This window comes from Nicotiana sylvestris, chromosome 2, assembly GCF_000393655.2.
Source record: "Nicotiana sylvestris chromosome 2, ASM39365v2, whole genome shotgun sequence".
Lineage (NCBI taxonomy): Eukaryota > Viridiplantae > Streptophyta > Magnoliopsida > Solanales > Solanaceae > Nicotiana > Nicotiana sylvestris.
In genome coordinates, this window is record NC_091058.1 from 36172052 (window position 1) to 36244140 (window position 72089).

Genomic DNA, 72089 nt, shown 5'->3' on the forward strand with positions numbered 1-72089 from the left:
TTGAGATTTCGACGTTTTCTGGTAGATAGGCGAGATTTTGATATAGGGGTCAGAATGGAATTTCCGAGAGTTGCAATAGCTTCGTTGTGTCATTTGGGATGTGTGTGCAAAATTTCAGGTCATTCGCACGAGATTTGATAGGCTTTTTGATCGAAAGCATAATTTAAGAGTTCTTAGAGTTCTTAGGCTTGAATCCTATGTTAAATTGGTGATTTGATGTTGTTGTTAGCGGTACGAAATTTTGAACAAGTTTGAACAATGTCATGGGATGTGTTGGTACAATTGGTTTGAAATTCCGGGTAGGTTTCGGGATGTTTTAGGCCGAAAATCATAGCTGTAGCAGGTCCAGAAGGGTTGCATGCCTCGGAACCCACCCGCGTGGTTCACACAAAATGAAGTGCAGCCGTGGTAGGTGTTGTGCGGACCGCACAAAATAAAGTGCGGCCGTGGTAGGTGCTGTGGACCGCACAAAATGCAGTGCGACCGCGGTGGGGAACATTTCACTAGTCCTACTTCGGAAGCTCATATCGTTTGATCTACAAGGAATTTGGAGATGATTCAAAAATAAAAGTTGTATTCCTTCATGTCTAGTTTCCAGAAAGCTAATGATATTTCAATTTGGACATCTGTAACAAAAGTTATGGCAAAAATACTAAAGCATGTCACTGCAAAGGAAAGCTTGTGCGCCCGCGGTCGTTTTTGCGCGGACCGCACTGGTGGAAATCTGTGGGATACTCTATAAATACGAGGTTTTGGGTTTTATTTGATATTTTAACCTAGAGAGCTCGGATTTTGGCAATTTTTCAAAGGTTTTTCAAAAAATTCATCGGGGTAAGTGATTCTAACTCAGATTTGGCTATAGTACATGAATCTATCATTTAATTTGTGATTTAGATGGAATTTGGGAAGAAATTTTAAAATCTTTCAAAAATGTAAAATGATGATTTGAAGGACCAAATGGTATCGAAATCGGATAATTTTTGTATGGTTAGACTCGTGAGAGTATAATGATTTTAGTTTTGTGAATTTTGTCAAATTCCGAGATATGGGCCCGAGGGTCAGGTTTGACCAATTTCGGGAATTTTGTGGTAATTTGATTATTTTTGAGTGAGCTTTGTTACCTTAGCACATTTTGATGGTTTTCTACTGATTTCAGCTAGATTTGGAGCATCCAGAGGCCGATTCGAGAGGCAAAGGCATTGCGGGTTAGAGTTCGGACCGGATAGAGGTGAGTAATGATTGTAAATGATATTCTGAGGGTTTGAAATCCCGGATTGCACATCGTAGTGCTATATTGAGGTGAGGCACATGCTTGACGATGAGTATGGGGTCGTGTACTATTGAGGATTGTGACTTGGTCCGTCTAGATTGATGATTTTACCGCGTATTTGACTGAAAACTAATTGTTATCATCATTATTTGGGTTGAATGCCATATTTGAGCCTAGTGCCAGCTGTTTGAACCCTTCAGGGATTGTTGTTGATATTTTCTCACTGTTTTTATTTTATAGTTGAACTCAGTCATGTTATTTTCCACTGTTTTCAAAACTCAGCCAAGTTTATTTTGCTTTAACACTTGAAATGATATTTCAAACAACATTTTTGGGCTGAGCATCATATTTTACTGTTGCCCGAGTGGCTTATGTGATTTTTGACTGAGTAAGGCTAAGGGCCTGTATTGTGAGGATACTTTTGGATTGGGCTGCACGCCACAGCAGTGAGATACTGATTTGATTATAAGGTTGAGGGCCTGAGATATGTACGCCACGAGATGGCTTATTGATTGATATGAGGCCGAGGGCCTAGATTTGATGCCACGAGATGGATTGATACTGTGCTTGGGCCGTAAGGGGCCCCTCCTAGAGTCTGCACACACCCAGTGAGCGCGGGTACCCATTGTCATGTGAGATATAGCCCGAGGGGTTGGTACTGTTCTGAGATTGTGCTCGAGGGGCGAACCTTTATGTGTTTATCTTCTTAATTGCCTATCATTACCTGTTGATTGTGTATTTGTGCCCGAGGGACAGATTTCTGTGCTTATCTATATTAATTGTTTGCATTCGCTTGTGTAACTATTGAAAAAGTCATTTTAAAAGAAGTTTAAACTGAGCTAAGATATTTTAAGAGATTTTTATACCTTCACTGCTTTCTTACTGCTTTTGGACTACTTCTATACAACATCTTGATATGTTTTACGTGATTTCTTGCCTTTAGTCTTTATTTATTATTACTCAATGAGTCGGAGTACTCACATTACTCTCAGCACCCTGTGTGCAGATTCAGGTATGTTTTGGCTGATCGGAGGCAGAGTCATCAGAGTTTAGCAAGGTAGTTGCCGGCGTTCGCAACACTATTTTTCTCTCTCTTCTTTTCATTAGACTGTATTTGTACACTCCAGGCTTTCATTGTATTTATACCCTAGTAGATGCTCGTGACTTGTAACACCCCGGTTAGGGCTGTGTTGGTTGTACTTCTGTACCTTATTGACATTATCTGCTACTTAGTATTGTTATATCATGTTTTAGACTACTTTTATAATATTTAACTATTTAAAAAATGAATTGGGTATAATTGGCTGACCTTGTCTTCATGAGAGGCACCACCATGACCGGGTTTGAGTTTAGGGTCATGAAAAGTTAGTATCAGAGCCTAGGTTACATAGGTCTTACGAGTCATGAGCAGGTTTAGTAGATTCTCGCGGATCGGTACAAAGACTTCTGTATTTATCCTCGAGAGGCTGCAGAACCTTTAGGAAAACTTCACATTCTTGAATTCTTATCGTGCGTCCTTTGATTCAGCTTGAAATGTAACTCTTTGAATTTCTTCCACGCGTTCGTGTGCGTGCATGAGCATTCAATATCAGATGTGCATCGATTGCTTGTGATTCCCTGATTGAGAAGCGAGATACGTTCTCTGTGTGTTGATGTTGGGCCAGTCTGAAGGACTTGAGGCCGGATTTTTGCCTATAGCTTGAGCACCGTGGTGTTGATTGTGTGAGAGAGTGCTTTTGAATTTATATGTTCGGTATCTTTCCCTATTAGTGGAAGTGACGGTTGGATGGCTATGTAATGAGAATGTTAGTGTTGCGAGATGTATTCGTATGATTTGGAAGTGACGAGAAAGGTATGCTGGAGGATAGAAGAACTATTAGGTGCTTGATTTTCGTCTTGATTCAAGTTATAACCCGAGTTATGGGCGTGTGAAGAATCTTTTCATGTCTCCTTCTTGGGAGTGGAGTAGATTTCATGTTGCGGTATGAGTTCAGACTAAGGAAGACTAAGTGACTGCATAATGGTTATGACGGTGGAAGGTATACACAAATGTTAGTTTAAGGCAAAGCAGGTGGGTTATCTCCTGCGAAGTGTTCTGGAGTTGTGTGATCTTTATGTTGTCTGTTAGAAGATCCTATTTACAAGTGAAATATATGTGTGAACTTAATTTGGGTCGCTTAAGAGAGTTAGTTTAATTGTTATGAGAGTAAATGCGAGATTTGTAGAAGATATGAAGTACCAGATGGTCTGTGTTCCACGAGCTTATAAAGGATTGAGTTAATCTCACTATGGTGTTATGGCAGCAATAAAGTGTATGTGTTATGAGTTATGGTGCGTGTTTTGATCTATGGCTTCGAGCCAAGTAGGGGAGTCCGCTATGGAATAGTTGATTGCACGGTTATGTGCTCTAATGGTTCCAGCTCGATGCTTATTTGTGAATCAGTTATGGCTCGAGTAAAGGAAATTTCAATAAAGGCTATGTTATGTTTTATGGGTGTACGAGAATCGGGGAATGATTTGAGTTGTGGTTGGTAAGGAATGCTCGGTGCATAGGGCATGAAGTTACTTGATTATATTGGAATGAGGTCACATTCTGCAGTGTCGGAGTGCTAGTGAAGCAAAGGTTGTTCAGTTCGTTTAATCAATCTAACTGCGGGTTGAGTAGAGTGGATGGCTCTAGAGAATGGCCCTTTTGTGTTCAAATCTCTACATGCAATAATTGGAGGCTTTCGATTTGTACTTATGGCTTGAAACTGAGTTTTCAGTGGAAGATGACAAGACTTGTAGTATTTTCTATATTTATTATGGGATTCTATATATCAGTATCGGGAAGGTGAAGGTAATGGCTTAAGGGAACACTTAAAAGAGTATTCAGCGGCTTATGAGCCTTAGACGGTGTGGCTTTATGCGGGTTCCGTGTGGTAAGTATGGGTTGAGGAATTGTGATGATATAGCAAGGAGGGATATCAAGCTGAAGGTAAATCAGAAGGGAACTCGGATAGATGGGATAACTTGATAGTAGGCCGGATCGGCATGGTAAGGATATGATTAGTTCCTTGGGGTGTTCAAGGTAATGAGTTTTTACGGGTATTCCGCGGCAATCCCTTGGGTTTTAGTGGCTTGCATAGGTTGGCTGAGTTAGGAATATACAATCCTGACGGACTTGTTGTGCAAAGGGGAGTCGGAGAATTCTTGTCGATTTCTACCGTGATTAGAGATGTATAGTTCTGTCGGCGTGAGGAGCATGGGAAGTATTGTGATTTTCTTCCAGGTTGGGCTCAATGGAAAGTTCTTGGTTGGTTGAGTGCATAATTGCTTGTGGTTCGGAAGGATATGAAGGATATGAAGTTCTCATGGTTATCTTAGGATGGTATGGTATATGCGGTATGCATGGAGGATCGAGATTTGCGTGTGTAAGGTTATGATTTAGTTTTGAATGGAAAGTCATAAAATTCTTAGGCAGCACGGGCAGTTTCAGATGATTAGAGAAATGAGCTTCAGATGATTAGGGGGATGATCTTCAGATGATTAAGAAAATGGTATTGCTAGTTGGAGTGACTTGACGAGGGTATATGTTTTAGGAAAGGCAATGTGATTAAGTTGATGGTATTTTGGTAGTATTGCGGCACCTTCTTGTTAGATCGATGGCTGGTGTTCTAGTTTGCTTGGTGGCACCAAGGAATTTTAGAGTATTTTTGGTGGAATGATTGGGTATTTGAGGTGCAGTATGCATTCAAACGGCGGAATTGGGATCAGGTATATTGATTCATGTGCCATATGGATTTGGAAACAAGGAAGTCTTCACATTCAGGCTATGTTGTGGTTGTGAGTCGTGTGTGTCAGCACTATTTAGTGACTGTCACGGTTTGGAGTCCCGAGTGGATCTTTTGTTCTTGGCATGTTAGATTTTGGATGGGATATTGGGTTCAGACTGGATGTCTCCGTGTTGTGTCGTTTTGGGCTATTGCGCTAAGGTGGCACTATTCGCTATGCCGGAAATGCCACAGATTGAGTGGCGAGGTCCGTAGGATTATGCCCTGGTGGAGTGGTTTTATATTTCGAAGACCCAGCGGATGACTGGGAAGGATTGTCTTTCTTATTTGGGCTTTTGTGATGGATATCAGTGTAGAGGCTTCTACCATTGATTCAGTTCCGGTGGTGAGGGACTTTTCGGATGTGTTTCTTATGGCCGAGCAAGGTTATTGATTTTGGTATTAATTTGATGCCGGGAGCCGTATCATATGGCACCGGCAGAGTTAGAGGAATTGAAGGAACAACCTCAGGATTTCCTTGATGATGAGTTTCATTGGCAGGCCAATGTGGATGCGTGTTCTAACTTGAGTCGGCTTGGGTGGCTCCGAATTGTATTGCTGAGAGAGGTGTTGTGATTTGTCGGTTATAGGCACCTAGGGTGCGGTTCTATTGGGGTTTCATAGTGGAAGTCGAGCGGGAAGAGTGATTGGGTGTTGCTTAGTGAATGGTGTATCGGTTATGTCCTTTCGGGTTAGTGTGGTGTATGTTATTTGCTTCACTGTGGGTATGACGATTTGGTTTGGTTCCAGACATCGAATTGTCTATGGTTGTCAATTTCGAGCATAGTGACTTAAGGTGGTTCATGTGGAGCAGTATTGGATAAGGTCGCACATCGCAGCGAAGTTATGTGGAGGTATAACCTTGCAGGTTAGATTCATATGTTTTTTTCCTATTATGTGAGATGGGGGTTGGTACTCAACCTTGTGTTGTGGTGGTACTGGTGAGCTTGAGGTACATCTCTTTCATTTGGGTCATTTTCATGATTTTAGTATGTCCGGACTATTGCTTATTGGTGCACGTATTGTGCAAGTTGTGGCTTAGGCCTACATTGATGTGTCGTGTCACCAGAGTAGTGTGTTTGATTAGAGGAGACCGTTGGGATCATTAATGAATACGAACGGGTTCTATTTCAGCATATCAGAGGGATAATATCGAGCTTCGGCTTAGAAATTTGCTGCGGTATTTGGCAAAGGAGAAGTGGCTTCTTCAATGGTTGATCTGGGAAATGGTTATGGCTTACCGCGTGTTTTAGTGATCTTTGGCAGTATATGAAAGTGTTGAGGTGAGACTTTAGTTAATAAGAGTTTTCTATCAATATTCGGGTGTTCTGTGCAGCTGTTGTAATTAGAAGTTATCACTACGAGTGTTTGAGTTATGTGGTATATCAAGTGATTGCACCTGAGATTACAAGTATGGGTGATTACAGCTTGTTTGGGCTTATTCGGAAAATAGATGTGAGATTCTGATCTTGTGAATGTTTTCAGAAGAGGAGATGTGGTTCTAAGGCTTATGGGCTAGGTTGGAATGTGGAAATGCAGTTTCATTGTGTTATCGGACCTATATGAGTTAGGGTGACGTGGGATCACCCCCGGGTATATGCATGGTAAGGTTCTTCAAGCGATTGGTTGGCTTTTGGAACAACTCTAAGCACGTTCGAGGACGAACGTATGTTTATGTAGGGAGGATGTAACGACCCGACCGGTCGTTTTGAGCTTTTGCACTTCGCTCGCCATTTCTCGGGCATGACTTGCCCCGTGTGTTGTATTATGACTTATGTAAATTGTTGGTGTTGGGTTTCAGGTTAATCAGAATGAATTTGGAAGAACAGTCTCACTTGAAAGTTTAAAATTTGAAAGGTTTGACCAAGATTTGACTTGTGTGTATTTGATCTCAAATTGGATTTTTTATGGTTTGGTTAGCTCTGTTAAGTGATTTGGGACTTAGAAGCGTGATCGGAATGTATTTTGGAAGTCCGTGGAAGGTTTAGGCTTGAATTGGCGAAATTGAGATTTCGGCGTTTTCCGGTTGATAGGCGAGATTTTGATATAGGGGTCGGAATGGAATTTCCGAGAGTTGCAGTAGCTTTGTTGTGTCATTTGGGATGTGTGCACAAAATTTCAGGTCATTCGCACGAGATTTGATAGGCTTTTTGATCGAAAACATAATTTAAGAGTTTTTGGAGTTCTTAGGCTTGAATTCTATGTTAAATTGGTGATTTGATATTGTTGTGAGCGTTCTGAAGTTTTGAACAAGTTTGAACAATGTCATGGGATGTGTTGGTATAATTGGTTTGAAGTTTCGAGAGTTCCGGGTAGGTTCCGGGATGTTTTAGGCCGAAAATCATAGCTGCAGCAGGTCCAGAAGGGTTGCAGGCCTCAGAACCCACCTGCGCGGTCCGCACAAAATGAAGTGCGGCCGCGGTAGTTGTTGCATGGACCGCACAAAATGCAGTGCGGCCGCGGTGGGGAACATTTCACTGGTCCTACTTTGGAAGCTCATATCTTTTGATCTACAAGGAATTTTGAGATGATTCAAAAACAAAAGTTGTAGTCCTTCGTGTCTGATTTCCAGAAAGATAAAGATATTGCAATTTGGACATATGTAGCCAAAGTTATGGCCAAAATACTAAAGTGTGTCACTGCAAAGGAAAACATGTGCGCTCGCGGTCGTTTTTGCACGGACCGCACTGGTGGAAATCTGTGGGATACTCTATAAATACGAGGTTTTGGGTTTTATTTGATATTTTGACCTAGAGACTCGGATTTTGGCGATTTTTCGAAGGTTTTTCAAAAAATTCATCGGGGTAAGTGATTCTAACTTAGATTTGGCTAGAGTACATGAATCTATCATTGAATTCATCATTTAATTCGTGATTTGGGATGGAATTTGGGAAGAAATTGTAAAATCTTTTAAAAATGTAAAATGATGATTTGAAGGACCAAATAGTATTGGAATTGGATAATTTTCGTATGGTTAGACTCGTGAGAATATAAGGATTTTAGTTTTGTGAATTTTGTCAAATTCTGAGATGTGAGCCCGGGGGTCGGGTTTGACCAATTTCGGGAATTTTGTGGTAATTTGATTATTTTTGAGTGCGCTTTGTTCCCTTATCATATTTTGATGGTTTTGTACTGATTTCAGCTAGATTTGGAGCATCAAGAAGCTGATTCGAGAGGCAAAGGTATCGCGGGCTAGAGTTCGGACTAGATAGAGGTGAGTAATGATTGTAAATGATGTTCTGAGGGTTTGAAACCCCGGATTGCACATCGTAGTGCTATATTGAGGTGAGGCACACGCTTGACGACGAGCGTGGGGTCATGTACTATTGGGGATTGTGACTTGGTTCGTCCCAATTGATAATTTTACCGCGTATTTGACTGAAAACTATTTGCTATCATCATTATTTGGGCCTAATGCCAGCTATTTGAACCCTTCGAAGATTGTTGTTGATATTTCCTCATTGTTTTGATTTTATAGTTGAACTCCGTCATGTTATTTTCCACTGTTTTCAAAACTCAGCCGAGTTTATTTTGCTTTAACACTAGAAATGATATTTCAAACAACATTTTTGGGCAGAGCATCATGTTTTACTGTTGCCCGAGTGTCTTATGTGATTTTTGACTGAGTAAGGTCGAGGGCCTGTATTGTGAGGATACTTTTGGATCGGGCTGCACGCCGCAACAGTGAGATACTGATTTGATTATAAGGCTGAGGGCCTGAGATATGTACACCACGAGGTAGCTTGTTGATTGATATGAGTCCGAGGGCTTAAATTTGATGCCACGAGATGGCTTGATATTGCGCTTGGGCCGTAAGGGGCCCCTCCCGGAGTCTGCACACTCCTAGTGAGCGCAGGTACCCATTGTGATGTGAGATATAGCCCGAGGGGCTCGTACTGTTTTGAGATTGTGCCCGAGGGGCGAACCTTTATGTGTTTATCTTCTTAATTGCCTGTCATTACCTGTTGATTGTGTATTTTTGCCCGTGGGGCGAATTTCTGTGCTTATCTGTACTAATTGTTTGCATTCGTTTGTGTAACAGTTGAAAAAGTCATTTTTAAAGAAGATTAAATTGAGCTAAGATATTTTAAGAGATTTTTATAGCTTCATTGTTTTCTTACTGGTTTTGGACTGCTTATATACAACATATTGATATGTTTTACGTGATTTCTTACCTTCGGTCTTTATTTATTATTACTACTCACTAAGTTGGAGTACTCACATTACTCCTTGCACCTTGTGTGCAGATTCAGGTATGTTTTGGCTGATCGGAGGCAGAGTCATCAGAGTTTAGCAAGGTAGCTGCCGGCATTCGCAGCACTATTTTTCTCTCTCTTCTTTTCATTAGACTTTATTTGTACACTCCAGGTTTTCAATTGTATTTATACCCTAGTAGATGCTCATGACTTGTGACACCCCGATTAAGGTTGTGTTGGGTTGTACTTCTGCACCTTATTGACATTATCTGCTACTTAGTATTGTTATATCATGTTTTAGACTGCTTTTATGATATTTAACTATTTAAAAAGTGAATTGGGTATAATTGGTTGGCCTTGTCTTCATGTGAGGCGCCATCACGACCGGGTTCGGGTTTAGGGTCGTGACAAGAGCTGATGAAGGCCATTGGCCGATGCAGTGAACTAGAGGCGGCTCTTAAGGCCAAGGAGGATAAGCTCGAAGTGAGCAAGGGGGTGATGGCCGAGAATGCCGACCTTCAGGCGCATGTGGCCACCTTGACTGCTGAGCTTGGGCGAATATAGGTGGAGGCTGTCGATCTGAGGGGTGAATTGAGCATTAAGGCTAATGAATTGGCTCGTACTGAAAAGGGCAGGGTGATTGCCGTATCTAAGGTAGTGGCTCTAGAAGATGCATTTCGTGTTTGTAGGTCTGAGCGGGATAATGAGATGGAGAAGTTGGCGCTCAAGGTAGCGAGGTTAGAGGAACGGATCCAAGATTTGGAGGCGGAATTGTTTGTGTTAAATGAACGGGTTGTTGCTTTGAAGGCAGAGGAGGTGTTCCTTCCACGTCTCATACCTCACTTGATCTCATCGTGCCGCGGGAGTTGTATGAGATGTGGGTCCATGCCGAGGCTCAGTTTGACGTGTACAAGTCCCTACAGGCTAACGAGAAGGTTTTCGAGGCAGAACTCGAGGGTATTCGTGTTAAAGCACGTGCATCCCGTGAAGCCAGCGGTTATGATCCCAATACGCCTAGCGGGGATGACGTGTATGATGATGGTGCGGATAGGCTCACCTTTGATTCTTGGTATAACGAGGAGTATGCCGCAGGGGATGATGCGGCGTAAGGTTGTTGTACTTATTTTGTTTTGATTTGTTTTGTTTGTGAGGGCGTCTTCGAGCCTTTATAAAACGTTTTTGTAATACAACAGTTGTAATGAAATTCTTACCTTTTTGTTGTGTACTTCCGAATTGTTATTTATTTGCTGTGAGGGGGTCGCTAGCTTTTCCGTCGCTTGTGTATAACGTTTTGGCGTAGTCGATCGTATATTTTGGTAACTCGAGCGAGGTTGAATGTTAAGTAATTCGAGCAAGGTCGAATGTTAAGTGATTCGAGCGAGGTCGAATTTTTTCTTTTGGCGATGGCCTTTGGTCGTAGGGTGTTATTTCGAGTTAAGGTTGAAATGTTAAATGTTAAGTGATTCGAGCGAGGTCGAATTTTTTTCTTTTGGCGATGGCCTTTGCCCGTAGGGTGTTATTTCGAGTTAAGGTCTAAATGTTAACTTGTTGTAATTTGAGCGAGGTCGAAATTTTTTTTTTGGCGATGGCCTTTGGCCGTAGGGGTGTTATTTCGAGTTAAGGTCGAAATGTTAACCCATTGTAATTCGAGCGAGGTCGAACTTTTTTTTCTTTTGGCGATGGCCTTTGGTTGTAGGGGTGTTATTTCGAGTTAAGGTCGAAATGTTAACCCGTTGTAATTTGAGCGAGGTCGAATATTAGATGAAAAAAAATGATGGAGAGTAAAATGTTGCTTTATTTCACTTCGTTGGAGAATATCTTGGTGGAGTACGAAATGCTGCTTTATTCCATTCACTGGCGTACTATACATGTCTGTTTCATACATATATTGGAGAAGTTTCCATGTATCTAGTCCCTTCATCGTTCGACCTGGAGAGATTATCGGCAGGCGGGGCGATGAATTATACTTTGAACTTCGAGATGTCCCCCTCGTTGCCTCGTTAAAAACCTCCCCGAGAAAACCCAATTGGGACAAAACCCGGGTGAGGGAAAAAGAGTACGACTTAAGGGGCATCCTTTTTCAGAAGTTGAAGTATTTGATGTGGGCGACATTCCAGTTGTTTTGTAGTAGTTTTCCTTCCATTGTTTCTACTTGGAATGCTCCTTTGCTTACTGTCGCTGTGATTTTGTACGGCCCGTCCCAATTGGTTCCTAGTTTGCCTTCTTTCGGGTCTTTGGTCGCTTGTGTTTTGGACTTGAGAATATAGTCTCCAACATTGAGTGGTCGTATTTTGGCCTTCTTGTTGTAGTATCTTTTTGCTTGTTGTTTTTGGGCTACCATCCTTACATAAGCCATGTCTCTTAGTTTTTCTGCCTTGTCAAGGTCTTATTTTTTGTTCTCATCGTTGTTTGGTCCGCTTTCATTGGAGTATCTCAGGCTAGGCTCTCCGACCTCGATAGGTATCATGGCATCAGTCCCATAGACTAATGAATATGGCGTTTCGCCTGTGCTCATTTTTGGCGTGGTGCGGTAGGCCCATAATACCTCTGGTAGCAACTCCGACCATAGCCCTTTGGCGTTCTCAAGCTTTTTCTTTAATATATTCAATATTATTTTGTTGGAGGATTTGGCTTGACCGTTGCCAGCGGGATGATATGGCGTGGAGAGTATTCGCTTGATGCGCCATTTCTCGAAGAATTTGGTTGTCTTTTTCCCGGTGAACTGGGGCCCATTATCGCAGCTGATTTCTTTGGGGATGCCGAAGCGACGTATAATGTTCTTCCATATGAATATGATGACTTCCTGTTCGTGTATTTGGGTGAATGCACCTGCTTCCACTCATTTGGAAAAGTAGTCAGTTAAAACTAAAAGGAAGCGCGTCTTACCTCGCCCCGCTGGGAGGGATCCGACAATGTCCATTCCCCATTTGATGAACGACCATGGTGAAGTGACAAAGTGGAGGAGTTAGCCCACTTGATGTATCATAGGCTCGTACTTTTGGCACTGCTCGCATCTCTTGACATAATCTACGGCTTCCTTTTTCATAGTGGGCCAGTAATATCCTGCCTAAATGAGGCATCTGACGAGGGCTCGGTTGCTTGTATGGGCACCACAATGACCCTCGTGTACTTCTTTGAGCACGCGCCTTGTTGACTCGGCCCTAGGCATTTTGCCAAGGCCCCCCAAATGTTCTCTTGTATAGGTCGTGATTTTTGAGGTTGTACCTTGCCGCCTGCATTCGAAGCTTTTTGGCTTCCTTTTTGTCTTGTAGGAGTGTTCCCTCCTGCAAATATGTCACGATGCAGTTGCACCAGTCCCAAATCAAATTTATAGAATGTACCTCGAGCTGGTCTATTGATGAGTGGATGAGGATGACCACGTTTTCTTTAGTGATATTTTTGGTGGCGACTGCTAGTTTGGCGAGGCCATCCGCCTCGATGTTTTGAGCTCGGGGTATCTGGTCGAGTCAGCATTCATCAAATTCTGGCAGTAGTTTGTGAATTTTTGCCTAGTACTTTTGTAGGCTTTGCTCTTTGATTTGGAAAGTCCCTATAACTTGGTTGACAACGAGTTGCGAGTCGCATCTGAGGACGAATCGTTGTGCTCTATATTTGAGAGCTAGCTTTAACCCTACAATTACGGCCTTATTATTAGTCATATCGATGCACCGTATATTGGTGAATAATTTCCCTTGTTGGAACCTCGAGTACGAGTCCCAGTCCAGACCCTCATGCGTTGGATGTGTCATTGGTGTAAAGAACCTAGAGGTCGGGTTGCCCAGAGGAAGTATGAAAAGCTTCCTACTTGACCTCGGGCATTATTTTGGCACTGAAATCGGCAACGAAGTCGGCGAGTACCTGCGATTTTATCGTTGTTCGCAGCTGATATGTTATATCATGCTCGCTCAGTTCTATGGCCCATTTGGCCAATCTTCCCGACAATTCGGGTTTAAGTAGGATGCTTCGTAGCGGAAAAGTCGTCACTATCGATATGGGGTGGCATTGAAAATAGGGTCTAAGCTTTCGTAAAGCTATAACCAATGCTAAGGCCAATTTCTCGAGGTGGGGGTACCTCGTTTCGGCGCTGACGAGGGTTTTGCTAATATAATAAATTAGGAATTGTGTACCTTTATTCTCGCGGATCAGCACCGCACTTACCGCGACTTCTGAGACGACCAAATATACTTAGAGGCGCTCGCGCGGGCTCTGCTTTGGCAAGTAGTGGGGGCGAGGATAGGTACGCTTTTAGTTCTTTCAAGGCATCAATGCATTCTGAGTTCCACTAAAGCCCATTGTCTTTTTTCAGCACGTTAAAGAATTTGTGGCATCTATTGGATGACCGCGAGATAAATCTTGACAGAGCGGCTATACGGCCAGTCAGTTTTTGCACTTGTTTATTGTTGGTCGACACCTCAGGTATCCTTTCAATGGCTTTGATTTGATTTGGATTGACCTCGATGCCTCTTTGGGATACCAAGAAATTGCCCGAGGTTATGCCGAAGGCTTCTTTCAGGTGATCGATGTGGTCTTCTTTCTTTTTGATTTAACCAACATGTCGTCGATGTAAACTTCCATTATTTTGCCGAGTTGATCTTTGAATATCTTGGTGACCAACCTTTGGTACATTGCCCCCGCATTCTTCAACCTAAACGACATGACTCTGTAGTAGTACGTTCCTTGATGAATGATGAAAGCAGTTTTCTCTTTGTCCTCTTCCTCCATGAGGATTTGGTTGTAACCCGAGTAGGCGTCCAAGAAGCTTAGCAACTCGTGTCCTGTTGTTGCGTCGATGAGTTGGTCGATATGCGACAATGGGAAAGAATCTTTTGGGCACGCCTTGTTTAGGTATGTGAAATCTACGTACATCCACCATTTTCCATTTTTCTTTTTTACCATGACCACGTTGGCGACCCATTAGGGGTATTTTGATTCTCAGATGGAACTGTTGGCGAGGAGCTTATCCACTTCATCACTTACGGCCTCGTTGATTGCAGCATTGAATTTCCTTTTTATTTGTCGTACTGGCGGACAGAGTGGGTCGACGTTCAACTTATGCGTGGCCACATCTTTCGGGACACTCAGCATATCTGCATGGGAGAAAGCAAATAGATCGGCATTGTCAATAAAAAACTTGTGAAATTTACTTGGTTCTGAGAGCTTATGTCCGATGTAAGCCTTTTTGCTGTTGTCGTTATTGTTCAATTGGATGGGATCGAGATCTTTTACCATTGACTCAGCCGCTTCTATGATGTCGGGGTCCCTGATGATGTCTATTTGTACGTCGAATCCAGCCCCTAACTATGGTAATTGTTATGCCTCTACGTCCGTTCCCTTCGTCTGTTGGGTGTACGTGCAATCTTGGGCGATACGATAGAATTCTTGGGCGGCGTTGTTCGCCCCGGATATTGAATATTCCCTATAGAGTAGGGAACTTGATAACTTGATAGAGGCCCTATGGGATGGCCCCCATGGCGTGTATCCATGGTCGCCCTATGATGGCATTGTAAGATGTGTCTTGGTTCATGACATGGAATGTTGTTTCCAGGGTGATGCCCCTGGCCAGACGGGTAGCGTTATCTACCCAGAGGTTCGCTCAACTATATTATTAAAACCTGTTAGTGTTATGCAACGCGGTATTATTTTGTCCTCGAGTCTCATTTGTGCGAGGACTCGAGGGCAGATAATACACGCGCCGCTTCCGTCGTCTACCATTATTCTTCTTACATCAATGTCTAAAATATGTAAAGTAATAACAAGAGCATCGAAATGAGGTCAAGTCAAACCGTCGGTATCCGACTTGTCGAAGATGATACTGTCTCCGAGGTCGTCGTACCGTTCGTGGGTGATCGACCATTTCAGTTTATGCGTAGTGGTGAACTTCACATGGTTGATCGTTGCTTCATCACCTCCACCGATAATCATTTGGATGGTACAAGCGGGGGAGAGTGGCTTTGGAGGTCCCTGGTGTTGTTCGCGTTCGCGGGCAAAGTTGGCTCGTCCACGATCGCTCATAAGTTCCCTCAGGTGCCCTTGATTTAAAATTCTTACTACCTCTTGTCGCAGACCTATGCAGTCCTCAGTTTTGTGATCCCGTTCCTGGTGAAATTCACAGAGGACGTTCGACTTCTGAGTATTTGGGTCGGACTTCATCTTTTGTGGCCATTTCACCTTCGTGCCGAGCTTCTTTAGTGCGTACACTATTTCTGAAGGGGAAATACAAAAATTGTGAGCGGATAAGAGTGGAGGCATACCTCTTTCGTTTCGTTGAGTCCTTGTGTGCGGCCTGGGCGGCCCTTCTATATGTCGAGAAAGTGGTGGGATGGCTATTCTAATGTTGGGATGATGTCTTTCTCGGCTGAGACGGGGGCCCGACTGATCCCTTCGAACATCATTACGACGATCTTTCCTCAATTCTGCTTGAACTGACGTCGGCCATTGGGTCAGACCGTTAAGGTCGTCCTTGTCGGCTCTTACCTGGGCGCAATATGCATTGTGGATTTCTTCCCAAGTGGTGGTAGGGTATTTCATGAGCCTGCTTAATAGTTTTCTGGTTGCTCTCGACCCGTTCCTGCTCAACCCGTTCTGAAAGGCCGCTACCGCCATCCCTTCTGATACATTTGGTAGGCTCATTCTCACCCTGTTAAACCGGGCGAGAAATTCCTTGAGTCCCTCACCAGACGATTTCCTAACGACGAATATGTCATTTACCCTGTCTTCTGCCTTCTTAGCCCCTGCATGGGCGTGCAAACTCATCGACCATTTCCTCGAACGTTGCAATTGACCAAGCTGGTAGTTGTGAATACAAGGTTAGGGCTCCCCCTGTTAGGGTTTAATCGAACTTTTTCAGTAGCACCGATGGTACTTGCTCCATCGAAAGATCGTTGCCCTTCACCGCTGTAGTGTAGTGGACGATATAATCTTCTAGGTCTGTAGTACCATCGTATATCTTCAGGTACGGTGGCATTTTGAAAGTTTTGGGAATGCGCATGAAGCTGCTTCTTTGTTGTACGGTTGTTCGATGAATCGACCAACGTCTCATTTTGGTAGTAACTTTGGGGCGCCTGGTATCTTGTCGACCCTTTCTTGGTGTTCTTTCATCTGTCGCGGAATGCCTTGTTTTTGTTTTCCATTTTTTCCATTTTCTTTAGAATGAGTGCGAGCGCATCGTTACCTGCATCCATAGTGGGGTAAGTGTTACCTGTTTGAGGAAGGGGCTGCTCGCCAATAGTTGTTACGATATCTGTTTGCGCGGTGTTTTTGTTCTCCCTTTGAGCAGGTCTGTCGAGTATATTGTTTAGAGTGCTTGTCAGCCACTCTTCTAGTAGTTTCTTCACTACTGGTGGTGCTTCTTCAGTTGTGGATGTGGAGGCTCTCCTTTCGCGTGAAACTGTCACGCTTTCATGAGGGGGAGGTGAAATACTTCGCCTGGGCGTAGCGTTTGGTGTCACATTCTCGTCGTCTCCCTTGCCATCTTCGTATCGCTTTCAGTCTCGCATCTCGTTTTCGTGCCATCGTTAATTTGTGTAAACGTGGAAGAGATGGGTTTTTTATGATCTAGAAAGAACTATAGTTTTAATTGAAACCTCCCCACAGACGGCGCCAAATTGTTTGAGCAAATATATGTTAAACCAATTTATAATAAGTTAATAGAGTGAATCTCAGTTGAACTTAATAAATCCTAGACCGAATAAAACAAAACTCGTGTATAACAAGTTGAGTCTGGGTACATTAAATAGTGCACTTGATATGCTATGATTGACAAAATATGCAATATCATAAATGCATAATAAATACAAGAAATGACAAGGGTTATAGTGTAAAGGAATCGTCACCCAATGATTGTATGATTGGGTGTTTCCTTTCTCTGACGATGTAGAAAGGCAAGTCGTCAAGATGTATATGGGATCTTGAGATTTATGGATAAATGTTGAATAACATGTGCTTGAATAAAATGAATAAGACAACTCTTTCGTATATTCTTCTCTCAACTTTACAATATATATATTTTTTGTTCGGAATGCAAATCCCCCATTTTTCTTCCCTATCTTTTCCTATTTATAAGGGGCATTTACAAAAAAAAGCCTAAAAAGTACAACATAAAGAATATAGGAATATTCTTTAGGCTTACTTCTGAATTTAAGTTACCGTTACTGTCCTATCTTAACTGTCCGCTTCTAGCGTCGGCCTTTATGAGGACGACCTTCAGTCGTTGTGTCGTGGTCGACCCCGTCTTTTGTCTTGCTAATCCGTTGTCGTGGTTACCAAATTTGGATCTATACACCAATCACGTGATTTTTGTGATAAAGAGTGGTAATGAGAAGCAAACTAGAATATTATACTAAACTGAGTGAATTATCTCAATTTAGCTCCATACAAAATTTGATGTATGGTCCCTAATTGTTCAAGAGAATAATTTCTTCCTTATTTATGTAATATTATTTCCTTTTGACCAATAAGAACATGCAATCCAATAATCTAATTTTCAGAATCAACTTCCAACTATTCATCTGCCTCATGTTTTTTGGCACATTTAAAAATAATTCATTGTGCCTCATTATGAATATCATAAATGAAATGGTTAAATGGTGCAACATATTAAATAATTGCAATCAAATACCAAAAGGATATCTTTAGAAGGAGAAAAACATAAAAAAAGAAAAAGAAAACACCCAAAAGGGACAGTTGCCTTCTGGGATAGCGAAACGACGTCGCTGTTATCGTAGCGTCAACGCCACATACGGGAAACCATTCAGCAATCCCGTTCAAAACGTACTCCTCCATTTCCTCTAATTCTCTGAATTCAATACTATTAGGGTTAGGGTTACAGACACAAATCAAAGATTTTGCCCATCATCATCCATATCCCATCCCAAACATGGCAAGCAGATCCGGCAACCGACAACAGGCTAACGCCGGTGGAGCAGCAAACACAGCAAAACCAGCGATGAGAAAGCCAGTATTCATAAAAGTGGATCAGTTGAAACCGGGAACAAGTGGTCACAATCTGACGGTTAAGGTTGTGAGTGCCAACACAGTACTCAGCAAGAAACCTAGGAATCCATCATCATCGTTGCGTGTGCCAGCACGACCCCAACAGAACACCCGCATCTCCGAATGTCTTGTTGGAGATGAATCTGGATCCATCCTTTTCACTGCTCGTAACGATCAAGGTTTATTCCCCCTTCTCTTATTTATGTTTTCACCTTTTCTGTTGCAATTTTGGAACCCCCCCCTCCCCCCTCCCCCCTCCCCCCTTTTTTGACATTTTGTTAATCTGTTTAATTTTATATGGTCTGTAGATTATGGTTATGCTGATCTGCATTGTGGTCGAAGGAGAGTTGTTTGTGATTGAAAATAAAACTTTTTTTTTTTTGATGAAGTAAGTGGAATATATCATAAAATGCATCAGGAAGATGCAAAAGTTATAAAGGAAGTGAGTTTGACAGCTTATTTACAATTGAGTGCTACAAAACTAAAGAGCTGACAAAGTCCAAAAAAACATCAGAGTTGTTTACAGTAGTAAAGTTAGCCCAGTGAAACAAATTAACCAAACATCTAGCCTTTAAGCAACCTATTGAAGTTGATAATCCATCAAAACATCTACTATTCCTTTCGACCCAGATACACCAAAAAATGCTTGCAGGTACCATATTCCAGACTTTCTTGATGGTTCTGTCAACTTCCCTTGAGCTCCAGCTCACATATGCCTCTCTGGCATTGAATGGCATAGTCCAGTGTTGACCAAAAATACTAAGAAACATGTTCCATATGTCTGTGGCTACTGAACAATGTAGGAAAAGATGGTTAACAGATTCTGAGTTCACTTGGCACATGTAACACCTGTTGGCCCGTGGAAAATTTCTTCTGGTAAGGTTGTCTTGGGTGAGGCATGCATCCTTTAAGGCCAACCAGCTGAAGCAGCAGACTTTGGGTGGCAATTTTGTCTTCCATACTAGTTTCCAAGGCCATAGATCAATCATCATACTGTTGGAGCACATTTTAGCGTACCCTGCCTTGACAGAGTAAGTTCCATCCTTTGAGTTTCCCCATTTCAGTTTGTCCTTCAGTTGAGTGTTTATAGTGCGATTCTCCAATAACTTTAGCAGGTCTATGTAATCCTCCACCTCCCAATCTTGCAGGTTTCTTCTGAGGATCGGGCTCCATGTGTTGCCTTCTCCCTTATGAGAAACAAGGGATTCTGTATTTCTTGTAATAAGAAAGAGATTTGGAAAAGCTTCCTTTAGTGTTGAGTCCCCTATCCATTTTTCAGTCCAGAATTTTGTAGTGGCCCCGTCGCCAATCTGAAAATGAATGTTATTAGAGAAAGCTCCCCATAAATTGTGTATGCTCTTCCATAATCCTGTGCCATAAGGAGTTCTAATTCTGTTGGTACACCAATGGTTGAGTCTACCATATTTTGTTATGATAACTTCCTTCCATAAGCCAGCATCATCTTGATTAAACCTCCAGTGCCATTTCATCAACATACTTTTGTTATGTAAGGCTAGGTCCTTAACTCCAAGTCCACCAAGTGCTTTCGGAAGTGTGACTTTGGTCCATTTCACCAGGTGAATCTTGTGACTGATGTTATTCCCTTCCCATAGAAAGTTCCTTCTTATCCTGTCCAATTGCTTTTGAACCTTTGCTGGGATAGGAAAGAGTGCCATGAAATAGGTGGGTATGCTATCTAATACACTATTGATAAGAGTAAGCCTGCCACCAAGAGATATGTATTGCCTCTGCCACGTAGCCAATTTCTTCTCAAATTGAATTTCAACTACTGCATTCCATATCTCAGTAGACTTGTATTTGGCACCTAAAGGAAGACCCAAATATGTGGTAGGGAAAGAGCCTGGATTACAACCCATAATGTCTGCTAGTTCTAGCAAATTTGGTACCGAGTTCACTGGGTAGATAACACTTTTGAGCATATTAATGTGCAGGCCAAACATAGCTTCAAATAACATAAGAGTGATGTTTAGGTGAAGGACTTGAGACTTTTCTGCTCCACAGAAGATGAGGGTGTCATCTGCAAACAGAAGGTGTGACACAGAAATAGGAGAGCTCCTGAGAACCCTTCAAACCATTGTAGTTGTTTAGCTTTTTCAAGCATTGGACTCATAGCCAGTATAAAAAGGAAGGGTGAAAGAGGGTCCCCCCGTCTAATCCCTCTCTTTGGAGAGAAGAATCCCACTGGGCTTCTATTAACAAGAATGGAGTACTTGACTGTAGTGATGCAGTATCTAATCCACTTGATCCATTCTCTCTGAATCCCATTTGTCTAAGTATTGAGAATAGATAAGACCAACCCAATTTGTCAAAAGCTTTTTCAACATCCAACTTGAGTAAAAGTCCAGCTTCCCTCGTTCTCATTTTCCAGTCCAAAACTTCATTTGCTATAAGAGTAGCATCAGTTATTTGCCTCCCCTTGATAGAAGCATTTTGATGACCAGAAACAAGCTTCCCTATCACCCCTTTGAGTCTTTCAGCTAGCACTGTAGCTACAATCTTGTAAATGATGCCTATGAGACTTATAGGTCTATAATCTCTTAGCTCTATAGCTCCTTTTCTTTTTGGGATGAGTGCAATAAATGATGCGTTGAAAGACTTAACCATGTGGCAGTTTTGATGGAAGTGGTTGATGGCGGCAAGTACATCATGCTTAATGGTATCCCATGACTTCTGAAAGAAGGCCATTGTGAAGCCATCTGGACCGGGGCTCTTGTCAGGGGCACAACTGTTTATGGCATCTCTCACTTCATCTTCTGAAAATGCATTCTCCAGATCCACCCTTTCTTCAGGTGTTAGGCGCTTCTAGACCCTCAAAATGTGTTGTAGGTCTCCAATCCTCATCCTCAGAGTATAGATTCTGGTAGTAGTCGAGTATTTTACCTTTGATAAGATCTTTGTCCTCAATGATTTCATCGTCCACCTTTAGCATGTCTATGCAGTTGTATCTTCTGTGGGAGTTAGCAACTTTTTGGAAGAATTTTGTGTTCCTATCCCCATTTTTAAGCCACAAGCACCTGGATTTTTGTCTCCATGAAATCTCCTCTGTCTTTGCCAGGTGCTGTAGTTCAATCTTTAAGTTCAACATCGTTGTTTTTTCAGCTTGGCTCAAGATCCTGCCTTCAGTTAGTTGCTCCAGTAGCGTCAGTTCCTCCAAAGCTCTGGCTTTCCTTGTTTCTATTTTGCCAAATACTTCTTTGTTCCATATGGCTATGTCTTTCTTCAGATGTTTCAGCTTTTGGAAAAGGATAAAGTCAGGGGTGCCATTAACCATGTAACTTTGCCACCATTCTGAAATTTTTTCCCTGAAACCCTCGTGTTGTAGCCACATATTTTCAAATTTGAAGTAGGAAGGATTTGATGACCAGTCACCACTTTCCAACACTATTGGCCTGTGATATGATATAACCTTTGGGAGAGCTAATTGCTTCACAGAGCCAAAGGTGTCATTCCATTCATTGGAGATGAGGAATCTCTCAATCCTAGATGCTTGAGCAGAGTCTTCTCCCCTAAACCAGGTATATGTGGCTCCCTGGAGTGGGAGATCAATCAATTCCATCTCTTGGATGAAGTCGGAAAAATTTCTCATAGCTCCGGATCTTCTTATGCAATTGAACCTTTCATGCTCAAATCTACATACATTGAAATCTCCGCCTATCACCCGGTGTTCACTCCATAAGCCCCTTATGGCAGACAATTCCTCCCAAAAAACCGTTCTTTCCCAATTGGAGTGAGGCCCATAGACTCCAGTGAAGCACCACCTAAGATCCATCTGTACCCCTTCAAGCATTGTGGATAAAGAATAGAAGCCCTGCTGAACATCAGTACAAGTCCATATTCTCCTGTCCCAAAAAATTATTATTCCCCCACTAGAACCATTTGCCTTGAGTTTCGCCCAGTCTACCCATCTTGAACCCCAGATGCTCCTTGCCATCGCAACAGTACAGTCTTCCAATTTTGTTTCCTGTATACACAAAATATCTGGCTTCCACTTTTGCACCAGAGATTTGATAGTGCTTCTTTTACCACTATCATGTAACCCCCACACATTCCATCTGATAATTTTAACTCTCATTCAGAAAGAGCTTTTTGTTTCCTACCCCTCATAAGCCTTTCCACTGAACTGCAGCTCCCATTTTCATAATTAATCATACTCCTGAGGTTGTTTACCTCAATTTCCCCTTTCTTTTTCGATTTCTTATCTGCCCTTGCCCCAGTTCTTTGAGATTGGAGTTGATCCCTCCTCTTTTGTTCCATCCTCAATATCATGTCAAGGATTTCATGTTCAAACCCGAGACATTAATACCAAAAGCTTTGCATGCCTTTGCCATGATAATTTTTGTCCATTGAGTTGTCTCAATCACAGATGGGTCGGCAATAGAGCGGTTGTTCTGAGAGCTACCATTGTACCAGGGTAGTGCCAAAAACTGACTGCAAGAGAGGTCAAAATCAGAAGCACTAACCAGAGTAGGTGTCAGCTTCAGACATGGGAGCGAGGATATTGGCATGCATTGTGACTGGTCTGCTTCATCGTCTGCCTCATTGGAAGTTTCCTCGGATGCTCCAGTAACGAGCTCAAAAGTGTCCTCCATCTGTGACTGAAAAGTGTTGGCCTGTGGAGATGGAGTTCTTTTAGTGGGTTTTGCACAGGCTGCTTGTATTTCCACCGATAGAGGGTCAAACCTGTTTTCAATCAAGAGCTCCATAGACTTGTTGAGGCAAGGATCAGAGATTGGCCCAACAACCCTCCATACTGATTTATTATTTGCTCTCCTTGCTTTGTTTTTTGGACTCTTAGAGTAATAAAGTTGATCCAGTTTATGGCCCAGACCTGCTGCTTTTCTTTACTCTTTTGGGCTTTCATCAAGTGGGCTGGTTTGTTGACCTGGTCAACATGTTTTTTGACCACTTTATTTGAATTAAAGTGGTTCAAACCCAATTGCAAAAGCTTAGGTTTGACAGGCTGTACTTCAGTAGCCTTTGTTTGGCTCGAGGAAGCTACTGTACTTGACTTCATCTTCTTCACCCCCACTCCGGCTGTCTCTATTCCGCTGCCGGTGATAATTTCTACGAGTTTGTCATCCAAAATAGTGATTTTGTACTTCAACTTCCCAATTTCTAGTACCAAATTGTTGGGTAAACCACCTTCCTTAAATTTAACACATATTCTGGCCCAGAAAGAGTGTGATCTAAGCTTCGTGTCTTCATCAGTGTCAATGAAGCCACCACAGTTGTCTCCAATAAACCGAAAGGAATTGGGGTTCCATGCATGCAATGGTATACCAAAAGCCTTTATCCATTTTTGCACAGATTTGCTGTTGGTCGGAGCTGCACCATTTTCCGGCGACCACCATTGAAGTGCGAGACGCTTGCCATTCCAGAACCACTCACCGGCTATGATTCGCACCGCTTCAAGCCTTGATGGGAACTCAAAGAGAAATTTATTGTGGCCTAATGGTGTAACAATGAGCCCTGCAGTGATCTTCCACCTGTAAAGGAACCATTTTTTGATAACTTCTGTGTTGGGGCTGAGATTAAAGGCGTCGTTGAATGTCCCAACCAAGCATTTGGAGAAGAAGTTTTCATCGTCTCTGTTTCTGTCGTCCCTATCATTCTTAGTTTGCTTCTGTGACTCAGTCTGCTGTAATGGCCACTGGATTATTTTTGCTGCATCCAGATATTTCTTGTTCTGCACATCAGCAAAGCTTTGAAATCTAATGTTGATGCTCTTCCCCAGAAATTGTAGGATCCTCCCTGCTATGTCAAACTATTTTTATTGCAATGCAGTTATAAATGTATGTGCTAGGGGGATCTGAAAGTGTGTTTCTTAGTGTTTATTTATGTGAATCTGCATTTTTAATGTGCCAATTTATCATAATTTTACTTATCGAACAGAAATGTATTTGCTTAGGTTATTGACTCTTAGCATTTGGACGAGGGACAGATAAAATATTCGTAAAGACCTTCCCCAAACCAACCATAAGGTTGGAGGATTCTAGTCACCAAGGGATCAAACTGGGATATGGTCACGGCTGAACTCCTGGGTGCAGGGGTTGGGTGGTGGAATATTACCACGTCATATTAGAATTTCATTGAGTAGAGCATTATCCATGTGCCTTTCTTAAATGAGTCTATATTGGCACAATTTATTTTCACACCTTATAAAACCACCTCATGAAAGAACAAACTTTTTACCCATTGATTATCCTTCAATTATGGAAATGTAAGGCAGAATTTGATAGAAAGACTTGAGTTCAAAAATCTCATTTCCATCTTTTCGTTTTAATTTAATGCCCCCCCCCCCCCCACACACACACACCCTCTTTCTCCCCCACCCGATAAAAAGAACTTGTTTGGATATACTTTTTACTTCTCACTAGTTACAAAAGGAAACTCATGTAACCCTCCTTCCTTACTGCCCTGACTTGCTAATGAAACCTTAGCACAGTCATTTCAGTGTTCCTTTTTACGCGCGGAAAGCTTTCATCTTTTTGTATTGAGAAAGGATGCACCAATTCATATGTAAGAAACTTGTTTTCTCTTACTGGTGTGTTTGATTTGGCTGGGTTATGTCATTGTTGGCTGCTTTTTTGGTACTTTTGGTGGCACTGGATTGGAAAGAAGTAGAGAGGATTGACTGGTGGAGGTGAGGAAGTGATTTTTGTGAGCATGGAGTAAAAGGGATTTTGAGAAGCTGATATGCAAGGGGATATGCAGGTAGCCAGAAAATGGGGAAGAAGTCAGATAAATAGCACGGAATTAGATGATTGTAGGTGATCAGATATAAAGGCGAGATATCATTAAGTTAAAATGTTAAATAGCCACTACCATTTTCAAGTGTGAAAATGCAGAAAACCTACCACTTGGGTGTTTCCTGTATGGTCTCAATACTCATCTCTAAAAAAATTATATCTTGGGCTACTAAGCAACTTTTCCTGTTTTCCCTCTACTTTGGTTTTTGTAGAAAGGAAATGGAAATTCACAAAAGACTCCTATTGAGATTAGACCCTAATGTTTGCAGTGCTCAAAATAAATGGCAAGCTGAAGTAGTACCTGTCAATATTTCTTCTCCCATACATAAAAACATTTCCAATTCCTTGATCAAGTTGAAATATTAGTTAACCTTTTGCTTGTAGAGTGAAGTTCACATTACTTGGAAAGGTATTCATGGCTGTGTCTATTCCATATACTAGTCCAAGAGATATATAAGCATGAAGCTGCAGGCAGCATTAGTATGAAATATTGTTTGATCCTAAAGCTCATTAAGGTGGTTGACTAGAATTATGCACCATGTAAATATGTCTTGTGTGTTTGCTATTTATAATTTTTAATGATTTTGTTGAAGCAGATTAACCTGATATTTAGTACAGAATCAAGTTTTATTGATGTGGTTTTGTGGATTAAGGGTGTGTTTCCTTCAATTTTTTCTCTTTTCCTTGCATCTTTTGTTTTTGTTTCTTTACAATTGAGTAATACACATGATCGGATTTTTCCTCCTAAATTGCCAAAATGGATCTTTTTTTTTTTTTAGCCATAGCATTGACAAGTGATGTGGTGAGCATGCTCTCCTCCACCTACTTCTTGTGATGTTGATGTACCCAAATGATTTTTGAATTGTGGATTTCCTTAATTTAATATTGTTTTCTTAAGGGATACAGAATGAACTTTACTTCTTTGATGTGGTAACATCTTGACTTCTTTGCAGTTGACATGATGAAGCCAGATGCCACAATCATACTTCGGAATGCTAAGATTGACATGTTTAAGGGGTCTATGAGGCTAGCTGTTGATAAATGGGGTCGTGTTGAGGTTGCTGCTGAGCCTGCAAATTTTGTGGTCAATGAAGAAAACAATTTATCCTTGGTTGAGTACGAGTTGGTGAATGTTGAAGAATAGAAGTGAATTTTAAATTACTAAGGGGGTGCTATTGGGTAAATCTGCTTTTGTGGCTATCTGTTTTTGGCATACGAATCTCACTCAATAAATTAGTTGTTGCGTTGAAGATGCTTAACATGTGGTAGGACTAATCTAATATCAGTTCATTGTAAAAAGGATTCACCTTATAAAGAGTGTTAAGGTGGGTGTTAGCACTAGTTTTTTCCTAATATATCTTGCTTTCAGTGCATTTATTGATCCAGATTATGTTCCTCTAGCAATTTTCTTCTTGTAGTTATCCTTGTTCCTGAGGGGCTTATTGGACTGATGCCTGCTGTGATGGGATTCACCTCAAAACCTTTTATTTGCATCCTCCATGTATCTTCATACACCAATATGAGAAATCCAAAACTTTATTAAGATTTTAAAGTTGGTTACTCTTCAGTCTTCACTTCTTGAGCAACTGACGAATTTTATTATGGTGATACTGCTAATGTTTCTAAATCGTGCCAAAATAACTGTGCGGAACAGTCTATCTCCGTCTGAGTTCCTATTATATTATTGTTTTTATTTTCTATATAATGGTTCTTAAATGGCAGCCTCGTATCTCACGTTAAGTGGCTGTTGCAGAGAAAATCATTGAGGAAAATACTTACCCTATGCCGTGTTACAAATCAAACAATTTAACGTTAAAAATCACATGCTATATTAAGGATGCATATCACTTAATATAGTTATGTGATAAAAGTGTATATACAAGACATATTTCACACAAGTGTAAACATTGAGTGCGGTTAATCTTGCAACATGCACACTGATACATACTCCCCAAATGACGTTTGGGGTTTTGTTCCTGTCTGCTTGCTTGTTTAATTGACTCGAAAACCCAAACCATACTCCATTTAGCTCTCCCCGGCATGTGGGTCATAAGCTTGCACTGGTTGAGTGACTGCACTAAATAAAATAAGTGGAATATTTTTTGACGCAAAATATCATATTTCTTTAAAAAGATTAGGCATGTTTTGGTTATTTCAACTTAATCCGCTGCAGCCTACAGGATGAAAACAATAACTCCTATTAAAGCGTTGTGACTATAATAAACCGAATAATTGTGAATCAGCTACCCTCTGTTTCAATTTAGATGACACACTTTCCTTGTTAGTCCGTTACAAAAAATATGACACATTTCTATAATTGAAAATAATTCAACTTTAAACTCTTCATTTTACCCTTAATGAAAAGCTTTTATAACCACACAAATATCATAGCCCCACAAAGCTTTTACCCCCTTAAGCTTTTAAGACTACAAGATCAAGTATGACATACCAATGAGAAGATCAAGACTGAAAACCCATCAGTCAAGTACATCTGAATATGCTAGCCTCTTTAAACGGAAAATTAAAGGGGGAAAAACTTCATTAGCATCACTGCAGATGCTTGAATTAGTTTATTATACCACAACTCTGACTCTTATTAGACTCTTCACAACTTAAACTAGCAGACATCCAATTTATATGGAAAAAATTATCTGTATTTGCACTAAAATTTTCAGGGGAAGGATAAATTCTAGTACCTCTTTTTGGTAATAAAACCGACTGTGTGCCAAAGAAAACAAAGATCATCATTTCACTCCAAAATACATCAGAAAATAACTTGGGTACTAGTGCTACACTGTCCATCTAGATCCATTGGGCTACAAAGACATGCACTGCATCCCAAAACATTTTACCAATCATCCATCTACAATACAAGAGGAAAGGAAGCACTTAAGGCAGGCAACCGAAATAACTAAGTAAATTACCGTAAGAAGTCAGTTTAAAAGGTTCGGGGGCAGTGGGGAGAGAAGGCATGTAAAGAATTCTAAAGTCAAGAGTCTTATTGAAAGTTCATAGCATTGATTGGAAAGATCTAAAATGTTCAAGCTGAAAGGTAGTCAAAGCAGCAATCACAGCCCTAACCAAGCAAAAACCAAAATCAAACACTGATTTAACAACTATATGAATTTAACCTACAACACTGTGCTGTGCTATCACCACTCTAGACATAAGTTTCTTGATTCAATAAATTAAACCTGCACAAGAGCTTTCTATAATGATTTGCTTTCAAACCAGATTTTAGTACCAACCGGTTCCTTAAGTCATCTGGAACATTATGTACAAATTAAATTTTAAATCTGAGGCACATACCACACTAACGAATACATCAAACTTCAAAATTTCGCTCAGTCCAAGAACCTACATATTACATTCTTCAGATTTTGATGTATCCAGGTATGGAGTATAACTCCTTGAACAAAACTTACAACTTTCCACAGATTGGCAATATATAACCAATCAAAGATAAAAATTAGGTTTATTTCATTTGAACTGGCAAAAATAGTATAAATCTGATACCTTGAGTTATACTAGTTTACTCATTTTTCTTGTATAGTCATAAATGCACTAGGAGCTTCAAAGAGCTAAACAAGTAAATACAACCCAATAAAAACTGCAAAGAAGACAGAATTTACTGGAAAAGGTCATATGGGAAGATTATAATGAAAATCAGATGACAGTCACAGAAGAAAATATATATTTCTTCATTCGAGCTCATACAGTACTCTAGTTTTCAGACATTCTCTCAGAGTGCATGGACATTAAACTTCGCTTGAACCCTCCGACATTCATCATAGATCATCATTGCAATCTGATTAAATACCAAGTATTAGAATGACCCTAAGCATGATTAAACTAACAGTAAAATGAGAAAGGGAAAAAAATTGTAAGCAAGAAGCCTTAAGCCTACCCAATTCAGTTATCTGGAGGGTTATTTAAGGCATTTACTCATCAAGAATCAAATATCAATCTATAATCAGACAAGAATAGCAACTTGCAGCAAATAGATAAATTAGATGCTTCAAAGTTCAAACAATACTCCCAAGAAACTAGAATATGGTCAATAAAGAACCTTCTCTAACACCACAAAAGAAAACATTATTAAGGCTTGGGTAAAACGTTTTTGAGACAAATTAAAGCTTTAGCCGTCCCACAATATCTAATAACAATGTGCTTCCATAGGACTTCAACATGTAAATACCAAATGATAATACAGTCCAACAGAAGCCAGAATTCACAGAAAGGAAAGTGTCCCATGTTCTCATTCAGTACTCTACTTATCAGTTGCTTAGACTGCATGGATATAAAACTTCGCTTGAACTCTCTGACAATCATCATACATCATCATTGCAATCTGATTAAATACCAAGTATTAGAATGATGCTGACAACTTAACAACTACAACTGGAAATGCAAAATTCATATCTAAGCAACTTTTGGTCCCACAGACTATCTGATTCAGTTTTCTTGAAGCTTAATATGAAATTAACTCATCAACAATCAATACCAGCTGCATGATTCACAAATCTGCAAGAAATAGGTATTTCGATATCAATCTACAATCAGACAGCACAAATCATATAAATGAGCATTTCAAGTCCCAACACCATGGCAAAATACATTTATATCATGTAAGCTGAAGTCATAAGGATTAAAGGAGCTTCAGTTGCGAGTTAGCTACTGCAGAAATTTCTTCATAGATTAGAAGGGCCAAAAAGGGGATAAAAAGAAGGAGAAAAGGCAAAAAACACTACAGTATCAGAAATGCAACTCTAGCATCTAAGTCAACAGTAAAACAATGAGCAGTGTGTAGGACATATTTATGATATGAATAGCTGCATCTTCTCATCAACTTATATCAAACATCAAGCCTACAACTTTGGCTAGGCATTTGAAAGGCGAGTAATGATTAAGTGGTTCTTCAACACTGGAGAAAGAAAAAGAGTGGTAGCGTAAACCAATATGATCCTTTTTCCGTGGATACTGACATCTTTTACTTAGCAAATCCAAAACTTTTCAGCAAATTCAAGCTTAAGTTTGTAAAATCACAGAGTGGAGCTCCCTCATCAACCCTAAGTGGACCAAAAAAAGGAAAAAGAAATAGCAGCTACAAGTTACTTAAGACTCCAGCATAAGAAGATATACTTGGACTTCATTTCATGATCTTCATCTAGTCCTCTTTTGCCCTACAAGATCAAAAGAATATGCATCGTTTACCTTTACCGGAGGAAAGAGGAAGTAACATATAGTAACAACTTTGGCTGATAAATAAAAATTGAAGAAGTTAAAAAGCTAAAACCATTTTATCAATGAATAAAGTCCTTTGATATTTTGAAGAAAAAAGTATAAATATTCCTACAAAATTTGTTATTAACAGAATAATTCAATTAATTCTATTGCCGTATATACATACTTTAATTCATCACCACTTATTCTTTCCTTGTGAAGGGAGGGACCTCGAGAGCCAAAAAAACGTCTTTTGAAGTTCAGAGCTAAAATAAATGCACACATTTCAATACTGCTAAGCGCGGCTTCAGGCAATCAACACTGCCCATATATCGTCTAGACGTCTACCACTCGACTCAAAGGCCAAAATGGAGGAAGAGAGAACATCTAAAGATACAGAATGTTTAGCTTACTGGCAAATCAAAACAATCAAATCTGTACATAGCACAATCTTTTTGAGACCTAAGCAAACACAATTTAAGGTCAAACAACTACAATTCACATTCACAAAGGACACAAACAAAAACATATATAAATTAATATAAGAAGTGCAAAATAAAGTAGTATGAAATATACCTTCAAGAGTCCAACCATAACTCCGAGGCGTAGCGGAAAGCATTGAAGTCAGCAATGCAGAAGCAGTGGCAGTGTGATAAGGAAGCATTGTTTCCACTGCGCAGCTCATTTCAACAGGCGACCTAACAATAATAATTGTAAAATTCAAAAACTTGAATATCATATAACAAAATTTAACAATAGATACTCAGGTAATCGATGAAAATGAAATAAATAATCATTTGTGTTTACTGCCTGACCTGAAAATGCGAGCAGTGAGGGGTTTTTGAGTGGGGAGGCGAAAGGGAGAAGGAGAGGCCTTAGGCTTGGCAGCGGCGGCAACTCTCGTGGCGGCGGTTGTGGCGGAGGAAGTGGCGGAGCGGAGGACGGACCTGGCGGCGAAAGTGGCCATGCTTCGGATCGCGAGGGCTCTGAGAGAAAGATGAGATGAGATTCGACCGGCGAAGTGCTAAAAGGGCTAAGGGGGAGTGTTATAAATATATTATATTATGGATGTTCATTTAGTACTCTGTTGTAAATAAGCTTCCTGAAGAAGCTTATCCATATGGGACTCCACCGTAAATATGTTTATCTATTTAAGTACTCTATTGGAAATAAGCTTCCTGAAGAAGCTTATCACTTCGATACCCGGTTATGGATAAACATTACCCCCGGTAGAAGATTATCCATACCGGGTATAATAAGCTTATCCTTTCAGTACCCAGTTATGGATAAATATTATCCCCGGTAGAAGATTATCCATACCGGGTATAATAAGCTTATCCTTTCAGTACCCAGTTATGGATAAACATTACCCCCGGTAGAAGATTATCCATACCGGGTATAATAAGCTTATCCTTTCAGTACCCAGTTATGGATAAACATTACCCCCGGTAGAAGATTATCCATATCGGGTATAATAAGCTTATCCTTTCAGTACTCCGTTATGGATAAACATTGCTCTCAGTAGAAGATTATCCATATCTGGTATAGTAGCAGCTTACACAACAGCTTCCTTTCTTCTATAAATAGAAGAGATTTCAGTTCATTATGTACATCAGTTTGAATTCGAATAATATAACAGTTTCTCTCTATACTTGTCTTTACTTTACAGTCTTTATTTTATAACACGTTATCAGCACGAGACTCTGACATCTCGAGCAAATACTTTGAAAGTATTAGAGGTAAGAACTTTCTTTTCCTAAATAATGTCAAATCTTTCTAAACTTGAATTTGTAGCCCTGGATATATCGGGCAAAAGCTACATGTCTTGGGTGCTTGATGCTGAAATTCATCTTGATGCGATGGGTCTGGCAGACACCATCAAGGATAAAAATCAGGCATCAAACCAAGACCGTGCCAAAGCAATGATATTCCTACGCCATCACCTTGATGAGGGCCTGAAAATGGAATATCTCACTATTAAAGATCCAGTCATACTGTGGAATAATTTGAAAGATAGATATGACCACCTGAAGATGGTCGTTCTTCCACAGGCACGTTATGATTGGACTCATCTAAGGCTACAAGATTTTAAATCTATCAGTGAGTATAATTCTGCTATGTTCAGAATTATTTCCCAATTGAAATTATGTGGTGATAATATTACTGATCATGATATGTTGGAGAAAACTTTCACCACTTTTCATGCCTCGAATATGCTCCTGCAGCAGCAATATCGAGAGATGGGATTTAAAAAGTATTCTGAACTTATCTCACATCTTCTTATAGCAGAGCAACATAATGGGCTATTAATGAAAAATCATGAAAGCCGACCTATTGGTTCTTGTCCATTCCCTGAAGTGAATGAGACGAACTTCCACCAAGCTAAACGTGGAAGAGGTCGTGGCCCCAGTCGTGGTCATGGCCGTGGTCGGGGAAGAAACCCCAATCATGGTAATAATAATGCACCAAAGAAGCCTCCTCACCACCAGCAGTGGAAAAGGAAGGAACAAAAGCATGAAGCGGTGCAAGCGCCAAATGCAGAAAATGCATGCTATAGATGTGGAGGAAAAGGGCACTGGTCACGTACTTGTCGTACGCCAAAGCACCTGGTTGAGCTTTATCAAGCCTCCCTGAAGAAGACAGAGAAAAATGCTGAAGCAAATTTTATTTCTGAAGATAATTTAGACTTCATGCATTTGGATGTAGCTGATTACTTTGCACTCCCAGAAGGAGAAATAAGTCATGTAATCGGTAGTGAATCTGTAGAAATGTAAATATTTTAATTTTTGTTGTTTGTAATAGATAGTATGGTTATGTAATTGTTGTACATAAATAAATGTTATGCTTTGATAATGATGTTTACTATAATATATTTTATTTATGTTATTTTGAAGAATATGGATAATCCTCAAATTATGTTTGGATCAAAGACAAATCATGAAGATATTTGTGTTATTGATAGTGGAACAACTCATGCCATATTCAACGATTAGAAATACTTTTCTTATTTGCATAAGGAAAAAGCAAATGTTTCAACAATTTCTGGTAATATAAGTTTGATTGAAGGCTCCGGAAGAGCCATAATATTTCTGTCTAAGGGAACAAAACTTATTATAGACAATGCATTGTTCTCCTCCAAGTCCCGAAGAAACTTGTTGAGTTTTATAGATATCCGCCGAAATGGGTATCATGTTGAGACAATAGATGAAATGAACAGGGAATATCTTTGTATTACAAAGAATATTTCTGGCCAGAAATGCATTGTAGAAAAGTTACCAACTTTATCTTCTGGCTTATACTATTCAAAAATTAGTACAATTGAAGCACACTCTATCGTAAACCAGAAGTTTACGGATTCAAATACTTTTGTGCTTTGGCATGGCCGTTTGGGCCATCCCGGATCAATAATGATGAGACGAATTACTGAAAATTCGAGTGGGCATCCATTAAAGAACTTGAAGATTCTTACAAATGACGAATTTTCTTGTGATGCTTGTTATCAAGGAAAAATGATCACTAGACCATCACCAATGAAGGTTGGTATTGAATCCCCTGCCTTTTTAGAGCGTATACATGGGGATATATGTGGACCTATTCACCCACCAAGTGGGTTGTTTAGATATTTTATGGTCCTAATAGATGCATCTTCAAGATGGTCTCATGTGTGCCTACTATCATCTCGCAACCTGGCGTTTGCAAAGCTATTAGCCCAAATAATTCGATTAAGGGCACAATTCCCAGATTATCCTATAAAGGCTATTCGCCTTGATAATGCTGGAGAATTCTCATCTCAAGCTTTTGATGATTATTGTCTATCCGTTGGGATAAAAGTTGAACATCTTGTAGCTTATGTTCATACTCAAAATAGCCTTGCAGAGTCATTTATTAAACGCCTACAATTGATAGCAAGACCACTACTTATGAAAACAAAATTGCCCATTACTGCTTGGAGCCGTGCTATCTTGCATGCAACATCACTTATCCATCTCAGACCGACACATTATAATAAATATTCTCCGTCACAATTAGTTTTTGGTCATGAACCAAATATTGCCCATCTACGAATTTTTGGATGTGATGTATATGTGCCAGTAGCACCACCACAACGTAGTAAGATGAGACCACAGAGAAGGATATGAATATATGTTGGGTTTGAATCACCCTCTATTATACTCTATCTTGAACCATTGACAGAAAATTTATTTACTGCTCGATTTGCAGATTGTCGGTTTGATGAAACAAATTTCCCACAATTAGGGGAGAGAAAAAGGAAATCAAAAGAGAAATTGTGTGGAAAGCTTCATCATTATCTCACTTTGATCCCCGTACCCCTATATGTAATCAGGAGGTCCAGAAGATCATCCATTTACAGAATATAGCAAATCAAATGCCAGATGCATTTACTGATTTGAAAAGGATAACTAAGTCACATATCCCAGCAGAGAATGTGCTTATCCGAATTGATGTCCCAGTAGGACCATCTACTAGCATGAGAGCTAGTGAACCTAAAGCACGCCTGAAGCGTGGAAGGCCTTTGGGTTCTAAGGATCGAAATCCTCGAAAAAGAAAATCGACAAATGATCAAAACGATACTATGAAGGGATCTCCTGAAGAGACCCAAAATCTGATTAGTTCTGAGATTCCCGAAGAAATCAATGAACCCGAAGCTCATGTGAGTGAGGAACTTTTAATAAGTTCGAACGGTGATGGGATTAATTTAAATCGATTTGAAATAGTGGTGGATAATATTTTTGCATATAATGTTGCACTTAATATTATGCAAGATAGTGAGGATCTTGAACCTCGATCTGTCGAAGAATGTCGACAAAGATCTGATTGGCCAAAATGGCAAGAGGCAATTCAATCAGAATTGAAGTCACTTGCTAAAAGAAAGGTCTTTGGACCAGTAGTCCAAACACCTGCTGGTATAAAACCAGTTGGTCATAAATGAGTTTTTGTGCGAAAAAGGAATGATAAAAATGAAGTTAAAGATACAAAGCTCGCCTTGTTGCACAAGGATTCTCACAACGACCTGGAGTCGATTTTGATGAAACATATTCACCTGTTATGGATGCCATAACATTTCGATATCTCATCAGTTTAGCACTACATGAAAAGCTTGAAATACATCTAATGGATGTAGTTACAGCTTATCTGTACGGTTCACTTGATAATGAAATTTATATGAAAATTCCTGAAGGATTTAAAATGCCTGAAGCAAAATCTCAGGAAATGTATTCAATCAGATTACAAAGATCTTTGTACGGTTTAAAGCAATCTGGGCGCATGTGGTATAATCGCCTTAGTGAATATTTGCTGAAAGAAGGTTACATAAATGATGTTATTTGTCCATGTATTTTTATAAAGAAAATGACATCAGAATTTGTTATACTTGTTGTTTATGTTGATGACATAAATCTTGTTGGAACTTCAGAAGAGCTCCAAAAGGCAATTGAATATCTTAAGAAAGAATTTGAGATGGAAGATCTTGGAGAGACAAAACTTTCTCTTGGTCTGCAAATTGAACATTTAGCAGACGGGATCTTTATCCATCAATCTGCCTATACAGAAAGGGTCTTAAAACGCTTTTACATGGACAAAGTGTACCCATTGAGTACACCAATGGTTGTTCGATCACTTGAAGTGAATAAGGATTTGTTCTGACCTCCAAAAGAGGACGAGGAACTCCTTGGTCCCGAAGTACCCTATCTCAGTGCAATTGGTGCACTAATGTATTTTGTTAATGCTACAAGGCCTGACATAACATTTTCTGTTAATTTACTAGCAAGATATAGTTCTTCTCCTACACAGAGACATTGGAACGGGATTAAACATATATTGCGATATTTAAAGGGAACTCTTGATATGGGTTTGTTTTATGCTAACAAAGATAGTGCAGATCTTGTCGGTTATGCAGATGCAGGTTATTTATCTGATCCCCATAAAGCTCGATCTCAAACCGGCTATGAATTTACATATGGAGGTACTGTCATATCATGGCGCTCCATAAAGCAATCTATTGTTGCTACTTCTTCAAATCACGCTGAGATAATAACTATTCATGAAACAAGTAGGGAATGCGTATGGTTGAGATCAATAATTCATTTTATTCGAGAAAAATGTGGTTTGAAATGTGAGAAAAGACTCACAATTTTATACGAAGACAATGCTGCATGCATAGCCGAATTGAAGGGAGGATTTATAAAAGGAGATAGAACGAAGCACATTTCACCAAAATTATTCTACACACACGATCTTCAGAAAAGTGGTGACATTGATGTGCAACAAATCCGTTCAAGTGATAATCCAGCAGATTTATTCACTAAATCTTTGCCAACTTCAACTTTTGAGAAGATGGTATACAAGATTGGAATGCGGAGACTCAAATATTTGAAACAAGGTTTTCATCAGGGGAGTAAAATACGCGATGCACTCTTTTTCCCTTACTAAGGTTTTTTCCATGGGGTTTTCCTTATAAGGTTTCTAATGAGGCACCTAACAATGCGTCTTACTAAATATGTGTACTCTTTTTCCTTCACTGGAATTTTTTCCCACGTGGTTTTTCCTAGTAAGGTTTTAATGAGGCACATTATCTTTTAATGAACATCCATGGAGGAGTGTTATAAATATATTATATTATGGATGTTCATTTAGTACCCCGTTGTAAATAAGCTTCCTGAAGAAGCTTATCCATATGGGACTCCACCGTAAATATGTTTATCTATTTAGTACTCTATTGGAAATAAGCTTTCTGAAGAAGCTTATCACTTCGGTACCCGGTTATGGATAAATATTACCCCAGTAGAAGATTATCCATACCGGGTATAATAAGCTTATCCTTTTAGTACCCAGTTATGAATAATCATTACCCCCAGTAGAAGATTATCCATACCGGGTATAATAAGCTTACCTTTTAGTACCCAGTTATAGATAAACATTACCCCCGATAAAAGATTATCTATATCGGGTATATAAGCTTATCCTTTCAGTACCCAGTTATGGATAAACATTATCCCCGGTAGAAGATTATCCATACCGGGTATAATAAGCTTATCTTTTCAGTACTCCATTATGAATAAACATTGCTCTCAGTAGAAGATTATCCATATATGGTATAGTAACAGCTTACACAACAACTTCCTTTCTTCTATAAATAAAAAAGATTTCAGTTCATTATGTACATCAATTTGAATTCGAATAATATATCAATTTCTCTCTATAGTTGTCTTTACTTTACAGTCTTTATTTTATAACAAAAAGTGAAATTTAACTTGAATCTAGCTCTTTTTAGCTTTGTTTTGTGAACATATCAATATAGAAGATTTTTTTAAAAACCATTTTTGCTCAATCCTGATTTACAAAAGGAAATCATTCAGATTAGATTGTTAGTGAGACAACCTATCATTAAAGTCTCTCAATCAATTTATCTTGTGTCATGGGTACTAACTTAGCATTTTATTGTGAAGAGCGTGAAGTGAGGAAAAGCGACAAACCCCATTTCACGAGAAGCGAGAAGCGAAGTGCTCGCTTTTTTAAATGAAGCGGAATTAAAATAAATACTGCATAGACAACACATGTAATTGTAAGCAAATGTTCAATACTTCAATTAATTGGCCAGAAATTGGGCAGAAATTTTCTGAAAAAAATTCGCCAGCATTTCGCTGTTTTTTGGACATTTAGAAAGAAGAAGAAGAAGAAAGAGGAGAAGAAGAATACTGAAAATCAAAAGTGCAGAAGCAGAACATACCTGTACTGTTGAAGAAGAAGAAGAACAACCCTAGTTGATGCTTTGAGATTATTTCAGAAATCAGAAGGTGATGAAGAAGAGAAGAAGAAATCGCTGATGTTGTTGAAGAAAAATCCTAGTCTCGATGTTGTTGAAGAAGTCCAGACAATGTTTACGGTTTAAGAAACCTCATTTTTTAATAAAATAGGGCTTTAGTTAATTTTAAAAATAGAAGTGGGTGTTTCTAACGCTTCTTCTCGCTTTTTACAAAGAAGCGGTCGCTTTTTCATACCAGAGTCGCTTTTATTACCTGAAGCGCTGCCCTTCACGCCTCGCTTCGCTTCTCGCTTAAAGCGAGAAGTGAGCACTTTTTTTAATCACTTCACTAATCACAAGAAAAGATAAAAGATATTCCTCTTGGACCTATTTTCGTCATTGCGATGTGTATTTTGCTTCCACTTCTTTAGTTTACTCAGTGAGTTATACTTTATTTCTGTTCTATTTACGAGTTCTTGAGAGCTATTAATTAAGGATCAAATTAAGTATTTTCATTATGCATTAAAGATGATAGATAAGTGTCCTTCGTTTGGGAAATGATTTTTCACAAAAGTATTGGGTATGTTTTCGGCTGAATCAACCTAGCCACAAGAGCACTATCGTCTAATTTTACTGCAGTTTTCACTAGAGAAATTGTTAGTTCTTGGCGCAAGACGAGTAGCCCTTAAAAAGGGGTAAAGCGTCCAATAATAAAAGTTTGGTGTATAATATTTGGAGAAAGAGCTTGACAACAAGAAGCGCCTGTAGCTCAGTGGATAGAGCGTCTGTTTCCTAAGCAGAAAGTCGTAGGTTCGACCCCTACCTGGCGCGTTAACTTTTTCGGTCATCTGTTTTCTCATTGCATTACAATCCTGGGTCCCTGTTTCTGAATGGTCTTTTTTGGGTTCATAAAAGTAAATTTTTAGTTTTACGCTTCAACGCTTAACGATGAAAATATAGGTAAATTCAAATGCAGAAGTACTACTTGAACCTAAACTATAGGAAGTAACCATAAGAATCTGTTGTTGACAATTGAAAGTTCAGTTCGTATAACTGTTAACAATTCTGTGTTATTTACTCAATAAGTACAATTTTATTAGTAAAATACAAAGAAGAAACAGAATTGACAAGAAACTTCATTCTAGTGTCACAATCATTATGGTGACTGCCGACTGGCCTAAATTGTAAGAAAACTCAGTGTTTAGGTGTATTACTCTTATTACGACTCATCTTCTCTAACACATTATGTAGCAATGGAACACAAAGTTTCTGTGACATATCCCCTTCTTGGCACTTGTAATCCTCTAACTCTGATCGTCTAGCAGAAACGTTCTCATTTTTCTCAAGGTGGGCTCTGTTTGTAACGTCCGATTTTCGTCTGTTTACTGGTCTGATTCCGATAAGTCGGCCAAGAGAAACACTTTGATCTTGGAAGAAAGACATTGTGGACTGAAACAAATCCCACAAAGTAACATTAATATGTTGATGATTGTGGCGCATTCACTGCTTTTGAATTGAGCTATATATAATATACATAGTTAAAAAGTTTTTAGAAAATACAATTATACTAAATTCGAACAACTGTGACTCTGTGAGTAAGTAATTACCTCAGTGTCAAGGTTGGAGGATGAAAAAGATGAGAAGCTAGGTGAAGATATGTACAATCGGTATGCTGCTTCTTCTGCTGCAGCTGCAGCTGTTACAACCTGAGATCTCTCAGCCACCCTAAGTCTTATATTCATGTTTTCAAGCCCCAGGGGCCACCCACTGGGCTCCTCATGCTCCTGACAATTCATATTAATTTATGCAAAATATCAAGAACGCACAGCCGGATCTAGAGCAGATTTGGTAGTTTCAACTTTCAACTGTATCCATTGCTCTTGAATCCAAATTATGTACACATATGTAAAGCAAATTTACAAGGTATACATATATATTGATATAATAAGATCACACTAATTCTGAACTCACTCGCTCTAAATCTTTGCTGGTCTATCACAGCAGAGCAGTGAATAAGTCTTTGGATGCAGTTATTCAATCAAACTAGCTAGTCACTGCAAAAAGGGCAATTTTCATTTGTTCCTTAATCTGCTACAATCATTTTATAATATATACTCCATATTATATGGGGGATACCCCCCCCCTACCCGGCTACCCCAAACAGCATCCCACTACTTCCTTAAGAAAAACGAACAGTTAACCTATTTCCAGGCAGAGGTATGGTTGAAAATACTAAACCAAGAGTTTCAGTGTGCAAATCGGAGTGTTCATATTATAGAAAGCTGCTAAGATAATAAACCAAAGAAATAATGTAATAACTTTGAATCCTAATTCCTAGGCAAATTAAACAAACAAATCATTCAGAAGACTGCCGGTGCAATATCGTACCTGTGTTACAACCATGGCTGTAGAATTACGAAGCGTTTATCTGGCAAAAGATGAGGAGTCAAGATGATCTGAATATATATCATTCAAAAGGGACAGCAAAAAGAGTTTATTTGGAAGGAGTGAGTACTTAAATCCAAGATAAATAAAGGAGAGAGGAGTCTTTATTACATTCTTTCCATACAACAATTAAGCGGTTGAATAGCCCTTCAAGGGCCCCACTCAGGGCTTCAGCTTTTATATCGAGTTACGGTCCCTTCACGTACGTGACTTCTGCTAGTCCATAATTTTGAGCTCCAATCATTTAAAATAGGGATTTTTACGTATCATACGCTATTGGATTACATATTTAGTTAATTACCCAACATAAATAAGTTTTGTTTACAAAATATATATAATTCACCTTAAAAAACTCTCAATCCATTATTTGTGCATTCAATCAAGGAATTTAGTTACACTTTTTTTTTCCTCTCCTCTCTCCCCTCTGCTCTCCAAATTCTCTCTTTCTCCCCATATCTCAAGTAAACGGAGTGCTTTGAATAACGAATTTCCCAAAAGCATTTGAAATCTGGGCAGGATGCTTCTCCCTGGAAGTACGAGTAGCTACCCATTCCTCCAGAAATGCCTAGTTATTGGTTACAAGTAAAAAGCTTCCTCAATAAGTTAAGTAGCAAAATATAGAATATTGAAGAGCAGTCCTATTCCTTGTGTCACACATGTCAATATAAGATAATATAAAAAGCTTAATTACTTGCATATTAAATTAGTAACGAGAAAGAGAATTATGGTACTTGTAAGAATTGAGAAGTGCAATAACAAAGAGTATTCTGCTAAAGGAAGTCAGTATGTGAACGAACACCAAATCCTGTCCCCCCCTCCCCCCACCTGATTACTGCCTTTCCGACAATTCTCAGGTTCTTACCCAGTAGAAGTTGTGGTTTGGTTGTTGCTCAATTTGGAATAACAAGAAGTTTGTACAATTTTTATATAAATTTTATAAAATATATTTTTTGTATATTTTGTATCTGCTGGACTACCTGTTTAAAACGTCTCTTTCCTCTAACTTTCCTCTAACGTCTCCTCTAACGTCTCTTTGCTCCCTAAGCTCTGTTTCACCGGCGGCAACCCCAGGTAAGCTCCCCCTCCCCCCACCCACCAGACCAAGTAAGCTCCCCCCTCCTCTACCCCTACCCCATCTTTGTCTTCTTTTCCTCTCTTTCTCTCTCCTATTTTCTTCTTCTTGTTTCGCTTTCCAGAATATCCCAACCCTCCACCATCCATCATCTCCATTTCCCTAATTTGAATATCATGTTCATTCTTTTATTTGTTGGTATTTGCATTGTTGTCGATTTATTTTTCTGACTTTATTGTTTTTTAGAGTTCTTCGTTTGACTGAATATTGTGATTAAAATTTAGGTTATCCTGTTTTCTTAAGTTTTTCCGTTTGATTCTATTCTGAATACAAGTTATATTGGTATGCTAGAGATTTTACAATATCTGAATTTCCTGTACCTTAATTCCACCCAAAATAATTGAGCTTTCAATGTAGAGATAAGTGTGAGATTTAGACAACTCGTAGTGTTATCCTCCGTTCGCATTTTCCGGTTTATTGGTTTTGTCCTTTTGTGTCCCAAATCTGCCACCCCCCTTATATTCTCGTTTTCTTCGCCTTTCTTGGTACATTTTATATTGTTGGGGCTATACCAGTGGTAGCGGTGATAGCTCCTTCTGGTTTTTGGGTCGTGGTATTTTCTGTGTTTTCAGGAATTCTCGGAGTATTGGAGCCAAGTTGGGCGCACGAGCACTGGCAAAGGAAAGCAACCTGGGCGAGTGTCAGCAAAGGGCGGTAGGAAGTGGTGCGTGAGCGTACAACTACATCGAGTACAGCAAATCAGTCACAGGTTTTGTTAAAGGGAGTTGGTACCTCCTGTTTTACTGTTTCCCTTTTGGTGTTAGCTAAATTACTGTTACTTTACTTCGCAATAGTTAAACCTTTCATCTAGGATACTAGTTACCACTTGTTTCCTTCTGGTTTGATTTGTTGTCCGTTGTGTACTAGCGAGTCTTCTCTAGATTGTTGTAGGTGTAGTGGCTGCAGTCTGGGATGATAGAATAAGGGCATGTCCTCGAGTGGGGCAGAGTGTGGGGCTGGAGTCAGGGGGTGGGTCGGGTAGCAGGGGAGGTAGAGGGGACAAGGGAGCCTATAGGTTGAGAATCGGGTCATGGAACATAGGTTCACTAACGAGTAAATCCATAGAGTTGGCGAAAATCCTGCAGAAGAGGAAGATTAATATAGCGTGTGTCCAGGAGACTAGGTGGGTCAGATCGAGGGCGAAAAACGTGGATGAGTATAAGTTGTGGTACTCTGGTGTCCTGAGGGGTAAGAATGGAGTGGGTATCCTGGTAGATAGCCATCTAAGAGAGTCCGTGGTAGAGGCCAGGCGGGTGAATGATAGACTAATGACTATTAAGTTGGTGGTGGGTGAGGGTACTTTAAATGTCGTTAGCGCGTACGCACCGCAAGCAAGCTTGGATGAGGATATTAAGAGGCGTTTTTGGGAGGGGTTGGATGAGACTGTTCGTAGTATACCGCCTTCTGAGAGGTTATTCATAGGAGGAGATTTCAATGGTCATATTGGGTCATCTGCAAGTGGGTACACTGAGGTGCATGGCGGCTTTGGTTTCGGGGAGCGGAACGGAGGGGCATTTCGCTGTTGGACTTTGCCAAGGCTTTCGATCTAGTCATTTCGAACTCGAGTTTTACGAAGCGGGATGAACATTTGGTTACTTACCAAAGTTCGGTAGCGAAGACTCAGATTGACTATCTCCTCCTCAGGAGATGCGACACAAGGTTGTGCGAGGACTGCAAGGTTATCCCCGATGAGACTCTCTCAACGCAGCATAGGCTTTTGGTGATGGACATTTGTATTAGGATAAGGAGGAAGAAAAGGTCAGTACAAGGACGCCCCAAGATTAGGTGGGGAGCCTTAACTAAGGATAAAGCTAAGGAGTTGGAAGGAAGGTTATCGACAATGGGAGCTTGGAGAAGTAGTGGGGACGCAAACACAATGTGGTCGACGACGGCAGACTGTATAAGAAAGGCGGCGAGAGAGGTGTTAGGGATATCTACGGGCCGCAATGGTGGCCACAAAGGAGATTGGTGGTGGAATGCAGTTGTCCAAGGTAAAATGGAAGCAAAGAAGGCGGCTTACCTGCGGTTAGTAGGGAGCACTGACGAGGAGGAGAAGAGAGAGAACAATCAAAGGTATAAGGTAGCTAGGAAGGAGGCGAAGATGGCAGTGACGGAGGCTAAGCCGACAACTTTTGCTCATCTGTATGAGGAACTAAGGAACAAAGGCGGGGAGAAGAAGTTATTTCGACTCGCTAAGGCGAGAGAGAGGACAACTCGGGATCTGGACCAAGTGAGGTGCATAAAAGATGATGACGACAAAGTTTTGATGGGAGATGACCAGATTAAGAGGAGGTGGCAGACCTACTTTCATAAACTTCTAAGTGAAGAAGGGGATCAGGATATTATACTTGGGGAATTGAGGAATGTCGACGGTCACCATGAATTAAGTAATTGTAGGGACATTGAGATCGATGAAGTCATGGAGGCAATGCGTAAGATGAGAAGGGGCAGAGCTACCGGGCCAGACGAAATTCCGGTTGAACTGTGGAGGTGTGTGGGTAGAGCAGGCTTGGAATGGCTTACTGCATTGTTTAGTGTTATATTCAAGACTAATAGGATGCCTGAAGAGTGGAGGTGGAGTACAATGGTCCCGTTGTATAAGAACAAAGGTGATGTCCAGAGCTGTAACAACTATAGGGGCATCAAATTACTAAGTCATACCATGAAAGTTTGGGAGAGAGTGGTAGAAATGAGAGTGCGAAGGACGGTGTCTATTTCAGACAACCAGTTCGGGTTCATGCCGGGGCGATCTACCACAGAAGCTATCCACCTTATTAGGAGGATGGTGGAACAATACAGGGATAAGAAGAAGGATCTCCACATGGTGTTTATCGATCTAGAGAAAGCGTACGACAGGGTTCCTAGGGAGGTCTTATGGAGATGCTTAGAGGCTAAAGGGGTCCCGGTTGCCTACATTAGGGCGATTAAGGACATGTATGATGGAGCTAAGACTCGGGTTAGGACAGCAGGAGGCGACTCTGAACACTTTCCAGTTATTACGGGGTTGCACCAAGGGTCTGCGCTCAGCCCATTCCTATTTGCCCTGGTGATGGATGCACTGACTCATCATATTCAAGGGGAGGTGCCATGGTGCATGCTATTTGCTGATGACATTATTCTAATTGACGAGACACGAGGCGGCGTCAACGAGAGGCTAGAGATTTGGAGACATGCTCTTGAGTCTAAAGGTTTCAAGTTGAGCAGGACGAAGACGGAATACCTCGAGTGCAAATTTGGAGTTGAGCCGACGGAAGCGGGAGTTGAAGTGAGGCTTGACTCTCAAGTCCCAGAGGGGTAGTTTCAAGTACCTTGGATCGGTTATCCAGGGGACTGGGGAAATGGACGAGGATGTCACACACCGTATAGGGGTGGGGTGGATGAAGTGGAGGTTAGCGTCGGGAGTCTTGTGTGACAAGAAAGTACCAGCGTTACTAAAAGGTGAGTTTTATAGAGCAGTGGTTAGGCCTGCCATGTTATATGGAACTGAATGTTGGCCGGTAAAGAACTCACACATACAGAAGATGAAAGTGGCAGAGATGAGGATGTTGAGGTGAATGTGCGGGCATACAAGGATGTATAAGATTAGGAATAAAGATATTCGAGAGAAGGTGGATGTGGCCCCCACGGAGGACAAGATGCGGGAAGTAAGACTCAGATGGTTCGGGCACATTCAGAGGAGGAGCACTGATGCACCGGTGATGAGGTGTGAGCGACTGGCTGTGGTGGGCACGCGAAGAGGTAGAGGGCGACCTAAGAAGTATTGGGGAGAGGTGATCAGACAGGACATGGCGAGACTTAGGATTACTGAGGACATGGCCCTTGACAGGGGATTATGGAGGTCGAGCATTAAGGTTGTAGGTTAGGGGAAAGTTGTGAATATTTCTACAGCATTATAGAGTGAGACTAGCCAGTTAGGAGTTAGACTAAGAATGTCATTGGTCGTCTATTGATGTAGGACTTTACCTGCTAGTTTTACTATACCAGCCATATATTTCGTATTTCGTATTCTGTATTTAATATCTCTTATATTGCTGTTATTTTATTATGCATTTTTATGGTACTAATATATCGGCTCCTGTTGCTTTTTTGAGCCGAGGGTCTCCTGGAAACAACCTCTCTACCCTTCGGGGTAGGGGTAAGGTCTGCGTACATATTACCCTCCCCAGACCCCACCTGTGGGATTATACTGGGTCGTCGTTGTTGTTGTTGTTGTTGTTGTTTGTATCTGATTTATACATAGTAAAACCAAATTTCATACAACTAATTATATATTATACAATTTACCTACAATTTTCATATATTTTTTCTACTCAATTATATATAACTACAATATCATACTTCTTAAATACAATTTTTATACAATATTATTCAACTTTCATACATTAGTATATATATATAAACAATAAAATACAATTTTTTTAATAATTTTACTACAACTGTGCTACAATTTCGTAAGTATAATTTCTTCTTCTTCTTCTTCTTCTTCTTCTTCTTCTTCTTCTTCTTCTTCTTCTTCTTCTTCTTCTTCTTCTTCGAGTTTCAATCTGAAATTCAGCCAAAATCAAGTCTAATCTTCACCAAACACCTTCAAAATTGAGATATAAACTCCAAATCATATTCTCAATTATTTGCAACAACACCCAATCCAAACAAATAATAGTTTTTGAAAACCCAAATTCGAATTCAAAGCTTCAAAGTTTTTTAATGGCTGTGAATGGTGGAATTGTTGCTCTCTTTTCCTTTGCTTTACATTACTGGAATTAAGGATTGGGAGATAGAGAGAGATATAGAGAGAATTCCCAATTGTTTGCAACAACACCCAATTCAAACAAATAATATTTTTTTAAAACCCAAATTCGAATTCAAAGCTTCAACGCTTTTTAATGGTTGTCAATGGTGGAATTGCTGCTCTCTTTTTCTTTGCTCTACATTATTGAAATTAGGGATTGAGAGATAAAGAGAGACGTAGAGAGAGAGAGAGAGAGAGAGAGAGAGAGAGAGAGAGAGAGACGGAGAGGGAGAGCGCATGAAGGAGAGAGAATAAGGATGAGAAATAATTGATTCCTAATATAAAGGGATACTCATTTAATTCCTAAATTGTATATAATTGACAAATTTGTATATATGAGGTAATTAACTTGAAACTTGAGTAGAAAGGATAATAAAGTTTTCAATAGTGTGTAGGTATGTAAAAATTCCTTTAAAAGGTATGCCAAAAAATAGATTAGAATATTAAAAATAATAAAGAAGTGTTCAAATAAATAGTACATATATTGCCTTCATTCTTCGTAAGTTTTGTACCCCTAGTTTAAACAAGTGCCTACAAAAGAATGAGTTGCGAGTCTCCGTTCTTGTTGATACTTCGTAGACATTTGGACAATTTTTGGTCGATGTTGAAAAAAGGTATTCGAAATTGAAGTAAAAAAGAGTCTCTTATAACAGATTTAGTTTTTGGACGTACAATACATTGTATGTTTACTTGAAAAGTCATTTGAATTCAACTATATTTTCTCAAAGCCAAAATGGAAAGGAGGCCCTTCTTTCTAGTAGGTTGAAGATGAGTATTAGATGTCGGGTCTTAATAAGAATTAAAGTTTGTTGTCCCCTTGAGAGACGAGCTCAACTATGTGCATTTGATAGGTTAGCAGTTCATGACATTATATGTCACTTACTAATAATACGACAACTCGAAAACTATGGTTGTTGAATGATTGACAACTATATTATGCATAAGTGAAGGTTATTGGTTCATTTTCAGCTTAATTACAAGATCTGCGAAGTACACGATGGATTTTCCTTTTCTTTGAAGTTTTTTCTTGGGGGTTGGGTTTACCCACCTGATACTAGGGCTGTGCACGGATCGGATCGGATCGGATTTAGCACATTTTAGATTCGAATTTCGGATTTCGAATTCTAGAAAATGTAATCCGAATCCGATCCGAATTATATTGGATTGGATCGGATTTTAAAGTTTGGATCGGATCGGATTTCGGATCGTATTATTATGCCTCAAAGTTGCAAACTAATATGTATATTTTCTTTGTAAAAGAGGTAATACATTAAGAAAAATTCATGTTTATGCAATTATGAGAGTACTATGGTGCCAATATAGTTAAATCTAGCAATTGTAAAGGTAATAACTTGGAGGAAGATGTAAAGGAAGTAAACTATCCGAAATTAAAGTGTAGTATTTATACATTGCCTAATAATTTTGGATTTCGGATCGAATCAGATTAAAATATACCAATCCGAATCCGATCCGAATCCGATCCGAAATCCGAAATTTTAATAAATACAATCCGAAATCCGAAATCCAAAATCCGAAATTGAATGGATCGGTTCGGATTTCGGATATCCGATCCGAATGAACAACCCTACCTGATACGCGCATTGAAGCCCTACTATAACAAGATTCGCATCGCGTAAGGCCCATTAAAAGTGGAAGAGCTCTCTAACATGATTTTTTCTAGAGGAAAAAATATAAGTAGGCCATATTTAAGAAAAAATTTCAGTTAACTAGCAATAATAGGTATTCTACAAAAAGGCACCTAAATAATTATATATTTTAGCATGAAGCTATAAATATGGACCCAGAATCACGATTTAAAAAATCTAAAGCATTCAATTCCCAAAAAAAAATCCAAAGCAGTTCTGATTCTTCTCCTTAACTTCCTAAATTAACGTTGAACAATAATTTGACTAATTTTATATTATTTGATTTTTGATTCTTTCATGTTTCTATATTTAAATCTTAATGATATATAAAATGTATATTAATTGACATTGTAAATATTTTACAAATATATTAAATATATATAGTGTATATTTAGAGTAATTAAGTTTTATACAATAAATATTCTACAAATATACTAGTATATGCATAGGTTTTTTCTTGAAGATCTTTATATTTAAGGTATATTTCTAGTATAAAATATTTTATATCTTATACATACCATGAACATCCCACCAAAAAAATTTCAGCTAAATCACATTATTAATATACAAAATATAAACAAAAAATGTATGTATGTTTAGTTGAAAATATATAAGGTATATTTGTCGTGTGGTGTGTGTATATATATTACTTGTATAAAAATAAGTAAAAATATTTAGGTAGCAACAATAAAGGAAGAGGGAGGGAGGGGTGCCATTACAAAAGAATGAAAAAAGGAAAGTTTTACTATAATGATGAGAGAGAAGTGATATCAATATTATTAGAATAAAACTAATCTGAGGGTCAACTTATTTTTAAAATGTGCTAGAATTGTAAAAGAAATTGCCATTTATCGAATAAATGAAGAATAATATTATTAATGAAAATAATATTAAATAAAGGATTAGGCATATAAAAATCTCTTCTTTTTATACCCTAGGCTCGAATCCGAGACCGCAGATTAAGAGCCCGTTTGGCCAAGCTGCCAAAAGCTGCTTATTTTAAAAAGTACTTTTTTTAGAAGTGTTTTTATCAAAAGTACTTTTGAAAAAAAATAGTTTATGTTTGACCAATTCATTTAAGAAGTACTTTTTGTAACATTTAGTAATCAAAGTGTGTTTGGTCAATCTTTCTAAAAAAGTATTTTTGAGTATCAAATTACCAAAAAAATACTACAAAGGTCTTATAATTATTTCAAAAGAGAAAAATAAATATAAATATTTATCGTAAGAGACTTATTATTTTTATTTTATTTAATTAAAATATAAACATAAAGTAAATATACATACTAAAGATTTAAATCAATATAACATAAATAGTTATACCTAACATATAATATTATCTAGGTATAATTACTTAATGTCATCATTCAGTATGAATTAAAAGTTTAATATTCTATATATATATATATATATTGATAATCCACCATGAAATAATTAGCAAAGTCACTCACACATGATAATATTAGTTTCTCAACGATTTCACTTTAATTCTATTACACAACGCCTTCATATTAGTAGAAGACTTGCCTTGCACTTCTAAAGGAATATCAGAATGCTCATCTCCTACCTCAATAGCTACATTAATGTATTCATTAGCATAATAGTTGAATTCATTATCGGTAGAAGAACATCGTCAGATAAAATTATATATAACCATGATAATTGTAACAAGAGGATTCTGAGTGTCAAACTTGAAATATAACATTGAGCGTGAAATATAAATAATTTTAAATATATAAAAAATTATTGTTTTCGTAAAAATAGCTAAGTATGTTTAAATTCAAATTCAAAAAGAGTAACTAACTATTAACAACACATAATGCAAAATTAAATTTTTTTAAATTTAAATTCAAACAGAAACTAATTATTACCTAACCTAACTAACTTTGTCCTAAATTGCCAAGTGACCTATTGTGAGACTGTCACTTGGCTTAATGTGGATGATTTTTCTTCTTCTTTTAATAATATATAGATATAGATTAGGTGATGCAATTGTAAACTTATTACCTATTTGTGGGTAATTTTCACAAATTAGATTTGATAATTGTATTAAGGATTCGGGATTTAATAGCCTATAATAGAAGAAATTATAAATGATCATTTGTAGGAAGAGAATTGATAATCCAAAGAAGGACGTAGATAATTTGTTTTAGTGTGAAAAAAAGAAGAAGATAATTTAAAAAGTTGCAAGACATTACACAAATAAAAAATCAAAAACAACAAAAGTCAAAAAAGAATTTGGAAAGTTACAATATATTCATATATATATATATGATATCTCTAATTTTAAAAGAAACTAGAAACAAAAAAGAAAAGGAAAAGCTTAAATAGTAAGCGATAAATTGAAAAATATAAATTTATGGTGAGGATAGTTTTATCTTGAAAAAATTAATTTTATGTTTTTGCTTCTACTTCTTGGAAGAAGCTAGAATTTCTGCTTCTTCCCAAAAGCAGAAAAACTGCTTCTCCGTCAGAAAAAAATACTTTTGACTTCCTAGAAGCTTGGCCAAACAGGCTCTAAGGCCATCTCCAACCTTACCCCAATTTCCCATAATGGGGGCAATTTTTGGGGTAATTTAGCTCCAACCCTCCCCCATTTTGTCCCCAAAATGGGGGATGAATAATGTTCCCTCAAATATGGGGTACACTATTCATCTCCCCCATTACTATTCATCACTTTTTTATTATTATTATTTTATTATCTGATCTTTTAATTTATCTCTCTATATATACCTAATTATGTTTATGTAATATTTTTATAATATTAGTTTTACATCTTAACTTTAGTGTATAATTTTGATAAATTAATTTTTGTGTATTTATTATTTTTATGTAAAATTGTAAGTTAATTTGATTAAAAGTTATAATTGTACAAAAAATATATAATTATCTCAAAAAATGAATGGTGCAAATATAAAATATTAGATGTTGCAAAAATTAAAAGGTGCGAATATAAAATATTAGATGTTGCTAAAATTGAAAAGTCCAACTACAACAGTAGAAATGACAGTAGATGAAAATCAACGATTTCAAGAATTTTTAGCTCGACATAGAAGAATTAAGGACAAAGATGCTCATTTTGCACGTAGTAATGCATTAATAAGTCATTTATGGGAGAATACTAGAGGTTGAAGTTGAATATTTATGTAGTATTTCGAATGAATTTTATTGTTATGTAATATGTATTTAATTAATCTCGTATCGCAATGATTTCACTTTTATTTGAATTATTAATTAATTTATAATAATTGCTTACAAATTATATTATTTAAAATTGTATGGAATTGTTTTAATGGAAATTACAAATTAATAAATATAAAAGATGGAATTTGTTTAATGGAAACTAAAAAATAAAATTGAAATGAAAGATAATAATATAATAAATAAGAGAGAGAAGAATATAAAAAAGTTTGGGGAAAAAATGGGGGAATGTTTGGAGTAAGTTGTCCTCAAAATGGGGAAATTTCCATTTTGGGGACCAAAAATAGGGACAATTTTTAGGGTAATGAAGCTCCAACTCTCCCCCATTTTTGCCCCCAAAATGGGGGATGAATCGTGTTCCCTCAAATATGGGGGTACACTATTCATCTCCCCCATTACTATTCATGTTTTGTTTATTATTATTTTATTATTTAACTCTTTTAATTTATCTCTTTATATATACCTAATTATGTTTATGTAATATCTTTATAATATTAATTTTACATCTTAACTTTGGCGTATACTTATGATAAATTAATTTTCGTGTATTTATTATTTTATGTAAAATTGTAAGTTAATTTTATTTTAAGTTATAATTGTATAAAAAATATATAATCATCTCAAAAAATGGATGATGCAAATATAAAATATTAGATGTTGCTAAAATTGAAAGGTGCGAATATAAAATATTAGATGTTGCTAAAACTGAAATGTAAAAATTGAAATTACATTAAATGAACATACATTAAAATTGGAAATACATTGCTTACAAATTATATTATTAATTTTATGGAATTGTTTTAATGAAAATTACAAATTAATGAAAATAAAAGTTGAAATTTGTTTAATGAAAATTAAAAAATAAAATTGAAATGAAAGATAATAATATAATGTAGAAGAGGGAGAAGAGTATAAAAAGGAATATTCTCTTTTGGGGAAAAAATGGGGAATGGTTGGAGTGAGTTGTCCCCCAAATGAAAAAATCCCGATTATGGAGATCAAAAATGGGGTAAAGGTTGGAGATGCCCTAAGAATGGAGAAATCATATCTATTCCACCAGAATCCACGTTGGTTTCTCTCAAGTTTCAAACTTGTTATGCGTTTGGTAAATATTTAAAGTGCTTATAAGTTAAAATTAGCCATAAGTGATAAGTCGGCCACCCCGAACTTATGACTTTTCAGTGTATAAACACTTTTAGTTTGACCATGGCTTTTATTAGTTTATCCTTAATGATATTTTTTAATTCACAAAATATTTTTCTAACTTTCTATTTATTCCATGTTAAATTAGCACTTGTACACAAACACATAGTAACTGCTTATTTATTAAATCAATTTCAGTATTTAAAAATATTTTTAAGCACGTAATGCTTATCAGCTACTTCAAATCAGCTAATCCAAACGGACTCTTTTTTCATACTCGATGCAACCTCCAGTCATATTATCTCTCTTTTTAAAAGTTTTGTAGACAAAACACATTTAAAAGAAAGTATTTGTCTAAACAGTTATTTATCTCTTCTTCTTTGTCTTAATTAAATATCTCATTTAGTTATCCCAACTAATTGGACTAGTGAGGATGAATTTAAAAATGATTAAATGTTTCTTTTGTTTCTAAAACGTCTAATATTTTAAAGCAAATCAGATTCTAAAACGACAAATATTTAAAAGCGAAGGTGTACCACATCCCCTCAATTTGCACCCGATGTTGGGTTTAAGATATTATAGAAATCAAGCTCTTGACTTCTTCTTCGTTTTTTTTTTCCAATTTGATTATGCATACTGATTATAATTAATTCGAATTCACGTCAAGTATTTACGGTAGAGGTAAATTACGTTGTTAAAAGAAAATTCACTAAAAAATACTCTATCTTGTTAATCTCACCGCACCATGTTGTTCTTTGACTCCGTATGTTATGCTATTATTTTATCACTTCTTTAAGAGGGGATAGAAGATGTATGTCGCTGAGGCCAACAAGTGGCAATTGGTGAAATAGCGTCGAAGTTATGTGACTTGAAGATTGACTCTACCGACAATTTCACCACAACCAACTGCTAATCCTAAATCCCAACTAATACGGCACTCCCACTCTTCTTTCATTTATTTAGGTGAGACTCCGACCCCTACATTACCATACTCGTAAATCACATTCATGTTATTAATAGCTTGTTTGGTCAAACTTCTCCAACATCAAAAGTATTTTAAAAGAAAGTATTTTTTTTAAAAAAAAATTGAAGTGTTTTGTCAAGTTTTTAGAAGAGAAAAAAATGATTTTGAGCAAAAACAAAAACAGTTTTGGAGAAGCAGAAAAAATAGCTTCTTCCCAAAAATATTTATTTGAAAGCACATTTTTATAAGTTTGACTAAATACTAATTCCTGCTCATAAGTGCTTTTTAAATTAATTAGTCAAACACAAACTGTTTCTTACCACTGAAAAAAATATTTTTGAGAAAAAATACTTCTCAAAATAAGTTGATTTTAGAAGCTTGGTCAAATAGACTATAAGGCAAAGTCATTTTCTCAATTTAATATAGGTCAAATTCCTCTTTAGCAAAACATACTTCTCCTTAATACTTCTCACATTCACAACTGAGTATGTCCGGAAAAGATAAATCGACGTAATCAAAATTTTGATATTCTTGTTTTACCCCTTTAACAATGAGTTGTTTTATTAGTCAAATATCTGTTATTTTATTTTTGAATAACGAAAAATAAGGATGTTAAAAAAGGGTACTATATTTTTCAAGTGGAAGGAATTATTTCTATCTTTTGTCTATGATCAGTAAAATTGACTAAGAAAGGTAAGCGGATGAAATTTAAAATTCATAAAAGTGCTCCATACTTTGTACTGAAAGTGCAAGTCATAATCATTAAAGAGACCTACCCACCCACTTAATTAATGCATGGAAAATTGGAGAAGCATGGAATTATGGGAAATTGTGGGCTTGTTTTTCCTACGAGTATTTGATTACTTAGTACATTCTTTGCAAGTGGTATTGCACATTTGTTGAAGAAAATGCTAAATTCTAGGTAGCCCCTTTTATTAGTCATCTTTTTTATGTGTCTTGGCGTGTTATGTGTTTATGTTGTATCTCCATATGTTTTAGATATATGGTTCATGAGAAAAACCCAATTAACTATATTAAAAGATGAAGCAAGTTCATCAAGCAACAAAGAGATGTAATCAATTCTCTTCAGATTAAAGATGTAAAAGAGAGCTAGAAACCCGAATGTTTGTTTGTTGGTTTCATTAAATGTTGGCCCACTAAACTTGTTGAATCTAGAGGATTTTCAGGAACTACGATTGTTAAGTGTATTAATTTCCTTACAGCTACAATATACATGATTACTTCGTATAGCTACCATATATATGATTACTTCCTATAGCTACCATTTAGTTGTTATGCGTTTGTATTCGCGCTACTATATTTATGAATACAGTAGCGGAATTCGCCTAAAAATAGGAGAGTCCAGCTGTTTAATAACGGAAAGAGGACCAATTAGCGTGTATCACTCCTAATTTAACTCAACAAAATCAATTCTACATAATTTTTGCTACTATTGTGTTGTATTTCATGTATATTCGCGTGACTGTATTTATAAATACAGCGAGGTAATCAAGAAATATGATGCATACCGTTCTATTCAATTCGAGTGTATACATTTTATTCAATTAACAAATATTAATTATTCACTATTATACATTGTATTCAATTCACCGTATTCAAACAACAAAAAATCACAAAACACATTGATATTCGGTTGTATTAAAAAATATAGACCTTCGGAATGCATAAATACAGGCAAAAAATAATATATTTATACAAAAATACAATGTATTTGAGTGTATTTGTATTGTATTTGTGTCATTGTATGTGACTAAAATAGAAAAGAAGAGAGGAAAGTTCGCTGGAGATGGCGTTTTCTGGCCAAGCAAACTACTGTATACATCATATTAAACAAAAAATAGAGACGAACAAAAATTCGGCCCTCAAAACTTCTTGTCACGACTCGAATTTCACACCATCAGACCGTGATGTCACCTAATATTGTACTCGCTAGGCAAGCCAAAGTTACAGAATATTTCACCTTTTCCATTATCTTTTAATAATTAAAACTTAACAAAAGTAAATCAGCGGAAATAAATGCGGAAGATCACAATTTAAAAGATTATCTTTATGCTAATAACGAAACCATAATAAATTCCACCTAGAAATTGGTGTCATAACTCATGAACTGTCTACGAATACTACAAGTAATGGTTTGAAAGAAGAATATACATCTATTTCGGAAGAAAAATAAAAGCAGAATGCAGTAAAGATAGTAGGGGACGTCAGGGCCTGCGGACGCCTGCAGGACTACCTTGGGTCTCCTGTGTACTGAAGGCAGCAACCTTAAACTCTAATCAGCCACTAACTCCAAAATCTGCACAGGAAATGCAGAGTACAGTATCAGTACAACCGACCCCATGTATTGGTAAGTGCCGAGCCTAACCTCGATGAAGTAGTGACGAGGCTACGACGGGGTATCACAACATATACAACTTGCAACAGTTTATACCAAAATAGAAAGAAAATACGGAATGAAATATAACAGTGACTTGCATTAAATAAATACGAAAACCAGCCATTCTACCAGTACTCATCTATAACCAATCCTTAGGGAGTTTCAACATCTCAGTAATGAACTTCAGTAGAAATGAATACTAAAACAATAACTGATGCGGCGTGTATCCCGATCCCACCATATAAACAATAACAGTATCAATATTCACCCTTATTACTCCTTGTTGCGGCATGCAGCCCAATCCTATCAGTCCACCTTTATTACTCCTCAACACATATCACCCTTATTCCTCCTATTGCGGCCCGCAACCCGATCCCACCTATCCACCCTTATTACTCCTTGTTGCGGCGTGCAACCCGATCCCACCAGACAATCACATTTCACCCTTATTTCTCCTGTTGCGGTGTGCAACCCGATCCCAACATATCAATACCAATCACAACTCAAAAATAGGCATTTCACAATTTAACTTAGAATCTTCCACAACATTTATATCTTAAATCATAACAATGGGAAGTCTATGCCATTACGAAATCTCAACAGTCAAAACTACTCAGCGAGACCAACCAAAATATATTATGAAGCTCCAACAACTAACTCCAAACAATGAGGAAATAAAATGAAGCTATGAAACAATTTGTACATCAATAGAAGAAACAACAGTTAATATGAAGCAATTAGACATGAAAACAATTATGAGCAAGCAGCAATTAAGACAAGAAACATTATATTAGGAAACGAGGAAGGGAGCAAGCTAAAAATGATAATTTGGTGGCACATAGGTACTCGTCACCACATTTATACGCCACACACATGGAATTCCACATAGCAAATAGGTCGGAGATCCCTAATCCCTCAAGTCAAGGTTAGACCAAACACTTAACTCAAGTCAATGAGTATTTCAAAGCTCAACCACTGCTTTACCTCTCGATTCCACTACCAATTCACTCGTATCTAGTCATACTCAACTTAATGATATCAATAAATGCTCAATAACTCAAATCCAATGTATAATTATAGGTTTCCTAACATTTCCCCCCCAAAAGTCAAAAACCCGATCCCGGACCCGCTTGGTCCAAACTCGAAATTCAAACCAAAACCCGATTACCCATTCACCCTCGAGCCTGGATATATAATTGGTTTTGGAATTCGACCTCAAATTGAGGTCTAAATTCCCAATTTATAAAAATCCCTAATTCTACCTAAACCCCCAATTTTTACCATAGAAATCTTAGATTTTTGGTTGGAAATTCATGACATGTGATGGGAAAGTAAAAGAAAGTGGATTAGGATTACTTACCAAAGGTTTGGGGAAGATTTGATTATGGGAGAATCGCCTCTAGGGTTTTAGGATTTGGGAGATGTGAAAAATGGGTGAAAATCCCATCCAAGTTTCATTTTGAACAGTTGCAGATGTCGCAATTGCGACCAAAGCTTCACAATTGTGAAGCTCGCAAATGTGAGACAGGCGTCGTAAATGCGAACCTGCTGCATGTCTGTTACTGTCGCAATTGCGAACCTTTGGTCGCAATTGCGAAGCTTACCCCTCCTTGATGACTTCGCAAATGCGAAGGTTTGTTCAAATGCGAACTATGCTGGCCCAGGGCTTCTTCGCAATTGCGATAAGACCCTCGCAATTCCAAGCATGTAAAGCTCGCAAATATGAAGCCTGATCTCGTAATTGCGAGATCAGAGGCATGCAACAAATACCAGATCAACACCAGATTTTCTTAGTCCAAACTCACTCCGTGGCCTATCCAAAACTCATCCGAGTCCTCAGGACTCTAAATCAATCATGCACACAAGTCTTAAAATATTATATGAACTTGCTCGCACAATCAAATCGCCAAAATAACATCTAGAACTATGAATTCAACAACAAAACTCATGAAATTTTCAAGATAATTCAAAATTTCTAACTTTTCAACCAAAAGCCCGAATTACATCAAAATCACCTCCGATTTTCACCAAATTCCACAGAGAATGTCTAAATATCATAACGGACCTGTACCGGGCTACGAAACCAAAATACGGGCCCGATACCAACAAGATCAAATCTTATAATTTTCCAAAAACCAGTATATTTTAAGTTAAACAATTTTCTTCAAAAATTTATTTCTCGGGTTAGGGACCTCGGAATTCGATTCTGGACATACACCCAAGTCTCATATTTTACTACGAATCCTCCGGGACCGTCGGAACATGGGTCCGGGTCCGTTTACCCAAAATATTGACCGAAGTCAACTAAAAATCATCTTTTAAGCCAAAAATCATTGTTTTCTTAAATTTTTCACACAAAAGCTTTCATGTGTCGCGTCCGGACTGCGCACGCAAATCTAGAAGAGATAAAAGGAGGTTTTCAAGGCCTTAGAATATGAAAACGGATTCTAAAACAAAAGGTGTCCTTGTGGGTCATCACATTCTCCACCTCTAAAACAACCGTTCATCCTCGAACAGACATAGAAAAGTACCTGAGTCGGTTAAAAGATGTGGATATCAGCTCCGCATATTGGACTCGGACTCCCAAGTAGCTGCCTCATCAGGCTGACCTCTCCACTGCACAGGAACCGAATGATAACTCTTCGATCTCAATTGACGAACCTGCTGGTATAGAATGGCTACTGGCTCCTCCTCGTAGGTCAAATCCTTGTCCAACTGGACAGTGCTGAAGTCTAACACGTGAGATGGATTACCATGATACTTTCGAAGCATGGACACATGAAACACTGGATGCACTGCTGATAAACCTGGTGGCAACGCAAGCTCGTACGCCACCTCACCCATTCTCCGAAGGATCTCAAAAGGCCCGATGAACCTAGGGCTTAGCTTGCCCTTCTTCCCAAATCTCGTCATGCCCTTCATGGGCGACACCTGAAGCAACACTCGCTGCCACACCTCCTTTTTCTACCCGAAAGGGTATAAGGAAGTTTTTCCAATTAAAGTGACAATAACCGAAACGAGATTATTTATTCAAATTCAGAGTCGCCACTTGGGGTAATTTATGGTGTCCCAAGTCACCGGTTTAAAATTCCGAATCGAGAAAGATTGACTCTATTTTATAGTCCGCGAAACAAAAAAATCCAGGTAGGAATTTTGTTAACCCGAAAGAAGGTGTAAGGCATTCCTGGGTTCCATAGTTTTAGCACGATCGCTAAACTATTATTAATTAGCCTAAGTATCTGATTAACAACATATTTCATGCCTAGTGTGTGTTTTTAACTTTTCAACAATTTTTAATTATTTATTGAATTATTTTTAGAACAAGTGACGATTGTCGTACACTTGTTTGTTTGGGAACACATTACAAACCACGCTACATGAAATGCACCCGCGATTTGCAACATGTTTATTTTATTATTCGAAGTTGTTATGATCGGGTCACATGAAATGCACACCCTAATTTGGAAATTATGTATCATAGCTATATCACGGGAACCGTACCCACAGTCACAATGATTTATTATAGCGCACCTTAAGCAAACTACGAGTATTCATATTTAAAACTAATTCGACATTCAATGAAGGCTACTAGTTACTAATATGCATTGGGAAGACATGTTGACTCTAATTATTATTTGGAGAAAATTGGGCCAGCAGCAAGCCCACTACATTATCTAAGGAAAATTTGCAAGAAAAATATGGCTGGTGCTGACTGGGCTCGAAATTAAGCCTAGGAATGAAAACAAAGGAGGACGGAACCAAGTGAGCCTGTTTTTTGACTTGGCAGTCTCATTTGGGCCAATACCAGGCCCATATGCTTTGAAAGAAAGCCTTCAACATTAAAGCTCATTCTCCTATCTTAAAAAAGATCTTAATGAAGAAAAATGATGAAGTTTCTTAGGTTCGAAATTAAGCTCAAAAGTGAAAGAAAAATAGGAGCAGGAATGCGTTGGGCCTGGTTTCAACCAAGTTGCCTCATCTGGGCCAACGCCAGGACCAACTGTTTTAGCAAGAGGACCTTTAACGTTAAGGCCCTAATGAGGCCTGATTCCTTCTATTTCACATATAACAAAAAGCTACATAAATATTGGAAAATTAAAGTACTGGACAACCACATTCTAAGCCTTAAATCATTAACAAACCATCAGTGATAATACTATAAGCTTAAACCTTAAAATACTCATTAAATACGTTAATCCCAAATATGCAATCACCTTATCAATGCTAGATTTTTAGACGATTAAGATGAATGTACTCAACAACTAAACATTAGAGTTTTTTTTGATCATGTATAGCATACTAACCATCATCCCCTAACAAACGACTAAATAAGCTACTGGGGATATTAACCATTTCGAAATTTTGAACTGTCCATGGAATAGATGAACTAATTTGAACATTCATACATGAAACTCCTAACTAGGCTATTGACTATCAAACAGATTCCGAATACTTAAATGAAGCTAAAACAAAATTACAAAACTAAACAACTGGAGAGCATCATTATGTAAGGAAAAACTGGAGTTTAATATTTGAACACCAACTTCTCATTACATCCAACCTAAACACATGCTTAGAGCTTAATTTTGTCACTCAAAGGTTCATAGAAGTACTTGTATACATCAAAAACAAAGTAAAGAATCTCTAAGAAACAACAGGAAGCAACAAGGAAAATAGTGAAATTAGCAGCACACCACAACAATATCACACAACTCCAAGCTTAAACCATGTTTCAACTTTTGAAAACCAACTAGAAATCCCAAGAAAAACTATTCTAGCCTAGGTCAAAAACCAGAAAATAGCTTAGCTAATGATACAATAGAGCTGTATATTTTAGAGGTATTTTTTAGGGTCTCGATCTCTATCTGTATTGAATGAGGATAGGTTCTATATATACCCTAAGAGAGCTATTATGTTCTCTCCAAGTCAGGAATAATTCCCTTTGAAAGCAACCCTCAAAGAGCATCTTTTTAACAGAATTGGACAACTGGCTGTTTCTAATTGGTTTCAGTATATTGTACTGGCCAAATAGGGCCAACTGCCCATGTTCTAGAACCCTCTAATTGCCTTATCTCAATTTCCTATTTACCCATCGTTCAAATGACCCCTTTAAGTTATTTTTTTGATTCTTTTACCCTTCACAAATTTCAATTAATGCCAATAAAGTTAAAACAACATTAATGAAAAAACAAACTGGCTAAGACTCAAAAACTGATCTAAAACTAATTAGACAACTAAGAAAACCCCGAACAAACGATTCAAACAAGAATAATGGCTAAATACAATAATAATAAAACTATTTGAAAAATTAAACTAAACAGGCACAAATTAAACCAAATTAACAAATCTAATCAAACAGCTGGAAAATTGTAATACTGATGATTCTAAAACAAAATAAATAGATTAATGAACCCTAAACAGACTACCAGCTCAGACATGGAAACACAAAGAAAAACAGAAAGAAAATAAACCTTGAAAACAAAATGAAGGCACGAACGAGGGATGCTTCTGAACACAAACTAATTTCAATAAATGTAACTAACATGCAACTAATCTAACTAATGACATATTAACAGAGCGACGCAATACCTGAGTGTTCCAACGAACAAGCCAAAGAAATTCCTGAACACACATTGGCCGGACTTTTCCGTGCAAGACAGTGTTGATGTGCAACAATATCTCCTACTAGCCCGTTAAGAAGAAACAAAGCGAGGTGAGGACTGACTCATACGCTCCAAAATACCAAGGTTTTGGCCATGAAATCATCAAACATTTGTGTAAATCTCACAAAGGCACTGACTGGCATAGGTTTCGATCCCAAATGAACCAAAAACAACGGCAACTCAAACAAAAGGAAAATTTTAGGTTTTCTGCGATTTCCAGATTCAGATTTCATGGAGTTTGGGCGATTTTTTGGGGAAGTTAATGAGGGATCTTGGCTGAGGGGAGTGTGGAGGTTTTAGGGTTTGAATTTGGCGAATTTGGAGACCGACCACTGCTATGAGATGATTTCCGGTGGGTGGCCGCTAGGGTTTGTAGGTTGAGGCGGATAGGAGTTAAGGGTGGCTAGGGTTTGGAGTTGAATGGAGACGGGGGGAAATGGGGGGATCTTTAGGGTATGGGGGGGGTGTTAGGACATATATATGGGTAAGAGGTGTTGAGTTCCCAACCGTTGGATCATCAAAGATCAATGGTTGGGATTGAAGGAAGCCAAACAACGTCATTTGGTTAAGTGGGGGACCTGGACGGGGTAGGGGGTTGGGCTGGGCGGATTTTAGAGAGAAAAAGGGTCTGGGCTCAATAATTTCAAAGGCCCAAATCAAGTTCTAAGGCCAAATTCCCCTCTTTATTTATTTGACTCAATTTTAATTTAAAAATACTAATTACTAATAAACTTAATTAAACCTAAATTAAATCCTAAACAAAACCTAGTAATGTGAATTGACTTACTTATCTAATTCTAATACTAAAATAATTAATTGATTTAGAACTAATGCAAGAAATATACTAATTTATAAAACTAAGCTACAATGTGGAATAATTTATATATTTTTGATTTTTGTTTTATGATGCAATTAATTGATAATTAAATAAAAAATCAACCTAATAATGCAATGCATGAGAATTAAATATATATTTTTCAGTTATGTTCTATGCTTTTAATATATGCAAAAATGCAAATAATTAAGCAAACATTCCTAGAAATTCTATAAAAATTAAAATAAACTACAAAAATCTATTTTGTGATTTTGTAGGCGTATTTTGGTCGGGCAAAAATCACGTGCTCACAACTGCCCCTCTTTGCTCGGAAACACGAAGAGTTTTCGGGCAAAGATAAAGTGAGCGAATACGAGTGATTTTTGCCCGTTTGGATACTCCGTAGGAAGCATTTTTGAAAAGTCTGACCGAACCTTGCTTCCGAGGTTGCCTACATATCCTTGACTGTAAAAGAATCACGTCAGTGTAGTTCTGGATGTTTTGGTAGCTGGGACTACTGGGAAGCTATGATTTCACTGCTGTTGCTGCTATTACTGTTTGCTGAACTCCTCATTACACCGAAACCAAAATGAAAAGAAGCTAGGAAAATCTATTATCTATGAGTTACAAGATTCCTATCTATATGTCTTCAAACTTGATCTTGAAACTTCTATAGTTCTGCCGCGCATCTTGAACTGTTGACTCGCACTCTCGAGGCAAACTTATGTTATTTCTAACTTGAATTGACCCCATTCTTCAGGCGGGTTCCTGTTACTGTCTTGGACTCTGAACTTAACTCTAAAATGTATTCCCTCATTCTCTAGGTGGGTGCCTGCTACTTGACTTGATACTTGAAATGAACTCCCTTGTTTTCCAGGTAGGTGCCTGTTGCTTGACTTAATACTTGAATGAGTTTTCTTGTTCACCAGGTGGGTGTCTGTTACTATGACAAAACAGATAAAATAAAAGAAACCTTTCTGCCCCAGTTTGGAACCAGGAAACTCTATAAATGTTAGTCGGATCCTATTAACCAAGAAATCTTTCCAAATTTAAAAGCTAAATCCCATTATCCAGGAGGATCATGACAACTCGAAAGTGTATCCCATTTTCCAGGAGGGTCCTGAAAACTTGAAACTAAATCCCATTATCTAGGAGGGTCCTAAAACTTAAAGCTAAATCCCATTGTTCAGGAGGGTCCTGAGAACTTAAATTATATCCCATTATCCAGGAGGGTCCTGACAATTATAATTAAATCCCATTATCCAGGCGGGTCCTGAAAATACTTAAACTAAATCCCATTATCCAGTCGGGTCCTAAACTTTAAACAACATCCCATTATCCAGGAGGGCCCTGAAAATTTAAATTAAACCTCATTATCCAGGAGGGTCCTGAGAACTTAAACTATATCCCATTATCCAAGAGGGTCCTGAAAACTCAAACTAAATCCCATTATCCAGGAGGGCCCTGAAAATTCAAACTAAACCCATTATCCAGGAGGGCCCTGAAAATTCAAACTAAACCCATTATCCAGGAGGGTCCTAAAAATTTAAAACTCAATCCCATTATTCAGGAGGGTATTGAACTTTAAATTAAATCCCATTATCCAGGAGGGTCCTGAAATTTAAAGCTAAATCTCATTATCTAGGAGGGTCCTGACACTTGAATTAAATCCCATTGTCCAGGTGGGTCCTGAAAACTTGAACTAAATCCCATTGTCCAGAAGGGTCCTGAAACTTAAAGCTAAATCCCATTATCCAGGAGGGTCCTGAACTTTAAACTGTCCCATTATCTAGGAGGGTCTTGGAAAACTTAAACTAAATCTCATTATCCAGGCGAGTCCTGATGACTTGAAACTGTATTCCATTATCCAGGAGGGTCCTGACAATTCAAAAACGAAATCCCCATTATCCAGTAGGGTCCTGACAACTCACAACTAAATCCCACTATCCCGGAGGATCCCGAACATTTAAAATTCAATCCCGTTATCCAGGAGGGTCCTAAACTTTAAACTAAATCCCATTATCCAGGAGGGTCCTGAAACTTTAAACTAAATCCCATTATCTAAGAGAGTCCTGACAACTTGACTACATCCCCATTATCCAGGAGGGTCGTGAAAACTCACAACTAAATCCTATTTTCCAAGAGGGTCCTGAAAACTCAAACTAAATCCCATTATCCAGGAGGGTCCTGAAAACTTACGGCCGAACCTGTCTGGCACATGCTTTCCTCACGGAGAGTTCTTCTAGAACAAACATAATTTCCTGCCCCCATTTCAATCAAAGAAAATCTTATCAGTTTGAAAATGTGGTGGTTAGTTTGCGACATTCTTACTGAAGGTGGCCTTTCTACTGCCATGCTTTGTTTCGATTAGCCGCCTTGGGCTAGCAAAGAATTGTTTGACCTTCTGATCGAACCTCAATCACAGAACCCTGAATGACCCCAGTAGCTTACACTCAGCCTGTTATTTGAAAACTCTGTCTTGCCCATTCTGAACCGTTATACTTCCTCAAAATTCACGATCCACTTGACCGCTTGAGCTCCTTTTAAAATTTAATTGCTTAATCTGAATCACGCCATTTGTGATGTGCTCTGGCCAGAATTTTGCTTTGTGCAATTGAAAGTTGGTAATAGGCTTTGAAATCCTTTCTTGCTTGATTAACAAGGCTACCATTGAGAAAGACTTAAAAAAGTAGACCCAAAAGAAAATGAAACAAAGTGACTTCGAGAATTAGGAATAAAGAAGAAAATTTTGAACCAAGACGACTATTTGAGGAAGAATGAAAAAGAGACTTATCTGAGTGAAGCAACTGGCACCAATGATCATGACATGCATTTCGGATTAATCAGCCCAGTCCATTCACCTAATCACATTTTAGTTCATGCCCCATCTTCATACTTTACAACTGGGATTCCCATATTCCAACCTCTCTACAAAGTTACAAACCTCATTCGGCTTATAGTGCCCTGAAGGGTTTTCACCAGCAAACTTCTCTCATTTGCTCTTCTCTTAACTCACTGTCGGCTTATGTTGCCTGTGAGGGTTTTCACCAATAAGACTCTCTCATTTTAATTTTCTCTCAGCTTTTCATCGCCCTACGGTGCCCGTGGGGGTTTTCACCAATAAGACTCTCTCATTTATTCATTTTTCCTTGTGCATGAATGGAGTTTTACCCATAATGTGAATCATACATCTATCTCGCTTGACTTGGCATTCCTCAAGGATTGATCAAAAAGTCTTTCTTTGGATTGGGGTACGGGATTTTGGACGAGGTTAGAAAGAAAAGGCGGCATGCGGCTTAAAAATAGTTTAAAATAACAGGTGTTAACTTATATGCGTTAACCAAACTTTAGAGAACCTGATCCTTTATGAGTTTCTACTGAGAATACTTATGAAGCAGTAAGTAAAAGAGACGAGGGATTTTTACGTGGAAAAATCCCACACAAGGGGACAAAAACCACGGCCTACACTTTATGGGCTTTCAACTTCACTAACTTGTAATCTCACTATTACAAGCCACTTTGTAATAACTCTATTACAAATGATTCAACTCAACTAACTTGTGGTACTCTCACCACAAGCCACTTTGTGACTCTCTAGTTGCAAAGACTTTAAACTTATGACTAATCCTAGTCACAACATAAACTTAGAAAGTTTACGGATTTGGGTTTCCTAAAATGTAGCTTCTAAGAAAGCAATATAGGAGTTACAATGAAGAACAAATAACAAGATTACAACTCAACTACAGATAACACATAGACTCATTGTGAAACTGATCCTTTAGTGGAGTTGTCTTCTTGTTCTTAATACACCAGTGACTTTAATGCCGGATGAACACTTTGATGCTTGAGAGAATATCACTAAATGCACAAGTGAATATTTTGTGCCTTGCACCAGGTTGTTATACTACAAAAGACATCACAATAGTGATGTTAAATCTTGGTACACACTTCTTCCCAATGAGAAATGACTACCGCACTGTCTGCTACACTGTTGTGTGTACAGTTGCGGGGAGTCACTTTCTGCAGTTGTGTTCCAACTGTATAGTTGACTTGTACTCCTATCAGAGAACCCTGAGGGACCAGCTCCCTGTTGTATTCCTCTTTGTAACAGTTGCAAACAGTCACTTTTTGCAGTTGTATTCTAGCTGTACAGTTGACTTGACTTGATCTCCAACTGTACTGTTGTGTTCCTCTTTGTGGTTGTTCACTCACTTGCTGGAGATCAGACTGAATCATTGTTCATTTGAAATGTACACCAAGTAGGTCAGGTTCTTTATCTGGTTCTTGACAATAAGTTTGTTAGATCATCAGAACATAAGAAATACAAGGCAAGGCTATTGAAAACCCATCAATTTTCCCCTTTTTGATGATGACAAACTTAGGGAGCGATAGTATTTGTTTATAGCAGAAATAACCAGATAAGGTACCAGTAAATACACAAGTTCCCCCTTACCTTTTGCTTTTGATTCCCCCTTAATCAGATTTTTTATATTTTCCCACTCTGGGATTACCCAAGGGAACCTTATAAAATCTGAACACTTGAGTGAGGAAAAAACCATATGGTAGCCCATGATTCCCACCTTTAAAGTTTGCCACCTTTTGCATGTGATCTATCATGATTGCTGGCAAATTGATTGGGACAAACTCATCAAGCGCCTCCATTAAGACCATATCCAATTTTGTAGCAATGGACCTCTCTCAGAATGAGGTAAGAGCACCTTATTGACCAGTTCAAAAAGAAGCTGATACTCAGGAAGTAATACCTTCTTATGCACCTGTTCCCCCTCTTGAATAACTTGCTCTTTCATGATAGCTCTCCTAAAGTTGACACCATAGACACCTTTGACTGAGGACATCCCTTCACATGGAATTTTGAGAACCTTTCCCAATGCTGAAGCATCGAGTACAATGTTTACTCTATTCACTAGCGCACAAATGTGATCCCCTTCAACTGTGAAGAGAGATGTGTAGAAATTTTGAACTGCATCTTCGTACACCAGAGGCATGCTCCCTTGAAACAAATGCTCCCATTGCTGAAATTCCACTATCTCTAGAATTATTCTCATACCGGCCATCTCTGAAATTGCTGGGTCAAATGTACGACCCCACAAAACTTTCTGAGTTCTTAATCTCTCCTGCCAAAGACTACTATCACTGGGCATGGTCCTCAGAAGACCAGGTTCCCTTATAGTTTCCCGTTTTAGTTTGCTAGATCCTTCAACAAACTTTCCTTTCCAACTTACTAGTCCCACATTATCATCTTCAGACATGGCTTGCTCAATTGGAATCTTCTTAGACTTGCTGCTGTCCTTCACGGATGCACCATTTTGTTTCTCAATAGTTTCATTGGAAGCTTCATCCATAAACTTTTGAGCTTTTATAGATTGTTTCACTAAGAAACCAGGTTACTTTGGAGCATTTTTGTCTCCCCCGCTCTTGTCCATAACAAATTTCCCTTGATTCATCAATCTCTTTTTCCTTGTCTTGACACTCCTCCTACTTTTCTGCAATGTAGACTCAAAGCCCTCTTTCTGCTGCGTCCTGATAGTGGGTGACTTGGGTGAGGATTCTAAGAGCTTAGAATCATCAGGAGGTGCAGAAGTGGGTTTACTTGGAAGAGAATCAAGTTCTTCAGTAGGTGTTTTTGGGAACGTCTTATGAGCCAAAGACTCTAGGAGTACTATGGTTCTTACATCGCCTAGGAATGGAGTTTCTTCCCCCTGATACTCAGACGAGAGATATACTCCTTCATTCACAAGACACTTAGCAGTGATAGCTATGATGTTATGCGCTGCTTCCTTTTCTGGTGACTTTGTAAGAGTCACTAAGTCCAAATGGAGGTGTTTAGATACTTATCAAGATCATCCTTAGAGACCTCTAACACTTGAGAGGTGAAACCTCCTAAGTGTTCCTTGATGAAATCATAGGAATGACGAGACACAGGGTTATCAAAACATGGAAGGGAAACAGGGTTTGTCAGAAAGGGAAAAACTATAGGAAAAGAGGAGGAACCGGGTGTGGATATAGTAGTATTGGAAGAAGTGGAATAGCGAATTTCTGGGGATGATTTTAAGGATGATAAGGAAGTGAGAGTGGTGTTAATGGTGGGAGAATGAAACGATCATTCGATTGCCATTATAAGAGTATTTGGTAGGTAAGTAGAGTGAGAGAGAGAGAGAGATGAAGAGAGAATCACAAATATACAGAAGAGATAAAGGTTCATGACTTACTGTGAGGGAGAAAGAAAGTTTTAATGGAAAAAGGACTAATGATGAGAAAAGAGAGAAACAAGTTCTGAATAGTTCTGAAAACGGTGGTAGGTTTGTGAGAAAACATTATCGTGCAGAGGGGATGAAGGGATTTGAAAGACAAGACATGACATGCAGACTTTGAAAAGTCAGATGATGTAGCAGTTGAGTCAATTTTATTAACATTTTTGAGAAGGCATGCAGATCAAAAATATTACTACTAACCTGTGGAACAGGAACCTGATGCCCGAACATTTTTTTTTTGAAAAAGATTTTAGCAGCTCTTCTTTTGCAGTTCATAACTGTACCTTTAGCTTCTATGATCGTCATGCGTGTTTACCTGCAACGATATCAATGTGAGTTAGGCTTTGTCAGAAAATACTTTAGCTAATTTTACCTGAAGGTGCTTTTTATAGCCAACTAATAGCGAATCAGGTTCTCTATTAGGTTTCAGTAACCCCGGTTTCACCTTGTTTATCCCAAAATGTTCCCTCCTCAAGTCTTTGATAAGAATATTTGGAATTCGGCCTTCTGTGCCGCAGGACTTTCCAAAGATCAACCCTTTCTCCACATTGATCCTTAGAAGATAATACTTCACCTCAATGTGCTTGGTCCTCTTGTTTTGAACTGGATAGAGAAGGTATGCCATTAGAAAATACCCCAAAATCTTCCAGTTGCTGCTTAATTCATAGGGTTTGAGCACATCAGGATGCTGCCGCTACGCATTCTGCTTCAGTTGTTGACGAAGCCATTGAGTTTTGTTTCCTTTTGCCCCAAGAGATGAAACATGATCATGGCAGGTGAACCATTCCAGAAGTGCTTTTTCTGTCCACAAGATAACCTGCATAATTAACATCAGCATACCTAATAAGATTAAAACTGTCACCTGAGGGGTAATACAGGACCAGGTCCTGAGTTCCATTAAGGTATTTCAACCTTCTTTTGGTAGCCTTCAAGTGGGATTCCTTGGGACTTAACTTTGAATTCTATTCTAGAGTGGAAATACAGAAGGGACTAGATTTTTTTTTTAAATTTTTTGATTATTGTCTAAAACCAGAATAAAAGGAGTGCTTATGTTATCAAGTATATGAGAGCTTTTGTGTTTCTAGTTTGGGACTGAGGTTTGATTGGTAGAGGAACTTGGTAGGTTAATTAGATTTCCCTGCATTCCTTGTTCTATTACTTGTGGAGTGCCTTGCACTGCATCTCCACTCTTTCTTCAGCTTCAATGGTAGTAATTAAAGTACCAGGTTCCTTATGAAAAGTGAAAGCGGATGGTGCATTGTCTTTCACCTGTCTCCTTCATCTTACTCATCATATCATCCTTCTCATTCGAAACCTCAGATATTTCCTAGGTGCCAGACATGGTTCATTATATTGATCATCACTATTTCCTCCTTTGTTAGACGAAGGTGTCTCGTTGAATAGCACATGAATACTTCCTTCCACCCAGTGTGCCCTTTTGTTGTAGACTTTGTGGCCTTTGCTTTATGGGGAGTATCCCAGAAAGATTCCTTGATCGCCTTTTGCATTAAACTTCCCAAGTTGGTCCTTCTCGTTGTTGAAAACATGGCATTTTCATTTCAAAAAGATTCTCAGATAAGTTGTCTTTGGTTTTCTTCCATTTGGTAGCTCATAGTGGGTTTTGTTCAGGAGGGACCTTATCATACACCTGTTCACCAAGTAGCAAGCAATTTTTATTGCTTTTCCCAGAACCTTTTGGTGATTCCACTGTCGATGAGCATTGTCCATGCCATGTCTTCCAGAGTTCTTTTCTTTCTTTCAGCAACACCATTTTGCTGTTGAGTCCTTGGTGCCGAGAAGTTGTGTGTGATTTCATTTTTGTTGCAAGCTCATCAAATTTGGCGTTGTCACATTCTGTCCTATGGTCAAATCTGATGCATACTACCTTCAATTTTATCTTCTCTTGGATCTTTTTGGCAAAGGCCATAAACACCTCGAAAGTCTTATCCTTTGTTCTAAGAACCAGTGTCTAGGTGAATCTTGAATTTGGCAGACCACGAACCAGGTCCATCTGAATTAGTTTATTCAGAAGTGAGAAGCTTTCATTCCCCAATCTTCCATGCCAAAGTTCTGCGAACTGACTTCAAGCATCTCATATCACTAGCTTGTACATATTCAATGTCAGCAACGTAGATGTTCTTGTTTCTTTGGCCACTAAGACCACTTTCCCAGTAACCAAATTGGTAGCTGTGCAAACTTTTGATAAGAACTCTACTTTGTTCCCTTTATCACAGATTTGAGAGACACTCAGGAGACTGAACTTCAGGCCATCCTCATAGTACACGTTCTCAATTGAGTGTCAAAGGGATTTTCCAACTTTTCCAACACTGAGAATGTACCCCCTCCTTTTTCAAGGGATGCACTCCTTTCCTGCACGGCTTTCAGTGAGAAGAAATCCACGGTGCTTCCAATCATGTACTTTAAGCATCCACTGTCCATAGTTCATTGCAGTTCGCTTCCTCTCACTGTTCCCTGCACATGCAAATTATGGGTTAGATTTAGGAACCCAAACTAGTTTGGGTCTCTTGTTATGATAAAAGGGATGGATAAGAGCTTTTCTAGTCCATGCAGGCAATATTCGTTTCTTGCGAGCGGTACCTGCTCCCTTGTTAGTAGTCACTTTGTCAGTAAACACTTTGTTTTTCTGAACAGATTGAACCCTGGCCTGACAATTTTCTTTGAAGTGCCCATTGTTCCTACAGTGGGTACACAGCCAGTTGTCAGGAACAATGACGTACTTGCTGTGAGGGCTGTAAGGAGTTTTCTCCCTTTGGAACCCGATTCCCTGCCTGCTTCCACTATTGTTCAAATACATGACAATGACAACATTTGAGGACCAGTTCCACTTCAGAGATTTCTCAAGATCAATTTTTACTTTCTCCAATTCAGCTTGAAGCTGCCGATTTTTCTCAAGTTCACCATATTGACTAGTTTTTACATCATTTAATTCCTGTTCAAGCTTGATGTGTGTCTCACTGGCTACTTCCTTCCCTTTCCCAAGACTCACAGTCCTATGTTCTCTATTGAGTCCCTCAATGGTTTCCTCTAGGTCAGTGGTTATTACTAGAAAATCATCCCCCTCTTGCTCAGTAGCAACAATTTTTTCTTCTAGAGTGTGTTTCTCATTGCTAAAACCTTCTATTGTTTACTTCAAGTCAACAACCACTACTATCAGGTCATCTCTCTCATTTTCTACACTAGTTATTCTTTCATTCAGAGCTTCCTTTTCTTTTTCAAGATTAGCTATGGTCTCATTTAGGTCCACTACACAGATCACCAAACCATCTCTAGATTGTTCAGCTTCTCCTAGTTCTATGGTCAGGATCTCCTTCTCATTATCAAGGCTATACTAAGCATCAATTAGAACATTTGCGAATGACCTTAGCTTTTTAGAAGAGTAGGATTTCAGATTTCTTTGAACATCCCTGAAATTTACCTCATCATCTTCATCTTCTTCATCATCATCAGACTGAGCCATCATCGCGAACAGTGAGTCATACTTTGTTGTTTCAGTTTCCACTGCCATCATTGAGTTTTTTTCTGCATCTAGTTCCCTTTTTGATTCACTGGAGGAGTCTCCCCAAGCAACAAGAGCCTA

At 38.5% G+C, this 72089-nt stretch overlaps 3 protein-coding genes and 1 non-coding gene across 13 annotated transcripts; 2 read left to right on the forward strand and 2 right to left on the reverse strand.

The window, feature by feature from the left end:
* The first annotated feature begins 18014 nt into the window (after nt 1-18014).
* LOC104223730 (uncharacterized protein At4g28440-like) lies at nt 18015-26412 on the forward strand. Its single transcript, XM_070167831.1, has 2 exons — nt 18015-18448; nt 25993-26412. The coding sequence occupies exons 1-2, from the start codon at nt 18154-18156 to the stop codon at nt 26181-26183; spliced, it is 486 nt and encodes a 161-aa protein (XP_070023932.1). The 5' UTR covers nt 18015-18153; the 3' UTR covers nt 26184-26412.
* A 2086-nt stretch (nt 26413-28498) lies between these two features.
* Nucleotides 28499-31297, reverse strand: LOC104223729 (protein NUCLEAR FUSION DEFECTIVE 6, mitochondrial-like). 10 transcript variants are annotated; one of them, XM_009775221.2, is made up of 5 exons: nt 31078-31291; nt 30839-30960; nt 30182-30222; nt 29544-29563; nt 29211-29390 (listed from the first exon to the last, which is right to left on the reverse strand). In XM_009775221.2, the coding sequence occupies exons 1-3, from the start codon at nt 31227-31229 to the stop codon at nt 30203-30205; spliced, it is 294 nt and encodes a 97-aa protein (XP_009773523.1). In that variant the 5' UTR covers nt 31230-31291; the 3' UTR covers nt 29211-29390; nt 29544-29563; nt 30182-30202. The 10 variants fall into 10 exon arrangements, with proteins under 10 accessions (XP_009773520.1, XP_009773516.1, XP_009773527.1 ...); XM_009775218.2 differs by lacking the exons at nt 29211-29390; nt 29544-29563 and adding an exon at nt 28499-28847 and having other exon boundaries at nt 31078-31297; XM_009775225.2 differs by lacking the exons at nt 29211-29390; nt 30182-30222 and adding an exon at nt 28667-28847.
* Nucleotides 31298-38782: 7485 nt separating this feature from the next.
* Nucleotides 38783-38855, forward strand: TRNAR-CCU (transfer RNA arginine (anticodon CCU)). The gene has a single exon. It is a non-coding gene; the product is annotated as a tRNA-Arg (tRNA).
* A 213-nt stretch (nt 38856-39068) lies between these two features.
* Nucleotides 39069-40573, reverse strand: LOC104217421 (uncharacterized). The gene is made up of 3 exons (XM_009767665.2): nt 40413-40573; nt 39632-39808; nt 39069-39473 (listed from the first exon to the last, which is right to left on the reverse strand). The coding sequence occupies exons 1-3, from the start codon at nt 40425-40427 to the stop codon at nt 39219-39221; spliced, it is 447 nt and encodes a 148-aa protein (XP_009765967.1). The 5' UTR covers nt 40428-40573; the 3' UTR covers nt 39069-39218.
* Nucleotides 40574-72089: the final 31516 nt, after the last annotated feature.

What these genes read in the sequence shown, in the direction of transcription:
- LOC104223730 (XM_070167831.1), top strand. Translation starts at nt 18,154, where the DNA reads ATGGCAAGCAGATCCGGCAACCGACAACAGGCTAACGCCGGTGGAGCA. An exon ending in CACTGCTCGTAACGATCAAG is followed by an intron (nt 18,449 to 25,992) that starts GTTTATTCCCCC and finishes ACTTCTTTGCAG; the next exon opens with TTGACATGATGAAGCCAGAT.
- LOC104223729 (XM_009775214.2), bottom strand. Translation starts at nt 31,229, where the DNA reads ATGGCCACTTTCGCCGCCAGGTCCGTCCTCCGCTCCGCCACTTCCTCC. An exon ending in CTCACTGCTCGCATTTTCAG is followed by an intron (nt 30,961 to 31,077) that starts GTCAGGCAGTAA and finishes TATTATTGTTAG; the next exon opens with GTCGCCTGTTGAAATGAGCT. An exon ending in TTATGGTTGGACTCTTGAAG is followed by an intron (nt 28,848 to 30,838) that starts GTATATTTCATA and finishes GTATTTAATCAG; the next exon opens with ATTGCAATGATGATCTATGA.
- LOC104217421 (XM_009767665.2), bottom strand. An exon ending in CCTCCAACCTTGACACTGAG is followed by an intron (nt 39,474 to 39,631) that starts GTAATTACTTAC and finishes GATTTGTTTCAG; the next exon opens with TCCACAATGTCTTTCTTCCA.